Source organism: Labrus mixtus, chromosome 22 (genome assembly GCF_963584025.1).
Source record: "Labrus mixtus chromosome 22, fLabMix1.1, whole genome shotgun sequence".
Classification (NCBI taxonomy): Eukaryota; Metazoa; Chordata; class Actinopteri; order Labriformes; family Labridae; genus Labrus; species Labrus mixtus.
This window is the reverse complement of record NC_083633.1, coordinates 13,288,901-13,349,068: the sequence shown is the minus strand read 5'-3', so window position 1 is coordinate 13,349,068 and position 60,168 is coordinate 13,288,901. Positions and strand designations below refer to the sequence as shown.

The window sequence follows — 60,168 nt, the reverse complement described above, 5'->3', positions numbered from 1 at the left end:
TGTCGGTGTGGAGGTGGCGTGCAGTCAGGGTTCTTTTTTTTTTTCTGGCAGTTTGACACAAGAAAATACATGACACATCTTAGACCCTCAGGTTGTCATTGGTATTTTGAAAAGAATACTGCAGTGTAGGTTTTATAAGTAGGGGCTGAATATATAAATTATTTCTATCAAAATTCAGTTTTACAATGCTACGTTTTCTCTGCAACATTCTTCACCAGCAGCAACAACAACAGTTCTCTTAAATATTTAGTTTCGATGCAGAAATTCCTTGCACCTAATTGTGGTGGATCTTTTTTTTTTTTTTTTTTTTTAACTCATTATGCCTCCAGAGTGTTTCATCATATAAGTCACGATTCAGCTCCGCAATGTACTCCCACATGCTAAGATTCTTTATAGATCTGCACGATGTGGTAACACTCTACTGTGACAGGATGTCCTCATTCAACCACACCCCCTGCTTACACAAGAAGACAGAACCCAAGACTGGTGCAGCACTGCAACAATATATCATACTTAATCATTATTGCAGCTTTCTGTGAATTTGTGATAAAAATTTGATGCAGTTATTCTTAAAATGATTTAACTCGTTGCCCAAAATATGATCCTCAATCATTTTCTCAAGCTCCTAAATTTTGGTTTCTTCAAAGGTGCCCTGTGGAGTTTTCTTGTAAACAAACAAAAGTAAAGTAATTCAGTGAATCTCAGCGTTTTTCCAATTAAGCCCCACCCACTTTAAACCAGGAAAGCAAGGATATGGACACAGATACAGGAAATATATCTGTCTGTTCCAACTTTTGCAGATGATTTTATGTTTGTGGACTCCACTGCTTATGGTGTATGAAACTGGAGGGGAAAAAAAGCTCGAGGAAAACATTTGACAACTTGAAATCAGACTTAAAGCGAGACTACAGAAATGTGTGTGTGTGGTCAGTGCATCTTCACACTGAGCAAAAGACCTTAATGGGCAAGGACACATTCAAGAGACTGTCGACAACATAATCCAGCGTAAAGTGAGATTTTTCCATTAAATTTGAAGAGGATCAACTTATTCCATTTCAGGGATCAATTGAAGAGAGAAATCAGGAGTGGGAGGACATCTCATATCCCAGCGTGTCACAGACTATGATTACTCCTGCTGTGAGGACTCATATAATCCTACAATGGAGCTGCTCATTAGAGCTTGACCCAGCACCCTTTGATCCTCTCACTCCTTAATCTCTCTTTCGTCTTTTTGACATGGGGATGTACATCTCTGTAGGTGGCTCCAGTGTGTCACATGTACACTCGGAGTTTTAATTAAAACACAATGTTCTCCTGATGTCAGATATCATATCTTCTTTTGACATGAAACAGCCATATGTGCAGCATGCAAATCATGCATACTGGGCAGCATTTCATCAAACACAGTTCACTGATTTGATTTGTTGGTCGAGAAATCAGGCTGGAAAAACTTGTGTACATGCAACAAATGCACATATGTCAGAGTCATGCATAGTATAAGGAGCTGGGCCCACACTATGGTTACAAAAATGTATTTCAATTTTTTGTAAGTATATCTTTTCTTTTTTTCCATTGTAGCACAATGAATAAGGTAAAATGATGAAAACAACTGGAAGCACTTTCTAATAAGCCAACCTTTATATTGGGTTTGTGAGTTGTATCAAGAGACTTTAATCATGGTTAATACATCCATTCCTAATCAGCTAATCAGTGATTATACAGTCACTATACTTTATTCTCTTCCAGCATGTTGTTTGCTTTGTCTTTGTAGCTTATAATTTGGGTTATAAAGACTCATCCATGGCCTATGTGACCTCCCCCCTTTCCTACATGACCTTTTACCAACTGGAAAAAGGACTGCGGAGCATCATCAATCGTCTTTAAATAAGCGAGCCTTATTAGAAAATGCTACCAAAATTATAATTTAATAGTTTTGTTGGTAAATTGTCAGGAAAAGGTGAAAATGAGCCTTATATTTGCATTTAACTTAACTTGATGATTCATTCAATCCTGTTTCAGTTCAAACAATCCTTTCCCCAAAGGTTTTCAGTTTACTATCATGTATGACACAATTAAAACATCAAATACTCTTATTTTAGAATCTGTAAACAGCACATGTTTGACATTTCTGTGCAAAGATATGTTCATTTATTTCTATAAAAAAGGGCTCAAAGAATCAAGAATGCCAATGGGCAAAAAAATAAAAGAAATAATGTCTCTGTTTAAAATATAGGGTTTGTTTTTCTGCATGATGGAGCTGTCCATGGTCCTGACCGCTGGAACACTTGGTGGTGCTGAAAACGCAATTCCACAGACATAGCAATCAAACGTGTCTGAAACTTTGCAAGCCAACAACAGACATTTCAATCAAATGCTTCAGTTTAAAACAAGTCGCAAGAGGGTTAAATACATTCAAACTACATGCAAAACGTACATAACAGCCATTGGCTGCCGGGAGAAGGCAAGTCTGTCTTTTCAGCCTGAGGTCGTGATGGTCGCAATAAGTTTTTCATAAAAAAAAACACTTCACTGCTTCAAAACCAATGAGATACTTCACAGAATTACTCAAATGTCAACGGGATGACGTGGTTGCTGGCGTAGTGCTGCAGTTCGATGGCTCCTACTAAACGAATGCGTCGTGAATGGACGCGCGAGACACTCTGCTGGTGGGACAGCGCGCGCTGCTGACCTCCGCACACTTTATCAGGATTTCTCATCACAAATTGAAGTGAGGATTTCTGCACCTTGTTTTTCTTCTTTGCAGGGATACGTGTCAGTTGAACCCTTTTCATAGTTTTTTTTTTTATTATAGGAGTTGAGAGGTAAGTTGTGAGCAAATTATTCTTAATGTTTCGTGTGTGTGTGTGTGTGTGTGTGTGTGTGTGTGTGTGTGTGTGCGTGCATCTAAACCACATAAATAATATCATAAACACACATTCAATTGTATTGTGCTTAAGCTTTAAAACAAACCATGAAATTCTCGAAATTATCAATCTTAAAATTACATTTAGACCTCCAAAACATTCTGGTAAGATTGTCTATTTTGTTTGTTTTCAGCGTAAATAAAATACATTTATTTGACTCCATTGAAATGAATTCATCTCTGATTACACCTTACTTTATACTCTTCTTTATTACGACCCAATTTTTGTCACTTACCTATGCACTAAATGGTTGTAAAGTGATATAGCCTGTTTTGTCATTCTTCTCCCTCTTCCCTTGTGTTAGTCCCAGAGGACACAGCATGCTGTCCTCCCTGAAGACCCTCCTGCTGCTCTCGGTCCTGTGCACACCGACCTCAAGCCTGTGCCTCCGCCTCTACCAAACCCGATCAGACCTCCTGTGCGACGACCAGCTGTCTCTCGGTGTCCGGAGTGATGAGGATGAGCCTCCCGGTTTCTCCCCCATGAACGGCTGGAGGTCCCTGCTGCAGACCGCGGAGTATCTCGCCTCCTCGTCCTCTTCGTCTTTGGAGTCCAGCCGGGAAAAAAGGACTTCAAGCCCCGCAAACTACCGCTTCATGAGCCGGACCAAGCTCAGAGGGCAGATGCTACGGAACAGCAGCAAGGGGGACCGGAGAAGCAGGCTGACCCTGTCCCTGGACGTCCCCACCAACATCATGAACGTGCTCTTTGACGTGGCCAAAGCCAAAAATTTGCGCGCAAAAGCAGCGGAGAACGCGCGCCTTCTGGCTCAGATCGGACGGAGAAAGTGATCAAAGTGATTATGGACAACTCAGATTTAACAGACAGCCATGACCAGTGTTGGCCTCGTTACTTCTTATTTGCTTGAAAGTGATGCTTTTGATTTGTTTTCGCAGGGTAAGAGCGTTTGTAGTTTGTATAATTCACTTGCTCTCATGTGGAAGTCATGATAATCAAAGTATCATACTGTATTATCTGTTTTGCACCAATGATGATGAGAACAAATCAAGTTCATGGCTGTGGTTCTTGACTGTCTTTGAGTTTTGGGAAACGATTTAAACTCAAAAATAAGAAAAATGTGTCTAATAAATATAACCCTGTAAAACTAGCTATCAGCAGCCCCTGCAGACTTTCAAATTTACTAAGTTATTTAGACTTAAATCCACCATTAAAGTTGTATTTAAATGATGGCTCCAGTTGTAAACATGCTCGGGTAGCGAGAATAATCCCTTTGCTCTTTTTATGCACTCAAAATGTTGCAGCACCATCTTAAATCAAGACAGAGGAGGGTCAAATGTATTAAAGATGCAGATATTTTATGAGAACAGTTGTTTATTTCAGGCAAGGAAACATGAGTCATGAGAAAAGATGTTTTGCTCTGAAAACAAGTGACATTAAGAGACTCATTCTGAGACTCATTTTCATCCTTTAAAATAAGATTCTAGGACTAGTAGATTTTTGAAAATGTTATTTCCAAGATTGATATGAGTTGCATTTAAAGGGACTGTGTTCAGCAAAGACAAGCCTTAATATTTTCTTTTAAGTTACATTTATTTTATTGTCCTTAGATTGCTCCAAATATTTCAGATTTTAAATCTTGGACCGAAGAAGAAGAAAAGAGCAGCTGTGATTGTTAATTCTTACATCCTCCAATGAACCAGAATATTTTATTACTCTGTTGCATTATCATGATCTTATTTTCTCTTTGGTGCTTTATTGAGTTATTGATCAAAATGGTTTTCTGTTCAGAACTTCAATCAGGAGACTTGACTATAAAGATTCCAGATTTGATCGTGAAACATCCACAGTGGCAGAAACACGAGAAGACCATGACATACAGTACAATGCTATAATGCACGGGATAATAATTGTTCATCAGATGTCTGTTATTTTTATACTCCAAATAAAGGATTATTTTTCCTCAAATAAAGCAGAAGTAACAAAAGCATTGTCATCTTTTATTGAACAGCACTTTGAACGGGACTAATGAAATATTTATTTAAATTATAACTCTTTATTAACTTTACTACCTATGAGGCTACTTCTAGATAGGCACATAGTGTTTGTGTCCAATTTAAGCTCATTTCTTATTTCACTACAGACATGTACAGAAATAATAAAGTTGGGGATATATACTAAAAAATAAGAAAAAGCATATTAAACATCAAAGGTCGTATCAGTCCTGCCCTGTTGTCTGTACATTTTTATGTCATAAATTGTGGGGGAAAAAATTGATCTGCCTGAGATAAGAAACAAAGCAATGTCGACATCTTGTGGTCATTGGTATAATTACATCATAGGATATGAGTCGGCTCTGCTTGTGTGCACTCCGCAGGGCCACCTTATTACAGTTTTTCTCAGTCGCTTTGGTACATTTCTCGAATCATCCTCGACATTTGCAAAACTGTAAGTGCATGTCTCAAAACAATTCGTACAAATAGCAAAACACCATGGATTACCTGCAAAAGCCAGTCTCTTGCTCAAAATCCTTAGGTCATCTCTCAAAAGTAAATATCTGTGTCAATGAACATGTCAGTGCCATCAGAATGACAAGTCCTTGTGTCACTGTGTACGGATAAGACAGTCAAATTGCTTAGTCATGTTGTCAATATAACAGTGTACTCTGGAGGGGTGTTCTGATATAAACTATGGCTAAAGTTCTGATGGCAATTATTGTAAATTGTAAGTTACACCTTAGTGTATGTGGGAGATTGATTGCAAGAGACTGGACAAGATTCACCTTTACGTTTTCATTGCGATACAGAAAGGAAAAGACAGCACTGCATAGCACAAAGAAAAGAACAAAAGTAGAGATGTGAACATAGGACAATCTCCTTAGGGAAAACTGTACATGCCGTGCTGTAGGAATTACAGTGCAGTCTTCCTACACCTCCTGACGTTCCTGTCTGTTGGGCCACAAATTCTCATCCACATCACAACGAATATCTTCTCTTGCGATGCAGCGTGGAAAGAATCTTTTAGAGTGTCTTATCCAGCCTCTGCAGGCATCTGCTGTGATGTCATCACACGCTGCATCCATGGCAGCCAGAAGGGTCGTCTGTGTATGTGGCTGGCGATCATATACTTTCCATCTACCATGCTGAGAAATATTCCTCAATGGGGTTAAGGAATGGGGAGTAGGGGGAGAGGAAGTCCATCAGCATCCTGTTGTGGGTCGCAAACCATTGCCTGATAATGTTGGAGCGATGGAGATTCACCTGGGAGAAATTTACCAATTCAGGACAGATTTAGAAAAAAAAGTCTATTGGAAATGTATAGAAATATGCTTGACATATTATGACAACTTGTTCAACCATTTTGCATGTAAAGACTTATGCGATGAACAAATGCCTAAATGTTGTGGGGGGTGAGACTATTCAACAGAGACCCATTATAAAACATTTTGATCAACATGACATAAGCAATTGATAATGTAGGAAACAGCAGAGAATTGTACATAATTATTTGCATGGATGTACCAAAGCATTTGCAACTTGTTCAAAGAAATTAGAAACTGCTATTTTGATGTGCACAAGTGACACAATGATGTGAAGATTGAACAAGTAGTTTTGAGAATTTCAATTCTGATCTGAGAAATGTGCCAAAGCGTCTGAGAAAAACTGTATTTAAAGTTTCATCCACCCTGCTCATCTGGGCTATTGTTATTATTATTATTGTTTAGGCCTACATTTCCATAAGCAAGGTAGGATGATGATAGAGACCCCGGCCCATAACAGACAGTTTTCCAATCAGTCTTCAGCTGAACATAGAATTACTTACAAATTTGTTTTTCGAATACTAAATTGAAATAGGCCATACACTGAACATAAGCAGTGTATGCATAAGTAGTGATAGTTTGTTTTGGGTGCTTTGCAGTGTGTATAGCTTGTATTGTGTGTGTAGGTGCAACATCACACATATAACATTTAATGGAAACAGAAGATAGATAGATAGATAGATAGATAGATAGATAGATAGATAGATAGATAGAGAGATAGATAGATAGATAGAGAGATAGATAGATACTTTATTGATCCCGAGGGAAATTCAAAGCATCCAGTAGCAGATTACAAGACGTAGGCTACATGACATGAAACATTTGTTACAAATTAAGCTGCAAAAAAAAGCCGCAAAGCCCCCCCCCCCATACATATATATTAACCCGAAACAAGATTTAAAGAATATCCCTAGATGAAACAGACTTAAACTGTGCAATTACAAATAGATTTATACAAGAAATGTACATAACCCGTGCAGGAATAAAAAAAAATATATGTGTAATTTAAAGCAAGAACCTATAAACAGTTGAGGGAAGAAATCTGTAATTAGACCTGAATATATTAAAAAATAAAAAAGTGTTGAGCTTCTGAAGTTGTGTTGTTTATATATGTACAGCAATGAAATCTGTTGTATTAATTTCTGAAAAAGAAGGTTCTTACCTTATTTAATTTGGACCACAGCTTGACACATAACTAAAACTGATGGTAATTCTTTGCAGAGCTTATCATCAGCGCCCCCTGCCGGCGATGACGCAGAATGACACTGACGTATATTCCGTTGACGTGGACGTCCAACCGGAAGTCAGAGTCATATAGGCTACGTGGAAGTAGCTAGTGTTCTGTCTGTCCGAGGCGGAGAGCATCTTTTGCCCTCGTCCGACACTGTAATTCCGACAAAATGATTAAAAAGTTCGACAAGAAGGACGAGGAGTCTGGTAAGATTGTTTCTGTTTAACGTTAAATAGAATAAAAAAGGAGAATTGTATCGGACCCAGCTTACACTGAGCTAGTGTTAGCTGACTAGCAACAGATAAACACGTTAATGATCTTTATTAACATTTATGTCGCGGTTTGCTTTAAGTTTCCGTTTGCTAAGGCACTTATAAACATCGCATGCATTGTTTTGTGTCACATTGATACTATAAATACTGGTGCAACACTAAGTTTAGCATTAGTAGTGCTAACTTGGCTGTGTCAGCTGTACATAATAGACGTGTTATCTCTGGATGTATGTAGCTCAAGCTGCATACTGTGTGACTTTTACGTGTGTTGCCTTGGGGTTTGTTTTCTCAGTGGTTTAACTCTAATGTTTTGACATTCAGGAAGTGGATCAAACCCTTTCCAGCATCTGGAGAAGAGTGCTGTGCTGCAGGAGGTAAAGTCTGCACCCGGTGTTTGATTAAGATGTGTTCTGCACAACTCAAAGAAACAACACAAGCATCCTTATCTTTTCACAGGCACGTATCTTTAATGAGACTCCAATCAACCCGAGAAGATGCCTCCACATCCTCACAAAGATTATCTACCTTCTCAACCAGGTATCACTTTCTTCACAAGGATATTAAAAGAGCTGTTCCTCTCGTCATTAGACCTTAACTCAGTCTTAATAACATTTTGTCTTTGTTTATATAGGGGGAGCATTTTGGGACCACGGAGGCTACAGAGGCCTTCTTTGCGATGACCAGGCTCTTCCAGTCAAATGATGTAAGAGATCAATTAATTCATTATCAGTCGAGTTACAAAATATGAAAAAAACACAATACGATTTCTTTTTTTCCAAGATTCATACAAATCAGTTATTTTTCCTCCTTTTTCCTCATAGCAAACCCTAAGAAGGATGTGCTACCTGACCATCAAAGAGATGGCCAACATCTCGGAGGATGTCATCATTGTCACTAGCAGGTTTGTCCCATGAAATGTGTTCAAATATCACCTGTATGCAACCACTAATAATCTACCCCTGGAAGTGTGTTGTTGTAGTATTTTGCTGACCATAAAGATCACTAAAACTCTTTCCTAAAGATTGTTTGCGCGTGTTGTTTAAAAACATACATGAATCAGGATCTGTATGACTATGGCTTTTTTTTTTAAGGTTACAATGTTTTAATTATTCATTGTGTGGTGTTTTGCAGCCTGACCAAAGACATGACGGGGAAGGAGGATGTGTACCGAGGACCTGCTATCAGAGCCCTCTGCAGGATTACAGATGTGCGTGTTGCCTTATTTGATAGTCTTCCGATTTGCACCTCTTCAGCTCTTCCTTGACCTTGTCATCTCGTGCAAGAAAGAACAAAGTGTTCATTATTTAGTTCTTTCTGACTGACAATCGTGTGTTTGATCTTCCCTGTCTCTTCCACAGACCACCATGCTGCAGGCCATTGAGAGATACATGAAGCAGGCTATTGTTGACAAGGTGCCCAGTGTGTCCAGTTCAGCCCTGGTCTCCTCACTGGTAAGAAAAACATTGAGTTTCTTTGACCAGGTATTCTGCGTATTATTGAGATAAAGTTGTCTAAAAAAGTTCTCGTGGGTAATGAAGTCCTTTCTGTTTCTGTGTCCAGCACATGGTGAAGATGAGCTACGACGTGGTGAAGCGTTGGGTGAATGAAGCTCAGGAGGCTGCTTCCAGTGACAACGTCATGGTCCAGGTGGGAAGAACAGACATGCATATGATTGAACTTGAAACCAGCTTTTGTCCGTGTAGTTGTCATATTGGATTATTGTATATTAAACCTGGTATTAATGTAAGTCCTGTCTTGCAGTACCATGCTCTGGGCCTGTTGTATCACCTCAGAAAGAATGACCGTCTGGCCGTCACAAAGATGCTCAACAAGTTCACCAAGTCTGGTCTCAAGTCTCCGTTCGCCTACTGCATGCTGATCAGGATCGCGAGCAAACTGCTGGATGAGACAGAAGCAGGGTCAGTAGAGCTGCAAGTTCCACCCTGATAATGATCTTTTTGTCATAATGTGTGAATGGGACTGAAAACATGACACACACGGCATGGTTGATGTTGTCTTGTTAGGTTGTTTACATCACTGTATTCTTTTTTTCAGTCACGACAGCCCCTTGTTTGACTTCATCGAGAGCTGCCTGAGGAACAAGAATGAGATGGTGGTGTATGAGGCGGCCTCTGCCATCGTCCACATGCCCAACTGTACTGCAAGGGAGCTGGCCCCTGCTGTGTCTGGTCAGTACGCTCACCTCGTTCATTTTAAGTTGACTGAAGCAAAGAAATCAATGTGATGTGTCCGTTAGCTTACAAATTGATCATGTTTTTTTTTTGGTCCTCCTGTAGTGCTGCAGCTCTTCTGCAGCTCCCCTAAAGCAGCCCTGAGATACGCTGCAGTCAGGACCCTCAACAAGGTGAAGCTTCTCCCTGCATCCTTTCTTCACATGCCTTTTTTTTTTTTCTTCAAATAAATACTTAAGTATATGGTAATAATCAAATTCACTACATTATGTCTCCCCTTTGTCCATCAGGTGGCCATGAAGCACCCGTCTGCTGTGACTGCCTGCAACTTGGACCTGGAGAACCTTATCACCGACTCCAACCGCAGCATCGCCACGCTGGCCATCACCACTCTGCTGAAGACCGGCAGCGAGAGCAGCGTGGACCGCCTCATGAAGCAGATCTCCTCGTTTGTTTCTGAGATCTCAGACGAGTTCAAGGTCACTTTTCTTTTAGTCTTGTTTTATTATACAATACAAATAAATCACATGTCAAAGTTTTTAGTATATCATCCAGGATTTTAGCTTCTGTGGTGTGAAAATGTGTTATTTCCAACATGACATTCACATCTTTGCCGTTCTTTTTTTTTAATCATGTTATTTAATTCTATTGTCTGTTGCGTGTTTACTGCAGGTGGTGGTGGTCCAGGCCATCAGTGCTCTGTGCCAGAAGTATCCCAGGAAGCACAGCGTCATGATGAACTTCTTGTCCAACATGCTTAGAGATGATGTAAGTTAAACAAAAACAAAGCACAGACGGTCTTCACTCTTTGGTCTTTGCCTTGCTCACTCTATCAGTGAATTCTGTACCGGCATAGAAAACAAGCATGCTCTTTCTCTATACCATACTATAGTTTCTGTTAATGCTCTGAACTGAGCACCAGCCTCACAGAGATCGTCTCTCCTCCCTTCAGGGTGGTTTTGAGTACAAGCGGGCCATAGTGGACTGCATCATCAGCATCATCGAGGAGAACCCCGAGAGTAAGGAGACGGGCTTGGCCCACCTGTGTGAATTTATTGAGGACTGTGAGCACACAGTGCTGGCCACAAAGATCCTGCATCTGTTGGGCAAAGAGGGTCCACGCACCCCCCAACCCTCCAAGTACATCCGCTTCATCTTCAACCGAGTGGTGCTGGAGAGCGAGGCAGTCCGTGCAGGTGAGACAGAGCAGTCGATTCTTTCTTTCATCTCAAACTTTGACGACCATAGAGGCTAACTGCTTCATCCAGTGCATTGACGCAAATTCACACTGTTTTCTATGCATTTCCACCTTCAGCCGCAGTCAGCGCTTTGGCTAAATTTGGAGCTCAGAATGACGATCTGCTGCCGAGCGTCCTGGTTCTCATGCAGAGGTTATTATTTATTTTGAGTTGTTGTTTTCTCTTCATATTTTCTTCATCTTTCTGTGGAAAACTCGTACAGTCCTTGATTCTTTGACTGTCAGACTCCTTTAAAGTTATACATAGTCCAGACTATATGTTTAGTTTGACTTATGACTCTAACATGTACATGCTCTGACAGGTGCATGATGGACAGCGATGATGAAGTGCGAGACAGAGCTACTTTCTACATGAACGTCCTGCAGCAGAAGCAGAAGGCTCTGAATGCTGCCTACATCTTCAACGGTAAACACACACACACAGGTTACACTGTCAAGGGTTTTGATGGGAAAACACTCAAACGTTGTAAAAAAAACAACAGTGCTAATGTTTCCTCTTGCTTGTGTTTCTCTCAGGTCTCTCTGTTTCCATTCCCGGCCTGGAGAAGTCCCTCCACCAGTACACTCTGGAGCCCTCAGAGAAACCTTTCGACATGAAGAGCGTCCCTCTGGCCACCACTCCTTTAACAGAACAGAAAACAGGTAACAGCCAACGAGCTATTTATTAATCCACACCTGATGCTTCACTATCAGGAGGAATCCGCACATTCTGAAATATCTGTCATTGTTTCTCTTTCTCAGAAATCACCCCTATTGCCACAAGCAAACTGCCAGAAAAGTTGGCCCCCTCACGCCAGGACATTTATCAGGGTAAGTTTGTAAGCACTTAGACTCTGATATTAGCCGTCTTTATCAGAACTGGTGTAACAGAGTGTCACTCTTTCTCCTCACAGAACAACTGGCGGCGATCCCGGAGTTTCAGAATCTGGGCCCGCTCTTCAAGTCCTCTGATCAGGTGCAGCTGACGGAGGCTGAGACAGAATATGTGGTGCGCTGCGTCAAACACACCTTTGCGAGGCACATGGTGTTCCAGTTCGACTGCACGAACACTCTGAATGACCAGCTTCTGCAGAAGGTACCAGCTGAGAAGGAAATCACAGCAGCAGTTGGACTTCTTTTTTTCATTTTGGATTCTGAGGTTTGAATGCATCTTGCTGCTCGTTGTTTTTTAGGTTGTAGTACAGATGGAGCCGTCAGAGTCCTATGAGGTTGTACACTACGTCCCTGCCCTCAACCTCCCCTACAGTCAGCCCGGTTCCTGCTACACCCTGGTCCACCTTCCAGATGACGACCCCACCGCTGGTAAGAAAAAGATGGGCTTCACTTTTATAGATCACAAACATGCAGTGCTAAAATCACTCAGCAACACAAAGGAGCATGAGGTTCAAAATCTTAGATTATCAGCAGTAAATTGTGAGAGATTGTTATCAGTTAAAGAAAGTCCCGTCACATCTCTCCACAGTGTCTTGCACGTTCAGTTGTACTATGAAGTACCTGGTCAAAGACTGCGACCCAAACACAGGAGAGCCTGACGATGACGGATACGACGATGAATATGTGGTACGTAGTTACAGCTCATGTTTGTGTATTTTCATCCATATTTTATGTCGTTGTACATTTGCCCTCTTTACATCTAACTCTTCACTCCTTGTCCTTCGTTTTTTGCTCTCCTCTTTTCCTCCTGTGCTCTTCCTCAGCTGGAAGACCTGGAGGTGACAGTGGCAGACCACATCCAGAAGGTTCTGAAACCAAACTTTGCCGCAGCATGGGACGAAGTGGGCGATGAATTTGAGAAGGAAGAGACGTTCGCCCTGGCGTCTGTACGGACCTTAGACGGTATGCGAGAATATGATGTTGTTGTGCACTTACTCTTCATTCAAAGATCAAAGTGTATGTGACTGATCAGTGGTTTTCCTCTGCAGAGGCGGTGGGTAACATCATCAGCTTTCTGGGAATGCAGCCATGTGAGCGCTCAGACAAAGTTCCAGAAAACAAGAACTCACACGTGCTGTTCCTCGCAGGTGGGTGGTCGTGATCAGTGTGTTTTAAAAATGCAAAGTGCTTCTTCTCTTTGAATGTCATCACATGACATTTTGGGAAGCAAGATGAAGTTGTCTTAAGAAAAAAAATAAGACGAAAAAAACGCTTTCAGCTAGCACTGAATCCACATTAACATTGATTTCTAAAATAAATATATTACTAATAATGTTCCCTTTAAGAAAATTAAAACAAAAAATGAGTCAAATAGTAGAGTTCAGTCAAACACTACATTAAGACTGTTGTCATGTACTGTCAGAGTTACTGTTAAAGTAGATTAAGAAACATATTCTTCCATTAGGATGAAAAAAAACGTAAACATTTTTCCCCCTCATGCCCACATCAGGTGTTTTTCGTGGAGGTCATGACGTTCTGGTTCGTGCTCGTCTGGCGCTGGCTGACGGTGTCACCATGCAGGTGACGGTTCGCAGCAGTGAGGAGACCGTGGTTGACGTCATTCTGGCTTCCGTGGGCTAAAACGCTCACACTGCTGCTTGGTGCCAACGCAGCCACTAAAACCTGTCCTGACGTCACTTACTATCCTCTGCACAGCTCTCAAAATGTCAAGTACAATGAGCTTTTAAAAAATCATCTTATTATTTCTGGTAAATTAACTAAAATGTTTTTCTTTATACCGTGCTGGTCCTCATGTTTTCTCCGCAGTGAGAATATTCTTCTGTCAAATCTCTAATAAATTCTGTTAAAGAATATTTCTTTTTTTTTTTACAAAACTATTTTATTTGAACAAAATTTGACATTATTTTTTTCATTGACATCAAGAAAAAAGTAGAAAATCATATCAAAAGTCATTCAGAGTGCAGCTGATAGCAGGACTTGACTGATCATGAATCGACACACCAACATTTAAGTTCAACAATCACACAACCACACTGTTAGGAATCATGCTTCCTCTGAGGGTTTATAAATTAACACTGCCGCCAGTCCATCAGTTAGTTGCATTTAGTACACGTCATTTGTTTTCTAGCTCATATTTGATGCCTTCAAATGTCACTCATTGACATTTGAGCGGTTAATGCTGGTTAATGAGTACATCACTGGAAATTAAACCTCAAACTGATGCAGCTTCTCCTGCGTACAATCATCAGGAAAGGTCATTTATCACAAGTGTTTCAAAAGTACCAAACAGCTTCTGAAGTGTGCCTTGAGCACAGGTGTTGCTGTTTGCTTTTCCCTTCAGAAAGAGTGAATAAAGTTAAAATACGCATTAAGGAAGCCTGTGGGATCCTCGAGCTGAGGGTAGTGGCTGATGTGTTCGTCCAAAACGGTCACCGTCGACCTCTGGACCAGCTGCCTGAAAGACGAGATTACAAATTCAGGATTCTGTAAGTTCAATTAGGAGGCTAAGCAGAGGTCTTTGATGAGGTGGGCGTATTTAAGATCATCTCAACAGAGTGGAGGAATCAGAGGTGGGAGGGAGCACTCACTGGTAAAGACGGATGAACTGGGGGTGAGGGTTGACGGGGTCCAGGGGTCCGTAGATCATGTGCACTGAAAGACAAGCGGGGATGAAACGGGGTCAAAGAGGGACATATGGAGGGAGGGTCACTGAGGGACGATGTGAAGGAGTGCTGGAAGAGTTTTCTCTTTTTGAAATAATTTTAAACCGCAGAGTTACACAGTCAGTTGAAATGTATCTCAACGTCTGTCATCACTCATAAGTAATCTCTTTTACATGCATCAAGTCGTTTCCACATCCCGCTCATGTATACATTAAAAGGAGTTACATTTAAGTTCTTATTTTGTTCTTATTTGATATGGGTCTTGTCAGTGTATCAGTTCTTGTCTGTTTCCTTTTGTCTCCTCCATTTTACAAAAATAAAGAATGAAGACAAATAACTGATTGCCATGTGAGGCAATGCTCAGTTTTTAATGCAAATAGGCTTAATGTCAGGCATGAATTAGGTAAACCAACTGAAGCATGTTAGCATCATAACGTTTTAGAATTAGCGCTAAACACAAAGTAAAGGTGTGGCTGAGGGAAGAGGCATTAGCGATCTGGTCAAAGAAAAGGCTCCACGGCGCTTGAGGAAAGATTTTAATGGATCACCCAAGTCTTTGAATCCTTTTGAAAACGGGTCAATAATTTCAAAACTGGGTGTACTGGCCAGTTTTTGCCTCAGATATTACTGGTATTTAAAATGTTGCAGGTTGACACAATTTTTCCAATCTGGGGACAAGTGCGTGTTCTGTTATGATTTTATAATTAGAACATTTTTGACTATTTTTGACATCAAAGTATCATTATTTATTTGTGTGGGTCCTTGGGGTGCTCAGCTTTACAGGCTACACACTGGAAGATTTCGGGCACGATTAACTGTATTTCCCATGAGGTGTGTGTCAGTAGCACACACAGATCCCTACCCCCAGCCCCCCCCCCAAGCTCGGGATCACAGATGGACTACAAGGCTTCTCACAGGCTAAGCAGCTTAGCATCAGCGGCTGCTGAGTAAATACGCTTAAAGGAAGTGTTTGGTTTATACCCAAAAAAATATACACTTTTTTTTACACACATATACACACACACACACACACACACACACACACAAGCAAACACACATCACAAAGTCTGAAGCATCTGTGTACTCACATGGGACGATGGTGGAAGTGAGCACGCCCACCCATCGGTCTCTGTGTTTTAACCGCTGGTTGATGTACTGCAGAATACTGAGAAAGAGAAAAATCAGACAAAGTCAGACCAAAGATAAACAGCAGCAAAGAAAATCAAACACAAAATACACACACACACACACATACACACACATACCTGTCCATTACTAAGTTGCCATCGTTGTAGCGTAAACCAGTCCACATGTCCCAGAATTCAGCATCTGTGGGCTGCGTGTACGGACCAAAAACATCTCCAATCCTGCCAATTGAAAAGAGAAAAAAAACACTGACAGTGAAAAGGATACCACAGCAAGGTAAACATGTTGGTTCAATTTCAGAACAAACTCTGCTCTTCTTACCCCTTCTGGAAGATGATATAATTGGTGAGACGAGTGAGAACTGGAGCCAGAAAACTGGAGTCCTTCAGAATCTTTTGGAGACAGAACAAAAGTGTGATGGAGAATACTGGGAGCCAAACAGATAATAATAATAATAATAATAAATTAGATTTATATAGCGCTTTTCTAAATACTCAACTCCAGGCTCTTAGGATTTAAGAAATCAAACATTAGCCACATATTACATAAAAACTAAAGTTCTAAATAATGCAAAGGCAACGTGCTTTGATTGAATTCTTACCTCTAATCTAAAACACTTCTTCAGTTCAGAACAAAAGAAAACTTTCAGATGAGGAGTAAAAAATATTTGAGAAATTCAACCAAGTCCAGTTACCTTTCGGTTTACAGAGATTAAAGCTGAGAACCTTCACAGAGATAAAACAACACAAAGGGTTTCTCACTGTCTGCAGTAGGCGTGGGTGATGTGTTTCTGGGAATAATCCTGTTGGAAATGACATTTTCAGCACACTGAAATTACTTTCACAACAGAACAACAACAACAATCAGACCTGGGTAAAGTGTACTTGTCAAAACACAAATATCTTTTTTTGTCCCTTCCACAGTCAGAAAAATCAAAGATCACTTCACTTTACATTGATACAAAAGACGATCGAAATTCAACTTTTTCCCTCACTAAAAAAGCACAGTGCACTGTACCTCCATTGGAAAGACACAGGCTATTGAACGTCAGGTGACCGCTACGGTTTTGGTGGTTCCTGAGGACAGAGGCGGGAAAACAGAAACAGAGAGATAGAGAGAGAGAGAGAGAGAGAGAGCAATTCCTGATTTTACTCTGTTTTTTATTATCTGTATAAATACACTAACTGTCATACAAACACCTACCTGTAGAGCAGCTCCAGGGCCACAGTGTCTCCATAATCGTGGGAAATCACATTTACTCTCTGGTTGATCAGACCCAGGTGAGCCGCCAGAGCCTCCACCACGCTGGCCTGCTCGAAGATGGAGTACCTGTGGGGTCTCTGTGACGGCCGGAGACGAGAGGAAATGAGTGTTTGATACAAACAGACTGAGCTAAATAACATGACAAGATCCACAACAACATTTATTTATTTTTGGGCTTTTTATGCCTTTAATGGAGAGACAGGACAGTGGATAGAGTCGGAAAGCAGGGAGAGAGAGAGAGAGAGTGGGGAATGACATGCGAGAAGGAGGCCACAGGTGGGATGTGAACCCGGGGCGGCCCGCTTGAGACTACAGCCTCCAAACATGGGGCGCACGCACTAACCACTGCACCACCAGCGCCCCCAACAACAAGATTTTACTCACTGGTTTTTCACTGAAGCCAAAACCCAGGAAGTCAAGTGCGATTACTCGATGGAAGCGCTGGGTGAGGGGCTCCCAGATCTATACAGGGGGGAGGGGGAACAAAAATGTCTTCATATGCATGACTTTTTTTATTCTGAGGTTATTTACGACTGAGCGTTTGCCTTGTGTACCTTATTCCAGTCATAGCTGGAAGTGGGGAAGCCGTGGAGCAAAACGACCACATCGGAGGTCCCCAAAGCACCATAGGACTCTGGTTTGAGTGGAAAAGAAAATTCAAGAATTATTTTAAAAATATGACAGCTGGGAGTGTTGATGAAAGAAGTGCAATGTGCTAGGATATTGTGGTGACAGAAAAATGTATATTATGTGTATCCCTGTGTGGAGATTTGTGGATTGAGACGCAGTAAAAACCTCTCTCTGACCTCTGTAGAAGACCTCCCTGCCTCTGAACTGGAAGAACTCCCCGGCACTGTGCCACTTCTGCAGGGCAGGTGACAGCTGAGGGGGCGGGATGTTCAGGTACACTGCCACCAGCGGGATGCAGATCAAACCCACATGTATCCACCACTCTCTCATTTTCAGCTCAGCGGTGTGGATGTCTCATTCCCGACTGAAAAGACAGAGCATCATCATAAATGACAGGTGAGATAACGATTAGAGGTGTGTGCAAAGGCAGGACTGAAGCTGACTTTACCTCTCCGTCCGCCTACATTGAAAACAATGATGCATTCCTATACAATATGATTAACTATTGCACACCTATGTTTGCTTCAATGACAAGAAACAGCTAAGAAAACCCGCTTAGAAGACACATTAATACCAACACGGATATTGCGTTGCAGCAAGTAAGCTAAAATGTTAGTTAGTTTGCGAGTATGATTGATTTCAGAGACAAATGCAACAACTTCAAAATCCAAACACGACGCCTATTAGTAGTTATATTCATAATGCTCTGGGTTATGTTTACTTAAATAGCCTCACACGGTTGCTGACTACAGTACTTACAGAAATGCAGCGAGCTGTCACTGACAGACCTTCGCCCGGTGTGTACGTTTCATTACGTTCCTGCTGCGGGGCGGAAAGCAGCGTTTGCACAGATTAACAAAGACGAAGACGTCTCACTCTGACCATCATTCCGGGTGTTTCAAACGTGTGCTGAATTTGACAGTCATGAGTTAAAAAATGTCGCTAATCCTTCAGGAACACTGGTGGATCCGAGCCGCCACCTTTCTCATGGATGCTGTCAACCGTGAAGTAAAACAAGGGCGAGTGATGCATCCTATTAATATACAATCTTTGTTTAAGTGGGCTACAGAAGGGAAGTCTACTACCCTCTGCTGGTGTGGATGTGTAGCAACATACAATAATATAGTGAATGTACATTATGTGTGTAGTGCTTTAATGTTCATCTTTACAATTTAATAGAATATTTATAACCATGTTTGTGACTGAACAGCTGAAACACTGTAAATGTGACATATTTTATAAGAGGGATCAGCCATTATTTCCACTTGATTGTTTATTCTATTACATCATCAACCTAAAATAGTCAGAGGAAATCATGACCCTTGAACATGTTAAAACAAGAACAAATAAGCCATTTTTGTAAGTCATTTCTGGACATAAGTTTGTCAAAGCTCTAATTTGTAAATGTACAGTTTTAGCATCAATTGTTTTTCTTTCTTTGTTTCTGTACGTATTTGAGTGAAGTCCTGCAGAAAAACTTAAGAGTCCAACCCCAACACAATGTGAAACTCAGTTCCATACTGCACAGGTAAATAAAAACATGGCCCTGCAGTTAGGCTAAATACATTTTTTATTTTTAAAAACCATACACATTACTCGACAAGTTTCAAATGTAAATCCAATCACGATATCCATTTAAAATGCTCAAGATAAACAGACATGAAGTACTTTTATTTCCAAATGTTAAAAGATAAAAAAAATAATAATCCATAAAACAGATGGAAAAACATTCATTCCCGTTACAGGAAGAAGCTACAGAACAAACTCCTCATGTGGATTCCTCTTGTCTTTTCAATTGCTCACTTTGTATGCGATCCTAGCTGCTATTTTGTCGTCTGTAAAACAAGTTAAACAGAACTTTATTTTCCCTCAGAGAACGTCATGATTTAACATCTACACTTTCCTTCCCCCCCCCCCCCCCTCCCCACCGTGCACGGCCAGAAGACTGCAGGAAGAATCTGCAGCCTGCTGCCCCAGTCATCGTGTGTGATAGACAAGCACCGTCCCAAACGCTGAATTAAGAGTGGAAATATACAAACTCAAAAGAGGTCTTGTTCTCTCTCACACCATTTGCACCCTGAGATGAAGATTCCAGAACAACACACAATTTAGTGGCCAAAACCCTCCCCCATAGAACGTGATTGGTGTCAAATCATCCAAAATCGGTTTAGTACGATGAAAGGTATCATCAGTATCGTCATAAAAATACAAAGGTACATTTTCTCTATCATGGTTTGTATCAAAATTCTTCTTCCCCCGAGGAACGCTATGAAATAAAGTACCCTGTGCAGATTGATACCAGTGTATGCCTAGTCTTTATTCTTGAAAAATGCACATGTCCAATTCTTTAGCGTTTCCAGTACATCAGGTGTCAAAAATATCTTACAAACAAATCAAATGCAGCAACATTTATTCATGGTGAAAGGAGTCTGACGGACAGGGATGAAGAACAGAACATGACTTTTTTCCCCCCTCTGTTCATGATTCTGAAATGTTAAAAAAAACAGAAATCAGAGGAGTAAAATGACGTTTTCTTTTTTCTAAGGCGTGATCTTAAAGATTGAATGAAATATGAAAATAATTCACTTGTTTTGTTTTTTTTAACCAAGACAATGGCTTACTATCTAAATACACAAAGTCTGTAGTTAAAAGGGTTTCTCTCTATAGATTCCTTTGAAATTAAATACTTTTACTAAGCCTGAGTAAACAAATGTCAGTATTGTACATTGGCAGGGGGCTAACGTTTTGTTGAAGGAACTAAAGTTGCATGAAAATGCAGCTAATTTAAAAAACACCAACTGATAACCAGGGTCCATATTTAACAAGCATTCAAAGAGAACCTCCTTCAGGATGATCAGAATGAGGCTTTCAGCCGGAGGAGCAACATTTACCTGCCAGTGGCGTTAGCTAAATTGTTATTGTAGCCAAGGCACAGTCACGTTTAGTCCAAATAAACTTATTGTGTAATAATAGATCGGCTCACAACACAAGGCGAGATTCAGCCATTAAAGAAGTGATCAACTCAAATGTTTTTGTGATTTTATGACTTTGGCAAAAACATTTTAGCTGTAACGTGCAAAAAAAAAAAAAAAAAGAGCTTGTAGCTTGTAGCGGTGTCATTTTTTCAGCTAATCTCAGTTAGCCTGTTCTAATGGAACTAATATTAAATACTACAAGAAGCAGGCCAAACACGATAGAAACCTCAGACATCTAAAGAAGGGGCTTCTACGTTGTGCTAAAAGCGACATCATTCACACATCACGCCCGCCTCTGAGGTAAGACTTTGTTTCCTGGTCCAGCACGATTCGACATCCCGACATGCTTGCTAAATATGGTGCCAGATGTGTTTTCAACTCCCTTTTAATGAGTGAACCTTTCAACATGTGGAAATCCTTGAACACAACATAATGAATGAAAAGAGAATCCAGAACTCCAGAAGGTTTTTGTGCACATGAAAACTATCGAAGAAATGGAAGAAGTAAATATATTTATAGCAATGTTAGTGGACAGAGGCCCCAATCGTCTTTCCCGTCCCTGTGTTCCTGTGAAAATGCCGCGCCCCGGACCCTGGACCTCTTTTCTACACAAGCCTTAGTGTTTATCGGTTTGCCTAGAAGGTTCTACATTTATCTACAAATATATAACAAATAAAACTTGCAGGCAAAAATAGTTAAGTTTCAATAGAAACACCCTTATTCCTGAAAATACAGCAGTATCTGAAATAATCCTCTCATTCATTTTTTTATTCTGTCCCAGTTTTCTGCATCATACATCAGGAAGCTCATTTGCCTACAAACAGAAAAAAAGTATCTACAAACTTTGTAAACAGACCTGCTTTTTCCAAAAAACATAAATAACTCAAAATATTAACAGCCAATGGAGCAGAAATAAGTTTTGAATGAGCAAAGGGCCAAAGAGATAAATATACAACACCATTCAGATAAAAGAGAAGCTAAAAGGTTCTTTCTGAATTCTTACAGACGATCTTCAAGCCAGGAGGAGCTCCTCCCCTTCTCAATTCAAATAATAATAATAATAATAACAATAGAATAATAAAAACAGGTCACTTTCAATCTGAGTTTATAATCACCCCTTGTTTACCGAGAAAAACAAAAAGGAGGGAGGGGTGGAGACAGAGTCCTCGTGTTGCAGCGGGGGTTTTCATAAGAACCAAAAATAAAAGAAGACCAAAGCATCCACACCAAGCCGCACATTCCTCTGAATGTTTGCTGTTCTCATAGTCCGGCCCGAGCTGAGCTCACACAGGACCCTGCTCTCCTCCCGGCCTCTCCCTCTCTCCTCTGAGTGTTCACTCCTTTCGTTCGCTGCGTCCGAGTCGAGCTCCTTGGTGACGGGCAGAAAGGTGGTGGTGACGTCGTCGTGTGGAGGTCAGGGGTCAGATCAAAGGGAGGTCTCCAGGCTGTGTAGGGGGCTCCCCGGGGCTGAGGGGGTTCCTGATTTGGGGCCCTCTGGGAGGAGGTGGTTGCTGCTCTCCACAGCGTTATTGTTCTGGTTTGGGGAGGGTGACACCGGCACGATTGGGGTAGAGATGGCGGTAGGAGTGAGTGTGGGTGAGGGCGGCGTGGGTGTGGTGTTGCGGGGGCTTGCCGAGTTGCGCTTGGTTGGGGCGTCGTCCTCGGCGTCGGTGTCGTCTATGAGGGGAATATGGGGCTCAGAGTCCTCTATCCGGAACTCAGGGTGGGTCATGAAGTTGTGGATGGATGATCGCGACTCGGGCTTCTCCAGCCCCTCATAGAGGGAGATGGAGCTGCGGAATGCATTCACCACCCGGATCTGGAGGGAGGGAGCAGGTAGAGGTGGGACATTAAGTCTCGTTCAGTAAGGATAAAAGTGTATGTTGCATTCTAACACCTAGACAGTACAACGGATCAAAAACGAGGGCGCTAGTTTTATAAGGTCAATAATCGGTGAGTTTTAAGGGCAAAGGTGTATCAGTGAGGGGGGGGGGGACTCTCAGAGAGACGTGCAGGTGTGCAGTTATGTTCATTTCAGTTTTATTTCTGTCTCTAACTCGTCCTGTGTCCTGATTTCAGAGCATCACACCCATTGTTTTTAAAGCTGTAAGTTCTGCACCTCATCATCTTGTTGTTTTGAAGCCAGATGTTACCTTACTTAGATGTGAAGCTGAATTAATATTGCCATGTCTCTTTCCTAGTCTACCTGGCAGCGACTTGTCAGTCACAGATCGTCTCAAAAAGAAGAAAAGTACCAACAGAAATGTTGTACGCTGAACTGCAAGGAAAGAAACTAGCAGCCTGTTGCTACACAGATCAAAGAGTTGAGTTTAACTGATCGTCCAGCAAGGCAAACAGCCGATCAAAGCTTATCCTCCTTCTCTCAGACTAATCTGTATTATGCTTTGTTGTTCTTCTTTGTTAAGTGTCCTTGTGTATTCAGAAAAGTGCTATATAAGTCCAATGTATTATTATTATCATTTTGGGGTGGCCGATCTGATTTTAAAGGGGGCTCTATGGTCACTCTGTGCACACCCCTGCAGGGAGCCAGACATTAACACTATTAGACCATAAATAGGACAATAATTTGAGATCATAAAGATATGAAACAATTTTTACTAAAGGTAATAGATCAACTGAACGGTAGGGTCATGAAACCATGAAATTAGTGGAGTCAACACCTGCTGGCCGTTTGAAAGAATGCAGGTTGAAATGCTTCGGCATTAGGCTCCTGTTTGAAACCAAGAGACTCCATCCACTACTTTTAAATAGAATACCAATGCAATTTAAATTAAAAGGTAGACGTGTGTCTGAATTAAAGCTACTCTGGTATGGTAACAAGAATAAACTAGCTAGTGGAGGTCAAAATAAAAGTGTTAATTCAAATTCATGTAGTTAATTCAAAATGTGTCTCGGGGAAGGGAACAAACCAGTTTCAAACCTGATGCAATGTTTGTGTTGTGTCTGATTTTATTGTGAGTTCAGTAGTAGGATTTAAAAAAAAAAAGAAAACACTTGGTAGATCTCTCTGTGTCGGATTAATCAAAATGCAAAAATCAAGAGCTGAGAGGGATGCCGTTCTTTAGACCAGAACGCATCCAGAGAGCAGAGAAGGACAGAGGCTGGACACGAGAGTTTCACTGTTGTTTGACATGCTTAGTACAGATTAAAGAGAGAAAGACAGGACAGAGAGAAGGAGAAGATTAGAGGAGGAAGACAGACAGACAGAGGAAGGAGGATGGAAAGAGGAGGAGAAGAGAGAAAAAGAGACGGCAAGAAAGACAGAGAAGGGTGGTCAGTTACAGCTCATGTTCGTGGCGTAAAAACAACAAAAAGCTGCAGCAGCCAAGCATGTCTACAAGCTGGTTTAACATGTCAGAGAACAGCACGAGAGAAAACTCACAAACGAGACCAGAGACTTTGAACCCATGCAGAGCGCGGCGCTACCTTGTGTTCAATGGTAGTAAACCTTTGAGTATAGCCCATGACACATTTCACAGAATCTAAAGAAGAATACGTGGGGGGTCAGTAGTAATTCAGTCCTTTTTTTGGGGGGGGGGGGGAGGGGTAGTGGAAACATTCTGCCAACAAACAAATATTCACATGGTGGAGAGAAGAGAAAAAAAGGCTTTTTAATGGCATCTGAAAGAGAAGTTTAAGAAGAAGTTTAGAAAAGTCTTGTCTCCAGTTTCCTCTGAGACAAACACAACATTATTATAACATCTTCAAACATTCAACCCGCGGTTAATACGTCTGGGACACTCCTACATGTTTACATTCAAAAGCAAGTTCACTTCAGCTGTTTTCTTTTTGACATCTTTTGCACATTTAAAACTCACAGCTGGTCTTCCTGGGAAGATCTGAAAGAGAAACAATGATTGTCAAGAGTCACAAAGTTCTGCTCAGTGATCTGGATCGTCTGGAGTTCTCGTCATCTAGTTGATGTCGTGTGTCTTAGACCTTTCAAAACACGGTTTGCATACAAACGCACCAACATGCCTCTCCATTGCCATACTTTTTCATTCTCTTCATTCTCCCAGAATGCACCACAGCTGCAGAGGAAAGAGTCATTACATCACCAGGCACCAAGAGGAATCTGCTAACTCGCACATATATTTCCATGGCATGGTTTGTCTTTACTGTTTTTAGGCCGTGATCATGGGCTTATACTCAAAACATTTACCCGCTTAGGGACTAAGAAAGCTGCGACACAGACCCATGGGTGCTACAGGAGGCACAGAGCAGACTGAGGCAGCTGCAGACAAACCTGAATCCAGAATCATTTTAGGTCAAATGAGATGACAACAGTAAAACAGTTTTTTTGTTTTGTTTTTCAGTTTTTGAGACCGAAGCAGAAGCAGAACAGAAAACATGATGACACAGAGATAAACACCTTGTTACAGAGTACATACAGATATATATATATATATATGTATACAGCTGTGTTATCGAAGCATTATGGAAGATGTGGTACTTTTGGTGTCTTGTGTTTTTTTTTTTTTTTTTTAAAGAACAAGGGGAGGGGGGCATTAAGAGGAGCATGAGAGAGTCAAAAGTGTCAACGTTAAGGTGAGAAGAAGAGTGGAGGAGGAAGATGTTAGAGGAACAGAAGAAGTCAAATAAAATGAAAGTCTCATGCACTAGAGGAGAACACGCACTCACACCCCACAGTGGCAGAAGCGGAGTTGGCGGCAGTGGCAGAAGTGGTAGTAGTAGAAAAGGCTACATGTGTAGGGCTAGAAACATTGGTTACATCGTGCTGTTGTTGGCTGGAGTTGGAGGCCTGCCGCCTTAGAGCCCCCTGAAAGGAAGTTCCACTCTGGAACGCACTCACTACATCCATCTGCAAAGAATCAGACAGCGTGACAGGAGAACAAAAAAGCCCAGAGGAAAATAAAAACACAACACAGCCAGAGGAGAGAGAAAAGAGAGAAAAAATAAAGAAAAGGCACCAGTAACCATAGGAAAAATGTCACTTGGAAATTGGATTTAGGCATTATAGTTAAAAGAGAGAGGGAAAGGGGAGGGGGGGTGGTTGGGTTTAAAGGCACTGATCGAAGGGTCTCCAAAATCTGACCTCACTTTTACTCTTTTTCTCTGCAGAATCCTTCCCGGCTACAGCCAGGCCAATCCTCCTTTGAATATTCACTTGTCTATTTAACAAGCTTCCCATCCAATCCAATCGCTTCTCATCAGTACCTTCAAACTTGTCTACATAGATCCAAACCGAGTCAGAGAAAAATAGGCATAAAAACCCGCTTTAGCTCAAAAGCAGAACAGAGGAAAAAAAAAAAACGAGGACGTTTGTTTTTAGGGCACAAGCCATTCTTAAAAGAGTGCCGAGAAAGAACCAAAGAGATTTGAAGCTGGAGGAGCAATAGAGAGTTAAAGGGTTTATGGCTTTTGATTCCCTTGGTGTCAGGTGCGGTGTTCCGTGATGCACAGGGTGGTCTGTGAGTCGTTACCTGAGTCTGGATGCGATTGAGGCCCCTGAACCAGAGGATCTGTCCCCGGCGAAGCTCTCGTTCGGCGTGGTCGATCTCTTCCATGTCATCCAGCTCGTCCAACTCCTCGTCTGGGATCTCCTCCTTCTGCGTGCCGTGACCCGCCGTTTTCAAGAATTTTAAGCGGCTGGTGGGTATCGAGGAGATTACCTGGAAAAACATCGGGATTAACATGAGCAGCACCGACTCATGACAATGTTTTAGCGCTCAGCACGGTGGAGTGACATTATCATTATGGCAGAACAAACGTCTCCGGCTGCATCACCCGGAAATAAGCGGCTGTGACAGCTGAGACACTGACGCCATGTGTTCTGTCTCACAAAGAGTGAAGCAACACACATGTACAGGACACCCTTTGCACAGACAAAGAACTCAGTCCCATTATTATATCATATCAGTTATATAAGTTAATATCACTCTAAAGTTTCCTCCTGATCTCAACACATTTTACAAAACAGCCGTGCATCATATAAGAGACAGTAAGTCGATTTATCACACAGCCAATCAATAGGAAATGAATCCCCACCTATTTGAATAATAAACATTCATTTGTAACTAAAGATAGAAAGCAAATACATGCAGTCCTTTTATTTCAGCTTCTCAAAACTTAAAGTAATTTACATTTTTTTGTCACAAGTAATTGTAAATTAATTAAGTAAATACATTCAAAGACGCAGCCTGAAGTCGACACTGCAGCCAATAAGAATTTAGTAGAGGCTCTTAGATAGTTACTCTATTATCACATGATTGATGAATAATTGATGTTACACATGTTAGTCATATTTTAAAATTAAGCGGTGCGATTGCTGCTGATAGTAATTAATAACCCATTAAAATAAAAAAACGCAGCACTCAGAGACCTTCCCCTCGTGGTAATGGATAATCTTTAGTCTGTAATTAATAATCATCTTCATGCTACAACAAAAACTATTCTCATCTGTCATCTACTTCAACTTACAGGCACTCAGTGCAACTTGTATTATGTGTGTGTAGTCAGAAAATGATTGCAATGTAATTATTTTTGAATTGACGTGAGTGTTTAATGATATAGTGTAAGTGAGTGCGCTGCTCTGTAGGAGGCAGAAAGACGGAGCTAGAATGACGTCAAACATTCATTATGACTTGTTGGCACCGTCAGCAGAGAGCAGGGAGAGATCTAAACCCTTGATCTCACTGTCTCCACCGAAAATCTTTAGTTAAAGTTATTTATTTATGGAAAAAAAAAATCAATAATTTGCTGCACATAATTCATTCCAAAAATGTGATTAAAAATCAAATCAACACACAACAAAGTGGAGTAAAAATAATAACTATGAATTTGTCAATACTCTGACTACCTTCATTCACGGGGCTTCATTTATATAACTACACTTCCTTTGTTTTGTAAAAAACTGATTCAATATGTACTGAGTTGCAGCAGAACATGATGTACTCTTTTTTTCTCTATTTGACACCCACTAAAGTGACTTCAGCACAAGGGGGCAGTGTTGCACCATGTTTATAAGCTCAGCTTTACTGTCGCATCTCACCTGTCCCCATAGTAAAGAGCCAAAGCCTAAGAAAGTGCACCACAGCCACTGGTCGACGGTCAGAGCCACACAGCTGAACGGCTTCCCTCCAAACTGCACAATGACGATCTAGAGGAAGCAGGATGACAGGAAGAATTTATCAGACACAACTCTTGGATTTAGAATTGGTAGGTTGGTCTTATTTTTTTCAGGTCTATTCTACCTGGATAATGAAGGTACCAAAGACGATACTGCAGAAGATGAGGTTGTTGAAGATGCCTTCAAAGACATTCCTTTCCCCGTGGATCTTGCGGGCGTTGATCTCGTTGAAAAGCTGCATCAACACAAAGGTGTTGAAGACGACGGTGTAGTGTTCAGACGGCGGGGCATGGAGGGGTGTATTCCTGCCGCTGTCGATGTCAAAAATTTTCTCCCCTGGACAAACAAAGATTTCATCAAAATCAACGCATGGATCTCTTGGTGCTGATTAATGAAGGACGTCACCAAGTAAATGTTCTTACCAGCAAAGAGCAGAGTAAAGATGATGACCAGCTGGTACACTCCCTGACCCAGGATGTTCTTCATCATGGTGCGGGAGATGAGCGGCTTGTTGCGGCCATATGGCTTCCTCAGCAGCAGGGCTTCTGTGGGGGGCTCTGTGGCCAGGGCGAGTGAAGCGAAGGTGTCCATGATGAGGTTGACCCATAACATCTGTACTGCTTTGAGCGGGGAGTCCTGGAGGCAGAAAGAGCAGAGAGAGCGAGAGAGAGCGAGAGAGAGAGGCAACAAATTAGGTTAAGGAGGAGGAAAAAATAACCGTCCTACAGGATTCGCATCACTGCCACCAATAAAAGTCCCAAACATGATGGAAATTCAGGCCATTTATTAGCGATCATTTAGACTGACATGAACCAAATTGCCTGCGGAAAACAATTTATTTTGTTCCCTGCAGCATCGCTGATCGCACGTTTATAAGCTGCAGAAGTACGAGGATTGAGGAGTGTGACGTGAGCAATTTGGTTTCTGCAAACACTTGTGCAAGCTGTGCCTAAAATTCAACAGACAGTTTAATAACTAAAAGAAAATAAGGTCTGATAACATGTATGTTCGATATTGTACATGGTCCCTTTTTAGATAAAATGAAATAAATATTGAATATCAGAGACAGATCGACATTATTCAAGAACTAAAGCAGAAACACAAATCAATGCATCAAGCTGCAGAACACGGCTCACGTCGGCTTAAAAAGACTGGAATATAAAAAAGTATTAGGGAAATTTCACAGTTATTATTTTTAATCAAATGAACAAGTCTCTTTTGGCAAAATACTGAAAATGAGCCAGCTGCTGTATTTTATATTTTATATCAATCCTGAGCCTGCGTTTCCTCTCACCTGACAGCTGGATCTCCACTTAGAGAACCTCGAACTGAAAACTTCCCGCCTGTGAGATAAAGCTTATGTAATCTCAGTGTGCTGCTGCCAGCTGTACCAATTCCATGGCTGCCGAGTCAAAGTGTGAACTAGAGAGTTAAACTTCTTACAGCTCAAACCGCCGTCACACCGGAGACCGATGCATTCTCTGTCACAGTGAAACTCACCTGTGTGATGCAGGCTCCTGTAAACGCTACGATGACGGCCACCACGTTGACAGTCAGCTGAAATTGGAGGAACTTGGAGATGCTGTCGTAGACGTTTCGTCCCCACATGACGGCTTTGACGATGCTGGAAAAGTTGTCGTCAGTCAGGATGATGTCAGAGGCCTCCTTGGCTACATCTGTGCCAGCGATACCCTGAAGAAAAAAAAAAAAGAGATTAGGATCGGGAATCTGTCTGCATCACAAATACATTTCATATTTATGTCTTTCAATGAAACGAGTATCCCTTTTATTTTATCAAATGAAGCATAAACTGTTTTGATTTATTTGATATCTTTTAATTAAGGATGATCAAAGAAGGGAAAGTCTCACCATGGCAAAGCCAACGTCAGCTTTCTTCAAGGCAGGACCGTCATTGGTGCCGTCTCCTGTTACTGCTACTACTTGTCTCTGTTCTAGGACTGTGCTGTCAATTATACCTAAAAAGAAACAAGACGATGTTTATAGGGAAATGTTGCATCATAAAACAAAAGGGTCGACTAAAAGAAGAAAAACAGATTCACCTTTCACTAGTGTGTGTTTGTCTGTGGGGGAAGAGCGAGCCAGCACTCGTAGTTTGGGCCAGATCTTGTCGATGCGCTCTTGTTCGATCTAGAAACATGAGACAAACCCTGATAGAATCCCAAAATAACATTTGACAGCTCTCTCAGGGGTACAGTATTTTTTTTTTTTTTTTATAGCTGTGGCCCACCTCTCCTTTCTCATTGCGTATCCTGCGGTTGAATTCTTTCCCTTCGATACAGATGAAGTCATCTCCGGGCAGCAGGATGCCGCACTTGGTGGCGATGGCTCGAGCCGTGTTGATGTTGTCACCGGTCACCATCCGCACCGTGATGCCGGCACGCTGGCACTTCTTGATGGCATCGGGCACCTGGGAAGATGGCGGGGAAAAAAATGAGGGAGGAAATGCAGATTTATTTGGATATCAAAACTCAGCTGTACCTAACCTGTAGTTTTCTATTTCAACACGCCCCTCCTCTGTGGGGGCGTTCAGGAGCATGATGTCAAGTTAAGGATCAAATTGACAGTATGGTGGAGTTTCACTGTTCTTATTAAACAACAGGCAGATGATTCCAGCAAATAAGTCGAGTACATGCTAACTGCCTGGCATGGTAGAAATTCATTCATAGCTGTGTCTCACTGTGGAGCCACTCCTTTAAAAAGCACTTTCATGATAAATCTTGTGAAGGTTTCCGTATTTAATATCTGCACCAAAGCAGAGCTACTCCTTAGGGTTAAAAATGGCTGATGCTGCATCTCCGGTCAAACCTTTTTCCTGCTCTACTCAGAAAGGCCTAAAGTGCTCAACAGTGCAGTGGAATCAATCAAGCCGTTCCTTAAGGAGTGCTTGTCAAACGGGCTTCCATGTGTTGGAATGGGGAAGAAAGGGGGTAACTGCCTGAAGGTGTCTTTTCTGAAACCCGAAATCCGACATTCCAACCCCTACATGGCGTGATTGACCCACATTACCAGGAAAAAGGGTTTACATTTCCTCTGTAATAGTCTTGTTTTCATTATTGACACCACTTTATCTGTCACCAAGGCTATGAATTTCCTCATGAGGGGAAAATGTGCATCATTTTTTCCAATATTAAAATGTTACTGCTTCATCCTCCTCTACATAAGACATTTGTATAATTGACTTCAAGTTTGGCTCCTTGGATTAGGTACTTACACCACAAACTGATACTTGTTTTCTTTTTATTCAAAGAGCTTTCATGCTCAGGGAAAATATAATTTACAAAGACTCACATTATGTTAGGTCAGTTACAGAAAGAGTAAAAATACAGTAAGAGATGTTTGTTATGTATATTACATTTTTTATCAGCCACATACCTCAGGTCTCACAGGGTCTTCGATGCCCACCACACAGAGGCAGGTCAGTCCAGAGAGGATATCATTCTCATTGTCCCAGTCAGGCTCCCCCTCAGAGACAGGGAAGTCCCTGTATGCAAGGCAGATGGTCCTCAGGCCCTCTGAGGCCATGGGCTCGATCACTTTCTTCACCATGTCGTCTCTGTCACGCGGGCGAAACACCTTCGACTCACCGTTTGCCGTCTGGATTTTATAGCACCTGGAGGTTAAAAGGGGATACAAAAATAAATACATAAACATTGTGAAGAAGAGGGTTTAAGAAAAAGAAGGAGGACTGTAGGAGGTCAAAATATCCAGAGTAAAAATAAAAAAAGTACCAAATGATAAATGTAGAAAATAATTTGGATTTAAAGGTTTGAGGAAGTGGAGAAGACAAAGCGTTTGAATGGTGAGCTGCAGTAGAAGAAGTTGCATTAAGCCCCCTGTGGGTTAAAAAGAAGCCCGCTCGTATAAGAGGCTTACAGAGTTGTTACCGGCTCATTTTCTCAGCGCCCGTTTTAAGTCGCAAAGTAAGGGGCTTGGGTGGGATGCACTTGAACTTCTTAGCTGCTTAAGCCATTACACATATCATTCACTGGCCAGCTAGGTCGAATAAAACAGATCTACTCAATAACTTTTCTTTGAGAAAAAATTATTGATGCTAACAGAAATTAAAAACTTTCAAATCAACAGAGCTGACGTCTCTAAGTATAAAATTTTGAACTGAAATAAACGATGTTCTTACTTTTTTAGGAGAATTTCTGACGCCCCTTTGCTGAACATACGGTAGCTGCCGTCAGCCATTTTCAACACAGAGCTCATTGACTTCCTCACTGAGTTGAAGGTGTAGACTTTGTATAGTTTCTCTTCAGGAATTTCATTCCGAATAGCCTGGTAGTCCCGCTTTAGATCTTTAGAAAAGCCAAGCAAGGCACATTCGGTCTTGTTGCCCACCTGTCGAGGAAGGCCGCCTTCTTTCTCTGGAGGCTGGAGTAAAAGACAAGAAGTCGAGTAAGGGCAAATTCAGGGTGATACATGGTTTGATAAAAGCTGCATGCCATCCCTCAGACTCACCATGATCTTTGTAGTGTAGGCGCAGTTGACGGCGATGCCCAGAATCAGCATGTCTAAAATGGAGGAGGGGATGTTCTCTGGTTCGGGGACTTTCCTGTAGTGCTTCTCAGCGAGGTAGGCCTGCACCACAGTCATGCGGTTCATGGTGAGCGTGCCCGTTTTATCAGAGCAGATGGCCGTAGCGTTGCCCATAGTCTCACAAGCGTCCAAGTGTCGCACTAAGTTGTTATCTTTCATCATTTTCTGTAAGAAGATAAACACGATATATGAACTTCTAAAAACAACTACATGTAGCAGTGAACAAACATACATCTGAAGCTGCACGTGCACTCTAACAGGTGTTTAGAGGCTACATGACTCAATTAGAAGCTCCTTGGTTGGATAAAAACCAGTAATGTTTGACAACTTCTGCAAAGGGGATTATAGCTTAGCTTTAAGGTATCAGTTAGCCAAGTCTCCTTGACTTAAACGCCTTGCCTTCTAGTTTTAATAGGCTGAAGAGTAAGCTGGTCAGCACTGGGCAAGGGGTCACTTAGCTAGGAGAATTTACCTTAACAGAATACGCCAGGGAGATCGTTACAGCGAGAGGCAGGCCCTCAGGGACAGCCACCACCAGAACAGTGACCCCAATGATAAAGAATTTCACAAAGAACTGGATGTAAACGGGGGTGCAGTCCTTGACCCAGGGCAGGTTCTGGATCCAGAAGGTGTCGACTACAAACAGCACCACCAGGATGATAACGGTGATTGCTGACATAACCAATCCTGAAGGAAAATAGACAAAACAATTTGTCATGCAAATGCTAAGGAATGTTGGGATAAAAGTAAAAAAAACATAAAATAAGTATATATTTTTTAAATCTATTGTCTTACACAATCAGAACTTATTGTCTGACCCACCTGCTTTGCCAATTTGAACAGCTAGTTTGGTCAGTTTGCCCTGGAGAACAGACTTCTCTTTCTTTGGCAGGTTGGATTTCTTCTTCTCCTCCGCATCAGCTCCCTCGTCGCTGTTCAGAGGCTGCATTTCCATCGCAGCGCCATCCTGTGCTTTAGCTGCAGCACAGAACAAGAAATAACATGTCGCTTGAGATGAAATGACCTCATTTGATTTTGACACAATAGTAACATTGTGTGCGATGACTTCACCGTCAAACCGATTCCAGTATTCATGGAACGAGCAACGGTCTACCAGATGTAACAAAATCAGCTCAAGAAAAAGAACACTCGAGAGCTGCATGGAGACACTGATTTAGATTTGTCATTTTGATTCAATTTGCAAGACTTGAAATAAAGAAATGCAGTGTTGAAATAAACTGAATGTGGGCTCTTTTACCTTCATAATTTTCTATATATTCTTTTGTTTTTGGGACAACAACAGGTTTACACAAAGTTGTACTTCCCAGTTTTTTGTCTTTTTTTGATTTAGCAGGTTACCAGTCACAGGTACTACAACCTGCTTCTGATCACATCAAACTTCATTTCATGATGACAGATTTAATAAAAAGAGACTTTAAGAGGAGCAGAGATGTCACATCATTCAGAGTGTAAGCAAACTTGTTTTTTGCCTCCCCTTTTAGACGTGGAACGTGGGAAATGTCAATGCAATTATATTTGCAGTGATCCGACGGCTCAGTAATTAGCAGGAAGATTTGGAAATGTAATTAGCATACTCCCACCTGGAGATTTAAAGAACAGGTTATCTAGCTAGCAGCATCCGAGGAATCACCTCCTACTTCCTCAGCAAACCGCAGCAGTTGTTGCCATTTAAATTCCCATAAATCTCTTTCATCTCTTCCTCAACATCCCTCAGGACACCCCTGCCGTGCAAGCAGGACTGACGGGAATCCCAAACCTCCATCTAGCCAGGTAACCTTGGAGACGCAGAGCCTCTAATGGCAGAGGAGGGAGGAGAGGCAGCCGGCAGGCCAGCAGGGGCTGCTCTCTGTCGTGTCGCTCACTTTGATAAAATCATTAGTTCTGTCGGGCACTGAAGCTACTGCCGCTGCTGCTTTTGCTGCTGCAGGACAACTGACACATCTTCTGCAATCTTCCACTTACTGCTGTTTATATTGTGTGTCTTTTTTTATAAGCTCCTGCAGCTCCATGTCCAATTTGGCAATGCTAAAAGCTCTATTTACTATGGCATGACCTGTAGCGTGGCATTGTGTGTGAATGTATGTAGCAGGAAGGGGAGGGGCACGAGCACTGGGCTACTGCAGCTGCTGTGGACTGTGGCTTGTTCTGCACTTACATGGCCTGTGTAATCTCAGTCTAAAGGATTACTGTTGATTCCTGGCAGGCAGAGGGAATCTGTGCACCAGGGACTAGCGCCAGGGTTGTGGTCACAGACCCAAGCACAACTGATCATAGTGCCCCGGCAGGGCGACGAGCTCGGCAAGCTGACCGAGTTGCCAAAAAGAGTCTCATTATCATTGTTGTCAGTTTGAAATTGCACCAGAGTGAGTCCGACAGTTTGACTGGGAATAGTTCAGATAGGGACATCAATAGAAATCAAATCGTGGGGGCCTGAGGGAGAGTCGCAGAGAGAAAGATGGGTGGGAAAGCAGATGTTCTGGCCCTAGAATTGTTGCATGGCTTTAATCTCCTCACCACTAATCGCTATAACTGGATTCAGTAGCACCTGCTGCTCAAAGCGCAATGTGCAGGGGAAGGACGAGAGAAGAGAGAGAGAAAGAGAGACAGAAGGGAGGGACAGACAGCACAATGGATGAGGTAAGAACGGCAGGTACTACAAATGCACTGACTAGGGGTCATGCAGAAATATGCAGCTCCTCACCTTCCTACATTAAATCACTGCAGCTAATTAATCACACATTGAGGCTTCAACCTAGATGAAGTGCCGTTACACCGGGAGCGAGACAGGGATACAGCCGAGGGCTAATACACAGATGTAGGCGCTAAGCCGTAAGACAATTATTTATGGTTATAAGTGTGTTTCAGCGGGTGTGTGAGTGGGCAAGAAACTAACCTTTCTTACGATTTTCAACAGACCCATCCTGCTTCTTGTCTGTAGAAAATATATTACATGGAGTCAGTGATGGGCAACACACAATACCTGTTATATTAACCACTACTTTTAAATCATATCAATACATAGTATGTTCATCATTACGGATATTTTCTTAGAATAAAGAAAGTTAGAGAGAAAAGATATTCAATCAACCACTGTTGGTTTTGCATGACATAAAAATGTTGTCTTTATAGAGGAGACGGTACAATCTTTTTCGGTGTTACACATTTCAAATCTAGCTCAGTCTCCTCGGTCATAAACACCTCTACAAACATTACGTCACATTTAAACTAAATTATTTTTTTAACATATCTACTTTAAGCACATTTTTAAACATTTTCAAGCTCTTCAAATGTGAAGTTGAAGGTTTCTTTTACCAACGGTGAAAAGTGATTATTTTGTTTTGTACTGTTTGTAAAACGATAAAAAGACACATGAAGACATCAACATGGGAAGGACAGTTAGGGGATAATAATGAAGATATTTTTTCTCTTAATCTTCCACATAATTTCTGACATTTTGAAGATTAAGAGATTTTAAAAAAGACACTTCCAACGGAGAACAGAATTATTATTTTTTTTTTTATGTTCATAACTCGCTGCAGATCCTGCAGAAAGCTCATCCATGGAACCTTGAATCTGCAGCTGAGCTCCGTCAGAGGTAACCCTAACTTGCATGGGTAGTGACACTTTTCACCCAGCGTGCATTTTACTCTGCTACCAGGTCAACAACACTTCTCTGCCCTGTCTCAACTCCTTCAGGATTCATTATTAAAGAAAAAAATCTCCAGGAATATAATGGGATCTGTCTTTAAGAAAGAAAGAAACATGTGTCCAAACATGTCCGTCTGCTGTGTGGATCCATCAATAACAACACATAAGCAGTGAGGATACTAACTTTTTCTCTGTTTCTTCTTCTCCTCCTTCTCCTTTTTCTTCTCCTCCTCATCCTCTTCGTCCTCCTCAGCGGTCCCAAGTAAAGTGAAGATAATTCCAGTTTGAGAGTTGACACCCACAGCAGTGACCACCATTTTCCCTGAGCCTTCCATTACATGGGTGCCTTTGGTCAGGGGAGGAAAAATTAAATGTGAGTCATTAAAAGGAGGAGGAAACGCACGTTTACAGTTTCCAGCTAAATGTTTTTTAATTCATGTTTGACTTGGTTTGGCAGAAGCTTTAATAACCTTCACTTTTGCTTTGATCTTTTTTTTATTGAGGTTTAGATTTAACACTGACCTTTGATTACAAATAAAAATGTGCAACCTGGTTTAGAAAGCACCTTTTTCAGCCACACAAAAATGTCATTTTGAAATGCATGCAATACACAAGTAAAAGAGTAAAAGAAACTCATACTCTCATTGGCCCTCCTAACCTTTAACAAGCCGCTTTTAATCAAAAGATGATTGTCGGTGAGGGTGAATTAAGGGAAATCTAAGAGGCTACAACCATTTATTATCTCAGTGTCTGTATCCCTCTAAGGACGCGGGAAAAAAGATCTTGTTGATAAGAACAGAAAAAACAAACAATAGAAGAGAAAATAGAAATTTAAAAAGAAATGGAGTAGTGGAAAGCTTCTAAAAGTTCTCTAATGTCCGTGTTAATTAGAGGATGTTTTCCCTCCATTCAGGAGAGTGATGGCAGAAGGGATGCAGCTGGTGCTGAGGACAGGAAATCAGACAGCACACACACACACACACACACACACACACACACACACACACACACACACACACACACACACACACACACACACACACACACACACACACACACACACACACACACACACACACACACACACACACACACACACACACACACACACACACACACACACACACACACACACACACACACACACACACACACACACACCTGCTATACACAACACTGGAGCTATAACAGCATTGCATCTGGGGACTGTTGGATGGTTTGATGATAATTGATTACACTGAGCTGCAAGATAGGGACACCAATTCATTTTTAATTCTAATCAAGTTTGTCACTAAAGCTACACAAATGAACATTACATTGACTTCTGCTACTATTTTCAGTGTGCAGCAGCAACATCTTATTTATAAATGATCAAATATCTTCACGAGTCAAAAAGTGGTTCACCTGTTGTTTTAAAAATATATATTTTATACCATATTTATGTTAATTCAAATGTGTTAACGTTATCAATGTGGGATGAAATGTTGGAACAAAAGTGGAGCCGTCTGTTGTCTCATGTTGTCATGCTTCTCCTGTCAAATGGCCTCGATGATGCAGTATGGCTTAGTCTGTCAAAGGTCACTTCCTGGGTCGGAAGTCTGAGAGGCTCAAGACAGCCGATCAAACATCTATTTAAAAATGTAGGTACCTCATAGACCATGCAGTGTTTTAATTATCAGAACTCATTTTTAAAGTAAGAGGGTCAGCTTCCCCATTGACCTCTATTTTAAAGTCTTTAAAAAATGTAATAGCATTTGGACGAGAAGAAAGTGCACAAAGGTTATTGGTCATTTCATTTAATAAAGACTGGACTGACAAGAAGACAGACTTTGAAAACGATGTGTTGTAATATTTAAACGAACTCCTGCATTATGAATCATTTCTTGACAGCGTGTTCGAAAATTGGACAAAATGACAGGAGAAGTTATTAAATCACAACCTTGACTTATCTTCAGAAAAGAACCAGAAAGAAGAAAACTTTACAAAAAACGCCATCAAATGAATGCCTTGTGTTACCTGATAACAGCATAGGATCTTTTCCATGTGTTTTCTTGACATGGTCTGACTCTCCTGTGAGTGAGCTCTCATCGATCTTCAGGTCATTGCCTTGGAGGAGGACTCCGTCAGCGGGCAAAAGGTCACCTGAAAAACACGAGGAGGGCTCGCTTTTAATTTGAAGGAACAGAAGTGTACTATCGTAAAGTTTGGTGTATACAACGCACTTTTACAACCTTTCTTTCATCTTAGAAGGTGAGTGGTGAGATATACACTGACATGACCGCAAGTGCAGCCCCCACCCTCACCCACTGCAGGCGACCTGATACCAATTGAAAATTCGCCCCAAACAGCCACTTCCTTTTGCAAAGCATACTGGGATACATAACAACCCAGGCCAGGATTGCGGCGGCAATTTTTTTCTCTTTCTTAAGGTCATAATCATGCATTTAAAGAAAACAGAGGTATAGAAAATAAACCTTGTAGAGAGCTGGTTTGATTGAAAAGACAGTGAGAGACAAAAAGTGACCAGCAGAGGTGTGCAGTGGTTGTGGGCTGTCGGGGCGTACTTCACAAATATCAACGTTACAATAGGCTGAGAGCTCGACTTCTTTTTTTATTTCCTCTGGGAGATTCGTTTATTTATTGTTTACCGGTGAAGAAATATATCCTGGATTTTACGCTGATAGCACAATTACTTTTATTGAGTCTTGGATTTTTTTTACGTTTATTAGTTGACAAACTTTAAACCATCAAACAGCAACATCTCGAGTTAAAGACAAACGAAAACAAAGCTGTAAATCATTTCTCACCATATTTTATTTGTGCAATGTCGCCCACCACGATCTCAGCCACAGGAATTTGGATGACTTGTCCTCCACGGACGACGGTAAATTTCTGCTCCTGCTCGATGCGGCTCTGGAGGCCCCTGAACTGCTTCTCTTTACTCCAGTCGTTGAACGCCGTCACCAGCACCACACAGATTACTGACAGAAGAATGGCGGCGCCCTCGATCCAGCCTGCTTCCGACTCATTTTCATCCTCCACACCGCCAGCTGCCCTTCCACAGTCTGCAGAGGGAAATGAATACAAAGAGGTTCTTTGTCACTATCCCATAAATAAAACAGCATATCACATCTTCATGTCACTCAGGCACACATTTAAACAAATAGATACAGCGTAAAACTCTAAGAGAGTGGGCCTGTTATCAGATATGACCGTGAAATTAGAGATTATCCAGATAAATGAAACAAATCAACATTTGTTTAAAATTAAGCATGCTATGAACGACCAAAAACAGTTCAATTAAAGAAAGGCTAACAGTAACAAGGATCAATGAGAAGTGTTGCTGCTTACGTTCTCTTTCGGCATCTGGAGGTCTATAAAAAGAAAGGCCTAGTGAAACTATGGCTGCCACTTCTAAGATAATCAGTGTGACATCCTGTAGCGCCTCCCACACTAACTGTAAAAAAGTTTTGGGTTTTTTGGGCGGTATTAAATTTTGCCCAAACACTGTTTTCCGCTTCTCGATGTCTGCGGGCTGTCCACTTAGACCTGGGGAGGCAAAGACAAAGACAAAAAAAAAGCATTTTATTCACAACATTTCCATTTATAAATCCATCTCAAACATCCACATAAATCAGAAGAGAGTTAAATGCTGCATTATTTGAGTTTAGATGGGAGGCATTTCTGTCGGTATTCGGTTCATGGGAGAAGAACTCAAAGGTTACCGGACCCTCCAAATACCCTAAACCTGAAGGGATTAGCATTTGTGACTGGAAACAGGAGAGGTGACAATGCTGGGAAACAATGAGACACTCTTTGTGGCCATGTCAAACATTTTCACCTCTTTCAGGCACACAAAGAAATGTGAGGTCAAATCTAATTGCGTAAACTGCCTTTTTAAATACAATGGCCGACTGATGGAAGAGGTCCAATCAGCTTTGAAATCACAGGTGTGTAAGCGTCCTCTGATAGAGTCATCTCTCTGACGCATCACACGTCTGGTCGGCCGGAGACCTATTCATCCATGTGCACTGAGAGCATTCTGCAGCCCCCCTCCCACCCACACCCACACCCGCCCCATTCACATGCCTCCACATTCAAGGTGGCATAGTCATATATTCAAAAGGGCCTTCTCACATTTGATGATGCACGACAGTTTTTTCAGCTCTATTCATGCCGTCGGACTCTGTGTGGGTGGCTGCGTGGACTGGACTGAGCCGTGGGGGGTGGGGGCGGGGTGCAGAACGGGAGGCCAGCTAAGAGAGACTGTGTGAAACTGCTACTGACAGGCAAATGGGGGGTGGTGGGGGGGGAGCTGCACTCAGAATAGCAGAGTCTTAATAGGGAATAGGATCAGAAGGGTCAAGGTGTGGACAGACAGAGAGAAGGACAGACAAAAGATAGACACACACGCTGACACACACAGGCTAGAAGTACAATGCAAATCTTGACACCACATTTGGATAACGAGTGTGTGCAGCAACAACAGTGGAGACAGTTGTTCTTCACATGAGAATAACAACTAGTTTGAAGACTCATCACTCATTTTTCAAGCAAATATTCTGCACATCCTCAGCTTTTCAAATATTAATATTGGCTTCTTTTCTTTGTCACATTGTAAAAATGAATGTTAAATTTTCACGCAGTCGAGTAAAAAAAACAGTATGCTTTACATTTCAATAAGCTGTTGGAATCTTTCGCAGCCATGTTTCTCTATACACAATTAAGTCAACAACAAAAACATCTTCAGATTCACCTCCATCAAGACAAAAACGGAGCGATGGGACTGTTAAAGTATGACTCAAATAAAACTTACTTTTAACCTTTGCTATTTCTGGGGACTATTAAATATGAACACCCTGGCTCACTGTCCAGTTTCCACTTATTTGCTTTTAAATGTGCAACAATCTGAAACACAAATATAGGAATAAATATTCAGAGGAACTTTGAAAGATCAGGTTTTTAACAAGGTTATAAGATATAACTAAAAAATAAAAAAAATTCAAAACATGCTGCTTAAGAACTGTAGGCTGCAGTTACTACATTTGGTAAACAAGTCTATGCACACCTGAACCTCAAGGAGAGACACACTCTTCTATTCTTGACCATAGTCTATCAGTGTTTTCTGAGCCCAGTGGCTAAAGACTGTTGACTTTCTTTTTTAATCACAATTATTATGTCTCATTTGAAGTAGTCTCTTTAATCAGCTCTTAAGTGTGTTTTTATTTACCAGCTTAAGTGTTTTCTGTTGTCATGAGTCACAACTATGTGACAAGTGGAAGAAGTGTTTGCTTATAAATGCCGTTTCATTCCAAAAACACTAAACAATGTCAACATTTTATATTATGTATAATAAGATAAGATACCACTTTATATAAGAAAGGAGTATTTCAATGATAAGTCCATGACTTAGATACTTAGTATCCTCTACATTTTCCACGGCACAGATTTTCATATCCTTTTTTTTCTCCTTAAAAAACATTAGTGACGCATGTACAGGACAAAATCAGCAAAGAGATAAGTGGTACCTCTTTCTCCGCAGGGGTTTCCAAAATCAACACAAACCAAAAGTTCCTCACAGGAGCTTTAAACGATCATCAAAAATGTTGATGCTCACCGATTGATCATCCATCTTTTGAGCTCTGAAGAACATTAAGCATCAATCAAGGTCCCTCTCAATGTAACCATTATAACCCACTTATTGACAACAGGACGGCACTATACTAAAGAATAGCTTAAACATAAAACAGCCCGTGTTCCATCATTCACATTTCCAACCACCGGTCACTTTAAACAGTTCTGGTCTTCTCCGTTAAAAAGAGATAGGGGGAGAATAATCTTGTACATCACTAGGTACATTTCTAATTGACTTTACAATTTAGCACTAACACATTCTTTTCTAAAAGGGAGGTGAGAAAAATGTTGATGACTCATCACACGGCACATTAAAAGGCTACGGGGTTTATCTTGCATAGCTGCCTGTTGCTGCTCCCTGGCTGTCTCTCACCGTCTGCTTTGATTCACTACGCCTCTAATGAAAACATGCTGACAGCTAATACCCCGTTCAATTTTACACCACGTTTTCCTTTTGCATTAGAGCAGTAAATACAAGTGACAGAGGACGATCAACAAGTCGTCTCTCTGGGCTAGATACACAAACAGAAAATAGGCTGTCCTTGGCCCCTCACATCCTTTTAGCAGCCAGAGTCAGTCTCAAGTCAAGTAGCTAATCATTAACCATTTAATTTGGATGCTTGTCCCTAGCTGACCCTGAGTACTGTCATTTTAGCCCCCACAGTGGGGGTCAAGGTAAGGCTTCACTCTAGGCCTGTCATAATTAAAAGATGTAGGGTCACATTTTTTCTGCCTTTAAATAGCTGTGTGTAGGGCGAGATGTCCAGAACACTACGCAGCTCAATAAAACACCATTCAGAGGACGAATCAAAGCAATCTTATTTCAAAGGGAATATGTGAAGACTTGTGCACAAAAAAAAACAAAGAAAAGAGAGGAAAGGAATTCTTCACACCCTGTCCTTAATAGCGATGTTCTGATACTATTGTTTCCCTCCCGACACAGAAGCCAATACCTCAGTTTGCAAATTGAAAATCTACCGATCCAATACCAGTACTGTAGGTTGATCTAAATAAATAATAACTACATACTTATCCCCTGGTGAAGATGTGGTATAATTGATATCACTGATTTATGTATGACCTGTATGTTAGAGAACTGAAGGTTCTCTGGTGGAGGCATAGTGCAACTTGGAAGAAGTATAGTATTGAAGCAGCTCAGAAAAATACATTTACTTGTGAAGCTGTTTTAAGAACTCCCAAAAATGTTCAGGTTGCATGCCCCTGAAATGTTCCTGAGTTGCTTGAACCCCAGAGTGGAGAGACAATCCCTGTCTGCCAAATGGGGAGTGGGGAGGGCTGTCCGCTATAATGACAACTTTGCCCTTTATACCAATTCTACATGTATTTTGACCTATTCACAATATCGAGGAAGCAGCAGAGAAAAGCATTACTTGTGAACCGAAAACATAATGTATCTGTTCAATTACATGCATGGAGATCGGACTGGACTCATGCTGGTAGCAGGTATTAACCTCCATCTCCTCCGCCAACTAGCTTGTGGTGAATTTTCCAGAAAATTTCCTGCCGAATTCTCACATCGGCTCACCCCGACTTCACATGGAAATTTTACAAGGGGCCTGGCAGGAAAAACTCTGGGTGAAGAAACTTCTTCACGCAGATTAAAATGTTAAACATGCAAATTATTCTTCAGGTGTTTAAAATCTTTTTGGATGAACTATCTCAGTGACCTAGGTAACAGAGGCAAACACTATTAAAAATGGAGTAACATGAATATAAATTGTCCAAAGTGCAGCAAGGTCAATAACAAATGGGAGTATGTTTATATTGATATTGTGCTCCAAATCTTACATGGATAATTGGATTCTGGGGCTCCCAGCACCTCTGTGCAGGTGGTAGTATCTGTTTTTTTTTTCTACACACAGGCTAACCACTTGGTCCAAAGTCATTATTATTGGGTTTTTTTTTGTATTTGAAGTTTATCTTCAATTTAAGTATCCTAACAGTTAGCAAATTCCTAATGTTCCTGATGTAATTCTTCTCCATTTAAAGTGATTAAAGTATTTTGGTTCTTATTGCACCTAAGCAGATTGTGTGCTAATGAGAAGAGCTTTGTCCACAATGGAACAGTAATGCAGCACGCTCAGTGAGAAAATGCTCACCAAGACCACAAGACTATATAAGTAACATTTAAGACAACTCTCGAAATAAACACTAGATATCTGAAATGTTTGTACTAGACAGTTCCAACACTAAATTTGGTTTTGAATGACAAATACAATGACACTTTACTAGGACTTTAAGGAGATACAAGAAACCGATATTCAGCTTCACTATCATCAGCAGCATCTTCATATGTTCTTCATCCCTAGTGGCTACAGCCCACACAAGCACATCTTTCTGAATTCAGAGATGAAGACGAGCTTTTCCTGCCCTCTGTCTCTGAACTGCAAACGAGTAAACTATAATTTAACAGTCTCAACCTCTCCGTTGAATTGGAGGGGGGGGGGCATGGTGTCTGGCATGACATATCCAGAGAGCCTGTCAGCTTCTGAGAATTGCGGTCCAATTGTGCAAGCCTCTAAGCCCTCAGCTGATTGGATCGATAGGCTGCAACCCAAATATTTGACTACACTGAAGTAGCAATCGACAGAAGATGGCAGCGAAAATAGGAGAACACTGTCAATAATATTGATGCAAAGTGGCCATTTGATAGGTCTTATTATGCAGACGAAATAGAGCTTACCGTGGGGAGAAAAATAAGTGCTGATGTGTTTGCAGGGCTTGCTGAAAATATTGATAGCACATGATTTCACTTTTTCTAATATCAAATGCTGAAAAGTACATAATTACCACCTCTGATTTTTTTTTTTAACACACAAACAAACCATAATTTATTTGTATCTTAAAGCACCAACTGTTGTGCCCAGAAGAAAGACTCCCCAAACCTTAATGCAGACATCTGGATACACTTTGGAGTACAATACTATGCCCCAGGGCGGTGATATTCAATGCTGAGAAAATGTGCTAAAGGGATGGGAATTTTGTCAAAACAGTACTCCAGTGATTTAGAATAGCTTTTACAAACAGCTGTGGGACTCACGAGAGACGGATTAAAAACAACAAGAATGGTCACAACTGATGCAGCAGAGGCTCAGATGCCCTGACTCATCTAGTAAGGCCATAAAAAGATAAGTTACCCATACAACAGCATTGCTTTCCTTGACTTAGGACCATGCCACTGACAAGTCCACAAGCTCTTACTGGCTACATTTGTTGCAATGTGTCATCTGAGTCCCAGTCACCAGTTACAAAAACCACAGATCACATCACATAAAGTGATTTTACACACTGAGTCTTACTTTCCAAAATGAGTAAACTGGTTATGACGCGTGTAAATGTCGGGGAGTTCCCGTTTAAATGTTATGGACATTTATGAAAATAACTGCACAGCTACCAAGAAAACAGAGTGAAACCAAAGCCCAACTGATCATTATGTTCTGAGCATCACTAACTACTAGAGCACAAAAATTACATTATGTGCAAGGCAGAACTAACACCAGACCAACTGCATGAACTTCAGGTATTGGTCAGCCATCTTTTTCAATCACAAAAGGGTGTCCTCATCACTATGGAACCTATTTCTTAGAATACCAGCAGAACCAGAGTTTAAATATGTCCAATATTATATAATCTATTGGGCTTGATATGTTTTATGATTATACTCTTCAGATTTCACCTTTTATTCCACTACAATAAAACCCTGTGACGGGTTAATGGTCTGTCTTTGTCAAACACACAAAAGTAATATTTGAATAAGAGTTTGGCAGCGTTCATTGTCACATTTTAGAAAGCCTATTGTGAAATGTGCATAATTTTTCAAACTCAGAGCATTAGTATGTTAATTAGCAGAATCACTATAAATTGCATCCCCATGAAGTTCAATCTAAGTGATCTCAAAATTACCTAGACTTAAGTTGTAGAACGGAAACAGCAGCACGATAAATTATATTAAGCCTAATCCAGGCTGACAGGCCGTGCTAAAAATTAGTCTGCGTAGAGTGGTACATCCATGCACAGCTGCAACACAGAAGTTCAGTCAAACTTCTTTGGGTGAGGGGAAAAAAAGAGCTTGGAAATGTGGAGGATTAGCGGAGGATTGGCTTAAGAGGTTCCAGAAATGGCCAACCAACTAATTAGAAATCCCTTTTCAATTGTCAAGCGCCTGTAATCTTAAATGATGGCTTAATTTCCCAAGCCAATGAGGAATGAGCTGATTGAAAGTGGAAGTATAAAAAATACTGAGTGGCTGCCTACCAAGTGCAACAATAACCTGCTGCGAGGGGAAACGAAATGAGGATCTTTTCAAGCTTATCAGTATAGTGCAGTCGCAAATAACTGTAGAAATGAAAGAGAATATTTAGAAAATCTGGTATGAGCGGTTTTTGTTTTGTAAGGTATTTGGCATGTTTAGCAAAAAAATTGGTCTTCATTTAGAATGTAGACATGAGTAAATATCCCCTCCGCCTTAAAAACCTGTTTAATAAGCTGAGGATGGCAAATATAGACTGCAGATATTGATCAAGTGTATAGCTAAAGCAAACATTGCTGATAACTTGATATTACTATCAACCAATATTGTAAGCCACATTCTTTTGTAGCATAGGCTAGGTAGTATACGCTTTGGAAAGGAAAGTCACTCATGCTACAAATATGACAGGACTATGTTCACCAGCTTGACAGCCACATGCATGTTTGGACAGCTCAGGCTCTCTTTCAGGCAAATTCCTACTCAGCAATTTCTCCTCGGTTCAGACAATGGCCTACTAGCCTGCAGAACACAAAGTGCAAGCAGAGAGACTCTGCATGTACACTGTGTTGTCGATAAATGAAAGGTCAAAAATCGAATGGTGAGGTGGTGGTGCTTCTTGAATGACAGATGTTTTGTGTTGTTTTATCGTGTGGTATTTATTGCATTCCTTTTGGTCTGGTGAGGCCCAGGAAATTTGTTTCCTTTGCTTTTGAGACAGTGAATAGCGGACTGTTGCTGCCACAGTGAATGTGCGGTGCCGTTTTAATCTGGGATCAAACTGAAAATCCCCTCCCATAAGAGTTCAGTCAAGGTCATGCTGGCGATTAGGCAGACTGTCTATAGAGAGACAAACCGAGACAGAGGGAAAAGAGTGGTTGAAAAATGGCAAAAAAGATAGATAGTGGTGCTGTCAGTCACTTCTGCTGGGGTTCTGCTGTAGCCTATTACTCTTTTTTTCTTTTACAATACTCAGCATAGTGCTAGCGTTGTGTGCACTGTTTTGTTGTTTTAGAGTAACGAACAGAGGAGACATTCAAAAGATGAACTCACTCCTTCCTTTACATGTTCAAGTCATTACTACCCAGCCTTACAGCCTCCTGTTTAGTTCGCCACATGTGGGACGTTGACCTGCCTGCAGCCTGGTGCTGTGCCCAGGCAGACAGCTGGTCTGTCTGAAGCCTGCATACAGAGACGCAACGACACGCACACACAGAGGTGAAAAGGGAGAGAGAGGGAGGGTAAGAGGGACATATCCACAGGCCTCGAAATAGAGCAGGACTGGCCCAGGTCAGAGCCAGCCTGCCTGGCCACCTGTCTGGCATATGAGTTTTCCAAGGAAGTGATGTCAAGGTATCCACAATGTGGATGACAGGGCAGTGACACGCCTCCTAAACTATGCAGCACATTAGCATTCCAACAGCACTGACTACTAGCACTGTTTAGATTACATCCTGAGTTTGATCCATTAATCATGCTGAGTGTGAAGGAAGCATTTACCATCTATAGGTGATGTTTTTAACCGCTGGCAGAGTCCTTGACTATCATCAAAAGATTCCCCGATTTTGCTTAGCGCCTCTGCGCCTCTCAGTTCCATAAGGGAGCGCAGTTCTTTGAGCGTGCAGCCAAAGTCTCCATCGTGGTTGGCCTCCACCATGGAGTTCTTCACCCCGCTGTACGAGTTGTTCGCCATTGTCTCGACACCTCCCCACTCTCTGCTTCAGCTCAACAGTGGGGGTAAAAGAAAAAAAAAAAGTGTTCCTGGAAAAGCTTAAATCCTCAAGGGTGCAAGCACAGTGGTAGTTCCCATAAAACAGCTGACGGGCCCTTCAGAGGCAGCTGGAGTCATGCGCCGGGTAGCAGGGCAGGGGTATTACAAAACGGGCCATTTCCCTCGGAGAGCTGAGTTCCTAGTCTTTCATGGTGACTGAGGATCACCCACAGAGGTGGAGGTCACCATGCATGCAGGTCTGAAAGAGAAGAGCAAAGCCATTAGTGACATTATTATACAGAAGGTTTCAACGTACATTTATGATGTCATGCTTAGGTTGTCAAAATGTGCAATACTTCAATACTTCACAACGTATTTTAAAATGAAATGTGTTTAATAATGGTTGCAATTCAAATTCAAAATCACAATTTGGCAAATATTGATGTTTCTCAAGTCCTTTTGGCATCTCATTAGGATGCAAAAGTTATGTTTATGTCTCTTACAGAGAGAAAAGGAAGGGCTTATTTTAGTATGTATTTCTAAACCAAAATGTTTCACACGTGTTTGTCCAGAGTAGACAGCATGCAGAAGTTTGCTTGCATAATTTTAGTAGGAAAGGAAATACCACGTATAGGGTCATGTATAGTATCAAAGTTTAAAAATCTGGTATCATGACTCTTCATCATATAGTGAATGAATGAGAAAACCAGTCAAGTCAATACTTATTTTTGTCTTTATCTTACAGGTTCCTTTCACACAGCATTATCATCATTTGATTAGTTTCCCTTGGGAGTCACCCTGCTTTTACTCTAGTGTTGACTTTATGATTGCTTGTATTCAATTAAGCCTTTCAAGCTACGCTCATTTGACCATTTGTGTTTCTCTCAGAATCTGTCATCATACAGCTTCAAAACATGAGCAGCAACACTTAAGTTGGAACATTTTACTGCTGCATAAAAGGAAACCACTTAGCTGCTTAGACGAGCAGCTCAGTAATTAGCAAAACTGCTGCAGTCCCTGCCAAGAGATGTTTGATTAGCTGCACTTGAGTTGTAATAAAATAAGAATAATTTTGTCATGTGGACAAAAGCACTTGTCAAGTAATGTGCACTCTGCTTCCCTGACCGAGTGTGCGAGGGGAGTGGAGCATTAGCATTCAGTGATCACTCTGCTCAGAGCTGCTTCCAGGGTTTTTCCTGCACAGACAGTTTAAAAGGTAGTCCTTTCCCGTCTGCCATCTTCATCGACTATTAATACAAAGTTATGGCAGCTGTTTTACAGTAAAGGGTTTGCAGCAGCTTCTCCCAGAGTGTCTTGCAATTTTTCAACTGGTATGAGTTGACTCTCTGAGCCTGGTTCATTTGCTTTGAGTGGGAAATAAAACTGTTGCATTAAGTCCATGTAGAAGTAGAATTGCAATTGCAGTGGTACTCATGTATGTTACTCTTCTTTTCTCTAGTCCCTCAATTAAACAACTTTTATACGAGAGGGGATGAGTTGGCTGGCCGTCCTGTCGATGTAAACAAACTGAAGATATGACTCGGAAAACTCGGAAAGCATCAGACAGTGGGACTCGTGTGTTACACCCATTGTAGACAGTCATGACTCGCAGAGTTATTTTCAGAGGATATACTTGATTTCTATTACATTTAAGTGTGAAAAATCGCATATAAAGCCTTTAAAGAAAGTGTGTTTGTAGAACATAGAACAGAGCTTCTGTACTTTATCTGTTAATTTGGTTTTTATTGGTTAATAATCCATCTTTACCCACACTGAGAACTCTCTATCTTGAGGGAAAAGCAGAGTTTAGCGATGATCTTATATTTGAGTATTGAGTAGAAAAAGCAAATCATCAATCATGAAGCCCAGATTACTCTCTTTCATTCTACAATGAAATGTCTGATCTCTTTAAATACTATAGGGCAGATCTGAATGCCAAAGAGGCAGTTTCCTCTTTTAGTACTACCAGGTGTTAAATACAGCATCACAGTCAAACTCTTTCATCCGGCGATCCATGCAACTGTATCATAGCCCCCTGCTGTGTTCAAAGAACATACAGTAGATCTGTCATTGAGTGAGGAAAAAAAGCCAGCAGCTTCCCCGCAGTGGACACTATGCTACCCCCACCAGCATAGAGAGCAGGGAGCCAGTGACTGATTACCTCAGGAAAAGCCTTCTGTTTAATCTAATTAAGACTATCTGTGGCATCAGGGAGCTCCATGGTGCTTTACATGGGAGAGTCCATTCTAATGAGAGGCTGCTGTCCATTCAGCTTTAATCAGCCTAACACAACGACGCTGATTCATTCATGTCGACCAAGTTGATAGGAATTTATCTAAGTTAAGTACAAGCGTACAACTTCAAAGTGCACTTACAAAGGCTAAAGTATTGGAGGTGTTAATCTGTTTTAAGGAGGATTTGATTTATTTCTTCAAACCCATGAGGGACTAAACTGGATTTTTTGGGGGAAAGATAAATCAAGATGGGATGGATTTTTTTCTTTAAGCCTTGGACGTTTGTATGAAACATAAACTGTACTTTCTGCTGGGAGGCCCTGGGGAAGCTGTACTGATCAATAAAGAAAGGCACCAGTGTAGACAGACAGCGACGATACTCCTCGCCTGAAGAAAATGCAGCACTTATCTCTCAGCTGGGGAAGATATAACCTCTTTCTGGATTTGACCATAATGTGCTCAAGAGGACACCATTTTTCTGTCTTTAATCTAAATAGGACATCAAGCATGCACCTCCAAACTTAAACATCCAAAAGTCAAAATATGTCACAACTTTAAACTGGGACACAGATGCAAGGAGAGAAAATGCACAATTGCACGTATGAATGCTTGCAGCTTATTCCATTGAGATTCTTGGAAACTATTCTGTCACATGTTGAGATTCTATTTGGAGCCATCTGCCATGGAAAAAGGGACAGGATTCATTATTTATTACACAGCATAATTGCAGGGCCGGGCGTGTTACTGAGGTGGGAGAGATCGCAGAAATCCCCCTCATTGAAAGGAAAATACTCTTGCTCAGCTTCTACTCATCTCAGGTTTACGATGAGGCCTTTGTTGCATATTGAAATGTCTATTGAAAAATGCTTTACTTTTTTATGACAGCAGGCTTTATCTAATAACTTTATATGCTATTTTACATGCACGAAAAGGATTGAGGATTGAACACAAATTCCCTGCCAGCCTTGTGAACATGTGTACATGATGTTTATCTCATTGCAGTCCAAGTAAGAACAATGGAGGAAAGTTACACCTTTCCCAGCATGTGTGTGTGACAATTAGTGGACAAGTTAGACATACTGGCATCATGATAAATTGTGGTCTAAACTGACTCCTCCTTACTCCTTAAGTAAGTTTGGTCAGTTATGATATGCCTATGTGATCTCAAAGACTAATAAGACAAGGCCCCAGTCCATGAAACAGTCCTTTCGAATATAATTGATATTTTTGAATATAAAGGCAATAATTATCACAGCGTAGGACTCGGTTGCTAAGTTCACTATCCTCCAACACCCCCAGCCGTCCAACAGGAGTAGTTTCCTGATGTGAGGTGCATGTGTGAACAAGTAAGTCAGAAAGACTTCCAGTGTAGTCTGAAATTTTTGTATAAATATTCATGTGTGCATATGTGAAACAAAGCATATGTTAGGGGTCGTTTCTTCACATTAAACTGAAACCTTGATAATAAAACTTCACATTTAAGTTAGTAGTTATTTGTAATCATCACTTTAAGTTTCTTGAATCTTACTTTAACCCCATTTCAGAAAATGATTTAGGGAATCTGAGGTAAATGACTGTCTTGTGCACTTAGCACCAATATGTGGCTCTTTAATTGTGCAAATGGCCTCTGAATGACTCATCTTAAAAGGGCAGGGTCACATGTGCAGCCTATACTAAAGCATGTTATTGAGTGCCTTCTCCATTTCTGTCTTCACATCTTACTTCATGAGCCCTCTCCCCACATTCACGCCCCCTCACCCCACCAGCGGCCACAACGCTGAGACCATGGAAGTGCCAACATTTGCTGTGCTGCGACAGTTTCGGGTTGCGGAGCAGGTCACATGTCACAACAGTGGAAAATCATTGTGATTGGATCTCAAAGCCAACAGCTGGCATGGTATGGTTGAATGACAGAGGCTGGGATTAACCCTTTCCATGCTTTAGTGGCAAACCCATAGCTCAGCATGGTGAACATGAGGTGGTTTACCCAAGGTTGAAGGAAGTCTCATCTTAACCCAAGCTATTTCAGGCTGCTTTCACACATTACACACTCACTAAATTCGCTGCATCAAAGGGCTGCTGAAAGCGGAAACGAGTAAAGGACAACAGTGATGGACATCTAAGAAAATACACTCATCTTCTTCGTCTTTGTTTCCACGCTAAGGAAACCCTCTGGCAGTTCGAACACCTCAATGTGCCAACAACTCAATGCAAGTCAGGGATAGCAATTCTAGGGATCCCTCTGCAATGGAGCTGCCTAATGCGAGGCGTTGGTATTTTTAGCTTCCCCCAGACTGTCCCCTCCCCCCACCGCTAGCCGTTGCTGAACTGGGTCAGGCCATGTAAATGTGGAGGGTACAAAGCAGAGGCACCCAGCCCTCCTTGTGTGCTGCATGGCTCCCAGCTAAAAGCGCTACTTCACCCTGCATACTGGAACCTCTTCACGGCTTTCCATTGCTGTCAGGCTGCCAATTCATATGTTGTCACAGTCAGAGGTGTCACCATCAACGCTCTTTTCCTCCACGGCTCTCATTACTTCACGTATAGAGGGGCGTTTGACATTATCACTCTGACCAGGGTGTAAGGGGTGGCAGTAATTGGGGATGAGTCACTTCTCTTTCTTCTTTATATGTACGCAAGGGAAGGTGTGAAGTCCTTTTTAAAAAAAAATTTTTAAACCTTCCTTTATTGATGAGTAATTTGGTATGACAAAATTAATGTTTCTACATCATCTTCAATGCAAACCAACAGCAATTGTTTACTGCAACCTATTGAAGCATTGTGTTTTGTCGCTGAACTTTTTTGGGGGGGGTAATAAACAGCCTTTTCAGAATAATATGGATATTTTTTTTCTTTCGAAAGAAATGTGTCCGCAGGTGATGTCGATGCTAGCCTGAAAATAGGGCAGGATTCAGGATGCTAACATCAAGACAAGAGATATAAACAACATCCTAGATATTGCACGGTGAATTGAAGGTAACTGGGTTGTTTATATTAAATGTGGTTTTGTTTAATTTAATAGTCATGTTCAACAAGATACAGTTGACATGAAAGCGGCTGGGCTTTAAATGTAACCCAAAACAGGATGAGAATCTGTGATTCATCAATAACTTAGCAAACCTCATCAATGAATGCACCATGGAAGAAGTCACACAGTTTGTGGTTCACATCAGTGCAACGGGAATCCTGTTAACGTTTAGTAATGAGCAACACCATTAAGACTGTGTTTGAGAGACAAAATTTACAAAATAAAAAATAGTACGAAAATATGACTCCTCTTTGTCTCAGCTGTAGTATTTACAGTGCTGTAGACTGATGTCCTGTGACTGAGATCATGTTACAATATTTTTCCTTGAGAGGAAAGAATGACTGGAGTGTTCTTTCATTTTGCTCTTACAGTGTCCTTCATGTCCATAGGATGGAAAATATTCCAAAATGGAGCATCTTTCATCAAGCCACTTTGAAGATGAGAAGGTTTCTGTGTTCCTACACAGCAGCTCAGTGGCCTGAGGTCCTGCTGGCCGCCCTGCCATTTGCTGCTACTGTCTGACCTTGCTGTTCTTAACATTCCCGTTTCAGGACGCACGGATGTTGAACACTAAATTCCTTTCACCAAGACCTGATTGTGAAAGTCAAGCTGTACAGTAGGGCTGAATGATGTTACAAACAAAACTGACATTGTAATATATATAAATTGCGATTATCTAAAACTGAAAAAATTAACACATAAAGCAGTGCCTTTTTCTGTACATTAATACAAATTTCAATCAAACTATCGTACTTTTTAACACACTGGCTCCAGCGGCTCTGGCACATGCATGCACGCACGCACACATACACACAGACGTAGAGAAAACACCTGGAGAGAGAACAGGAGGCGCGACATGTTACATCATAAACTCGACAAATAAACTTTGTGTGGCCACAGCATTAACGAACCAATAATTGGTAGTGGGAATACTCTCATTTTAAATCCGCCTAGCATGATTGTGCGTCTGCCTCGAGAGTCATGCCGTGCTATGTGACATCAGCAGCGGCTCCTGGATGCACAACGGTCAGTTGTGTGACCACTGAAGGTGATATCAGACGGACTTTGATTGATAATTAGTCATCGCAAATGAGAAAACTGGTGGGTTTTGTTTGGATCAAACAACAGAAGACTGCCCTCATGATGTACCTCAAGTCACATGACCAGCACTGCAAGTCCTGCAATGTGACTTATGCACAAAATGTGATGTTTAAACTACATATAGTTCAGCCCTTCTAAACAGTACTTTCATGATGCTGGAGGTGGTGAAGGTAAATGAGACTGAAAGCGTATTCTAGCTATGGCGAGGGGTATTTCACCAATTTTACAACAGGATATTATACTTTTTCTTTAGACAACGATATGATATTTGCTGATATCACAAAGTCTGCCACAATATGATTTTGATTCGATTCAGCAGCCAGTGAGTGATTTCAGAACTATTCAATACAATCAGTTACATTTCTCCTAACTGAAAAAAAGCAATCAAGGATTTTTTTTTTTACAAAATCCAGTTTCACTTTTAAGTGCCACTTTCTTTATTCATGTTTAAATACAAATGTTTTTTTATTTCATGGGGTCCCAGATTACCTTTTAATTATTACCAAAGCTTAGCATGTTTGTGTTTCAACGACGAAATTAAAAATGTCTTCTTTAAGCAGCAAACATTTATTTTCCTGCATCCTGATCAATTGTACTGCACCAATTTGTGCCGTTTCAGCATTTTAGTATAATCAGGATCCAGTCTTGTGTCCTCTTTAGGCTTGATTTGAAAATGTCTTTTGAACACATTTACACACATGTGGATTTAAATAGTTATTGTGTTTCTGCACAATTTTAGACCTTGCTTTCTCTAGCTGTATACAAGTGGCATATGTATATTGTATATGTAGTTTTGAATGACTTATGGGATTTTAATTAGATTAAATCTGTGACAAATGGTGGAAATGGAATCTTGATATCGATGACTGTAGGGGTTGGGAAGAACTTTTGACACACACAGACCGACCTCAAAATGAGAGGGAGAGAGAGAGAGAGAGCGGTTGTCCTTTTGAGATCACTTAAAGCAGCATGCACAAGAAAAAAATGACACTGTCCTGATTATGGTGAAATAACGCTGATTTTTAAATCGCAGCGGTCCAGACCTCGCTGACATTATCACCTCCTTCCATTTCTCTCTGCATGTCTGTGTGTGCTCCTTTGATAACTGCACAGCATCCATTTTTAAAAGTTTAACTTTCAGTTATCGCAGCAGGTGATCGTGGAATGAGTAACATCAGCTGCAACGAGCTGAACAACACGATAAAACAACGGCATTAGAAGGTTCATATTAAACACGAGACGTTGCACAGCAAACAATGCATCTACGGAGCTAATAGGAGCAGACGACTCTCTCTCTTGGGAGAGCCTTACCAGACGCTGCTAACACTACTTTACAGAGAGGTCAGATTCTTCTTTTGTCCATATAGGATCTTAGAAGGCGATGGTGTACAGATAAAAAAGGAAATATGCAAACATGGTTGCATAATAAACCTGTCAGCTTGGCGCTAGCGTTGTTTGAAAGTTCAGGATGACGTGCAGCTGGGCGGAAACTACAAAATATGTGTGCGGGTTGGTGCAATTCCAAAATCAGCCTTATCTTTAAAATGACAATCAATGTTTAGACTTCTCATTGACTTGATTGGATCTTTGTTCAACCAATTGATGTATTGATCCAGACCAATGGATTATTATACCACTAACTAAGGCTAGTGTAGGAGCCAATTTACTGTGTGTGTATCTATGTATTGTATTTGGTTTATATGCTTATTTATTGACTTAATTTGGACGCTAGGTGGTGATAATTGATCATTTGGGTTAATTGGTCAAGTGGTATGGTGTTTATAGGAAATGGGGGAATAGGTGGTGGGAGTGTACGGTTCTTGCAAAGTAAGGTAACATAACGTAAACGAATTAAAACAAACATGAATAATCTAAGGTTATATACACAGGCATGAAAACAAAGATAAGCAAATCCCAATCCTATATAAGTAAATATTACTAACAACACACTGAAAATGCTTCACTGTGACTTTGTTCAGTGATTTTCAGTGTGCATTGGATTATTATTTTTTATTTTCTAATTGTATATTCCTGCAACCCAAAGGCACCTGGGTGTGTAAGTTAGCTGTGCATGGGGTACCCTGTTGGTTGATTTTATCAAACCACCATAAACACATTGTAGTTCATGGTAAATATCTGACTGACTATATTTAGCCTTAAATGTCAGTGTACATGAGACTCAATGTCACCTTAGATTCCTGACCTACAGTGGCATGTTCTCTCAAATAGTAACAAAAGTTTGCATCTGAGGAACACAGACTGAACTCAGGACAAATGCTAGCAGTCGTTTTTTAGGGCTTTGCTTGTATATGAATTCGGTGCAGAGCATGACAATAAAATCAGTGGAGATATAAAGCAGCTGTAGTGGGGACTCTTCTGGTATGAGTTAGAGACAGTCTTGACAGGTGATAACTGGCTGGAAGAAAGTGCACTCAGTTTACTGCATTACTTTGCAGAGACTATCGCTATGTGAACACTAAAAACTCCTGAGCCATGAGACACAACAGCACTTACTTTAACAGCAAGCTATAATGTTAGATTAGCAGAATACTTCTACTGGTCGTACTCCCGAGCGTGGTCTATTAACTTCATATGCAATGCATTAAGGATGAAACCTAGAGGTGTATTCTTGGAGGTTGTTGGTCTTTAAACGCAAGAAGGGGAAAACACTATCAAGATGAACCACACTGCCAAGGAGGTCAACAGATCTTGCATTACCTTTTTCCAAAACAATTCAAAATTCAATTGCAACAACTACTGAATCGCTGGCTTTATTCGGAGCCAGAAATGCTGTCTATATCCAGCCGTTATGAAAAACGCACGGTATAGCAAGGAATAAGAAAAGATATTTTTGTCATTCTTGAGTGACAGCGACAGTCTCAGTTCAAAGGGCTCAGACACAGCAACAGATTGTGTTACTGTGGGTTTAAGTGAATCATTAAACAAACTCAAGAGTCTCTATATGCTGAACACGATAGATATTATGAGGCATCACACAATGTTTAACCTTACAAATATTTGTTCCACACAGAAATTACGGCGCATGTCTATTTAAAATAGAATTCCAGCAATTGTCATTACATATACAGTAGCATACTCTATAACAAGGTTGTCGGACTAATGCCAGGCAATTGAATAGCTTAGCCTACATTGTATTATGTAATGGGTCCACTGATAACTAAACAATACTACACAGGCATTCCTTCTTGAATAGAAAAGCAGTCGATGCACTTGAAGGTCAAGCTATATTCTGTATTCAAATATATTTGGATAAAACTGCAACCTTATTTGCAATCCACTGTAGGATCACAAGTCATTACACACACACACACACACACACACACTGCTGGCGCTGCAGCAAAGCGGTCGCTGTTTAATTGGATAAGGAGTGATCCTTTCAACTAGACACCAAAAGGTGCTCAGGGGCTGCACTTTACATACACCTGGAAACTTGCATGCAATATTAGCAGTGTAAAACTACATTGCATTGTCAATTAAGGTCAAGGGTGTACAGTTTTACAAGTAATAAACATGCAGTAGCTGGAAATCTTAAGAAAACACGCGATACTTTCCCGATACGAAATAACTCACATGGTATTTTAAAGCGATATGCTGTGTTCAAGGGTTAGCCTAACTGTCCGAATTTCCGATACCGTGTTTGGCTTAAATTGAATGCCTTTTTTCTAAATAGCTCAAGAGAGTGGAGGGTATTTTATAAGGTAAAATTACAGATAACAGCTGGGTTCAGGATGAGGCAACGGGTAACACAAATCCAGTATGAAGCAGAAATCGACAAAACACCATTAAAATGACATGTTTTAACTTTGACAGCATGGAGATATGTTGCCTGTAGGTTACTTTTTTTCTTTTCAATTTATACATTTGCTTTTTACTCTATTGTGACAGTCAGCCAGCAAAATAACTTTAATTTGCCGGTGTTTCATGGGTGTCTCTCCGAGCTCCGGAGAGCAAAAGGGGATATACATTAAATAATACCGACTGTGTGACAGGTCTTTAAACGCACCCCAGTGCAGAATCAAATACATGCCTCTTTCTCGGTGTGACATTTTCGGCAACTATGGTTATTTCACAGTCCGTTTCTTTAAATGATGTGTGGACGTCAAACCTGCTGTCCACTACAAATAATAACGTGTTAAATCCCAAATACATCGTTACAGGCTTTGCCTACAATGTTAGCAAACTAGCTCCCAGGCGCTATGTTAATTGCAGAAAAGGAAAATACACAAATGCTGCTTCTTCTTCTTCTTCTTCTTCTTCCAACAGATTGTCAAGCGGAAAAACTTCACCAAAAGGGGGCAAATGCACAAGTCTTACAAATCTAAGGGATAGGGTAAAGAGAATCTGCCTGCAACCTCGTTTGATTTGCCACCTGGGTTGGAAAAACGAGACGCCCCAATGTCAGTATGTATTCCAGATATATCGTTAGCGATGTTAGCTTGGCGTAAAGCTAACTACACAAGGCAGCTACCCCACCGGTGGCTTGGCCCTCGTTTGACCGTTTCTTTTAAAAATATAAGACTCAACGATGATGTTTTCTATGCAGTGTGTGAAACACGTGGAAGCAGCCGTAGTCTTGCGGCATTAGCAGCACAAGCAACATAAATTTAACCCAAAAATACTCACTCCGTTCTCTGAAGAGCTCCCCGGGTCCCTTTCTCCCGATAACTCCCCCCTCAGTCTCACCAAAGACTAGACTCTCTCCCCTGATCTGAGGTAAAATCCCGCCCACTGCGCTGTCACAACCACAACCAAAGTCTCCATCCGCGGCCGACAAGATAGTTCCCTTCCGCTTCGAGCGTGTCGAGAAGCGCTTGTCCGCTGTACACAGAAACCAGTCGACGCATGCGCACAGTTGTTTAAATAACACAAACTCTGCTTCCACGATTCATATACTCAGTAGAATCTGATTAAAACAGCAATTATGAGTGCCCCTTTTTCAAAGAACAGAAACAGTCCATATGCGAACATATTTCGAGGGTGTTCAGCGTTTTATATCATGTTTATCAAGCCGTATGTCATGAAACCGTAGAAACAATATTTGGCACACATACTGGCTAACATTAAGGGGTTCAGTTTCTCCAATGCAGACAGTAACAAACCCGGAAGTGGGCTGCAAGTGTTAGTCTCGCTTTGCCTACTTCGTCTCTGTCACAATACCGCCGGGGACATGTGATGCACGTCAAAAGGAGGATGGGTATGGACCGCTGGTGTGGATTCCCATTGGCTTAGCCGGCATATCAGTCGCCTATGGAAACGGTTACGTCATGATCCCCCTCGTACTCCCTTTTTTTGCTCCCGTGTCGCTTTTATAATAACAGGATTATTCAACAGTTCCCCCATCATATGGTGTCCTCTGTAAAAAGTAGTCACTGAAGCCTCACTGCTGCATCGTTTCTTCTGTGTGACAGCCTGAACTCCACCTAGGCTACACAAGGCACTTCCCTCGGCGCCTAATCAAACCTGACGTCATTCTTTCCATGACGTAGCGCTTTTTTTTTCTCTCTTTTGCTTCTGCGGATTCAATGCCTGTATTCTTTTCGATGCCTTAGTCCTGTTGAGAAGGAGTCAAACCCCCCCCCCAGCCTTCACGTTACTGGGGCCAAGTGCATGGAAGTGCATTGCATTTCAATATAAGCAGAGGTCGATGACTTCTTTTGCAGTAGAAATGAAACAGCAGATTGTTTATGACCATAGAATAAAAGCATCACAATGACGGCAGGGGAAAAATTACCCTATCATTCCCCAGTATATGCAGGATAAATAAGCCGTAATAGAGGGTTAAGCCAAATAACATGTAAATAATTTGGAAACGCAATGTGCATGATACATAATCAATCATTTCCAATTTACATGATCCAAGACTGGTTAAGAAACTGTAAATTGACATAACATCTGAAGTTGTTTGACTGAAAAACTGGATCCCGCATTTAACAAACATGACTTGTGGCTGATGATAAACAGAAGACAACCCCGGCCGAGGTCAAACCACAGTGTAATATACTTGCTTTCTTGACATAATGAGATTTAACATTAACACGACAGCCCTAAGAGCACAGAACCGTTTACCTCTTCAGATTCGTAAACGAGGGGGAAAGGTCAACATG

At 41.2% G+C, this 60,168-nt stretch overlaps 4 protein-coding genes across 9 annotated transcripts; 2 read left to right on the top strand and 2 right to left on the bottom strand.

The window, feature by feature from the left end:
• Positions 1-2,584: 2,584 nt before the first annotated feature.
• On the top strand, positions 2,585-5,067 carry ucn3l (urocortin 3, like). The gene is made up of 2 exons (XM_061029645.1): positions 2,585-2,822; positions 3,229-5,067. Exon 2 carries the CDS (start codon positions 3,245-3,247, stop codon positions 3,713-3,715), a length of 471 nt encoding a protein of 156 aa, XP_060885628.1. The 5' UTR covers positions 2,585-2,822; positions 3,229-3,244; the 3' UTR covers positions 3,716-5,067.
• Positions 5,068-7,508: 2,441 nt separating this feature from the next.
• Positions 7,509-13,899, top strand: copg2 (COPI coat complex subunit gamma 2). Its single transcript, XM_061030349.1, has 24 exons — positions 7,509-7,638; positions 8,026-8,078; positions 8,161-8,241; positions 8,336-8,407; positions 8,526-8,605; positions 8,836-8,911; positions 9,063-9,155; positions 9,265-9,351; positions 9,466-9,623; positions 9,760-9,893; positions 10,002-10,069; positions 10,187-10,375; positions 10,569-10,664; positions 10,849-11,092; positions 11,212-11,287; positions 11,457-11,560; positions 11,671-11,796; positions 11,896-11,964; positions 12,048-12,229; positions 12,327-12,456; positions 12,617-12,714; positions 12,852-12,990; positions 13,077-13,175; positions 13,538-13,899. Exons 1-24 carry the CDS (start codon positions 7,602-7,604, stop codon positions 13,666-13,668), a joined length of 2,622 nt encoding a protein of 873 aa, XP_060886332.1. The 5' UTR covers positions 7,509-7,601; the 3' UTR covers positions 13,669-13,899.
• A 26-nt stretch (positions 13,900-13,925) lies between these two features.
• On the bottom strand, positions 13,926-18,638 carry mest (mesoderm specific transcript). The gene is made up of 12 exons (XM_061030354.1): positions 18,510-18,638; positions 17,927-18,114; positions 17,675-17,754; positions 17,505-17,582; positions 17,061-17,197; positions 16,875-16,933; positions 16,619-16,659; positions 16,179-16,249; positions 15,977-16,078; positions 15,800-15,876; positions 14,637-14,700; positions 13,926-14,503 (listed from the first exon to the last, which is right to left on the bottom strand). Exons 2-12 carry the CDS (start codon positions 18,078-18,080, stop codon positions 14,386-14,388), a joined length of 981 nt encoding a protein of 326 aa, XP_060886337.1. The 5' UTR covers positions 18,081-18,114; positions 18,510-18,638; the 3' UTR covers positions 13,926-14,385.
• Positions 18,639-19,302: 664 nt separating this feature from the next.
• Positions 19,303-58,835, bottom strand: atp2b1a (ATPase plasma membrane Ca2+ transporting 1a). 6 transcript variants are annotated; one of them, XM_061030342.1, is made up of 22 exons: positions 58,688-58,835; positions 47,470-47,939; positions 39,420-39,617; positions 38,876-39,133; positions 38,085-38,210; positions 36,253-36,414; positions 35,314-35,352; positions 33,222-33,377; positions 32,872-33,086; positions 32,322-32,564; positions 31,993-32,234; positions 31,230-31,467; positions 30,085-30,264; positions 29,897-29,984; positions 29,706-29,812; positions 29,337-29,528; positions 28,259-28,472; positions 27,961-28,172; positions 27,759-27,866; positions 26,191-26,379; positions 25,479-25,568; positions 19,303-22,544 (listed from the first exon to the last, which is right to left on the bottom strand). In XM_061030342.1, the coding sequence occupies exons 2-22, from the start codon at positions 47,660-47,662 to the stop codon at positions 22,152-22,154; spliced, it is 3,843 nt and encodes a 1,280-aa protein (XP_060886325.1). In that variant the 5' UTR covers positions 47,663-47,939; positions 58,688-58,835; the 3' UTR covers positions 19,303-22,151. The 6 variants fall into 6 exon arrangements, with proteins under 6 accessions (XP_060886325.1, XP_060886327.1, XP_060886326.1 ...); XM_061030346.1 differs by having other exon boundaries at positions 22,356-22,544; positions 25,388-25,568; XM_061030347.1 differs by lacking the exon at positions 25,479-25,568 and adding an exon at positions 24,173-24,228 and having other exon boundaries at positions 22,407-22,544.
• Between the last annotated feature and the right edge of the window lie 1,333 nt (positions 58,836-60,168).

Bases quoted from the DNA above. Each gene is read 5' to 3' on its own strand.
- ucn3l (XM_061029645.1), top strand. From the start codon at position 3,245: ATGCTGTCCTCCCTGAAGACCCTCCTGCTGCTCTCGGTCCTGTGCACA.
- mest (XM_061030354.1), bottom strand. From the start codon at position 18,080: ATGAGAGAGTGGTGGATACATGTGGGTTTGATCTGCATCCCGCTGGTG. The intron at 16,079-16,178 runs GTAAGAAGAGCA...TTCAATTGGCAG, and splicing joins TATATCATCTTCCAGAAGGG to GATTGGAGATGTTTTTGGTC. The intron at 14,504-14,636 runs GTGAGTGCTCCC...CTCGTCTTTCAG, and splicing joins CAGTTCATCCGTCTTTACCA to GCAGCTGGTCCAGAGGTCGA.
- copg2 (XM_061030349.1), top strand. From the start codon at position 7,602: ATGATTAAAAAGTTCGACAAGAAGGACGAGGAGTCTG. The intron at 8,079-8,160 runs GTAAAGTCTGCA...ATCTTTTCACAG, and splicing joins AGAGTGCTGTGCTGCAGGAG to GCACGTATCTTTAATGAGAC. The intron at 9,894-10,001 runs GTCAGTACGCTC...GTCCTCCTGTAG, and splicing joins GCTGGCCCCTGCTGTGTCTG to TGCTGCAGCTCTTCTGCAGC.
- atp2b1a (XM_061030342.1), bottom strand. From the start codon at position 47,662: ATGGCGAACAACTCGTACAGCGGGGTGAAGAACTCCATGGTGGAGGCC. The intron at 33,378-35,313 runs GTTAGTTTCTTG...TCTGTGCTGCAG, and splicing joins TGTTGAAAATCGTAAGAAAG to CTAAAGCACAGGATGGCGCT. The intron at 29,985-30,084 runs GTGGGCCACAGC...TCATGTTTCTAG, and splicing joins TACGCAATGAGAAAGGAGAG to ATCGAACAAGAGCGCATCGA.